The following is a 69,853-nucleotide window of genomic DNA, read 5'->3' as shown; positions in this document are numbered from 1 at the left end:
GTATAGTTGATTTACCATGTTGTGTTAATTTCTGCTGTACAGCAAAGTGGAATTTTTAAAATATTCTTTTCCGTTATGGTTTACCATAGGATACTGAACATAGTTCCCTGTGCTGTACAGTAGGACCTTGTTGTTTATCCATCCTGTATATAATAGCTTACATCTGCTAACCCCAAACTCCCACCCCACCCCTCCCCCAAGCCCCTCCCCCTTGGCAACCACCAGACTGTTCTCATGGACAGAGGGATTTTTTAAAGCTCCCCTGTGGTTCTCCTCTGCAGCCCAGGTCGAGGACCACAGGGAAACAGGGAAAATGAAAAGCCTCCCTCCCTGGAACCTCCCCCCTACAGCATAGCTGGCAATGAGTAAATGCACAACCTTGTGAACTAATTCGCACTGGAGTGTTGATGGTTGATAGGTTTTCCCTCCAGGTCCCATTGTCACTTGACCTGGTGGCCGAAGAGTCTATGGCTGATGTGGGCACTCTGGCAGGAGATAGGGAAGAATATTTTTTTGAGTCTGTCTCTTAGCATCCACTCACCTGTCCTACCTCCTAGGAAGGTAGCCTTGCCCTCTTGCTGTCTTTCCCTTCCTGCCTTAGATAGTATTGTCAAATGTAGCAAATAAAATTCAGCGTGCCCAGATACATTTGAATCTCAGATAAGCAACTCTTTGGTTTTTTTAGTATAAGGATGTCCCGTGCAATATTTGAGACGTACTAAAAAATTATTCATTGTTCATCTGAAATTCACATATGACTGGTGTCCTGTTTTTTATCTGGCAGCCCTTGCTTTAGCTCCACACCATTTGCATGGGGGTCAAATAAGGAGACAGGACCAGGGGCAGAAAATGGCTCATTTGGACAAGTCTGTCCAGTGGTCAGAGCCCAGAAGCAGAATTCGAAAGACCCCAGGGGCAGGGAAGCCTTGGGAGAATCCCATTCTTTCTTTGGGTTGGTTCCTGTCTGTAAAGTGAGAATCCTTACACCCCCCCAAGGGCTGTGGCACGCTAAGTGTGGGCCCAGACACAGCTCAGCGTCTCTGTGAGTCTCTGTCTCTGTTTCCAGGCGCGTCTCTGTACGTCTCTGTCTCAGTTTCCAGGCACTTTCCTGTTCGTGATGACAAGACGGTCCCCAGCAGCTTCAGGTTCTCTTCTGTCCTCCTGCAGCCTCGGCAGGGGTGACACACAATTCTCTCCTACCAACAGCTCCAGCAGGAGTCCCAGAATCAGGTCTGGCGGACCCTTATCATGTCCCATCTTCATCCCGCACCAGGTCTCCACAGCCGGGGCCAGGATGCTCTGACTGGTCAGCTCCATGTCACTTCCTCCAGCACCTGGAAGAGTCAGCCCCGAAAAGCTCTGTGATCGAGGGGGGTTGGTTCCCTAGGGGAAAACCCAGGGGGAGAAGAATTCCCTCTAAATGCCTACATTCACCATTTAGGGCTAGATTGGGTGAGCTTCCCTCTTCTGGATCAGGACGTGCCACCTAGAAAGGATCCAAAAGACAGGGAGGTCTAAGGGGTGGGTGAGTACAGGGCCACCCAGGATGCAGAAACCGCTCACCCAGTTCGTTACAGAGGACAGGACAACCTACCTGCGCTATCAGACTGCCCTCCCCCACTATCAAGGCACCAGAAAGGAGGCTCAACTCCGGGAATGGGGAGGGGAGGTGTATCTTTTGCAAGTGGGGGGAGAGACAAAGACAGAGAAAGGTGGAGAGAAACCGAGAAGGGGAGGGAGAGGTGGGGGAGGGGAGAGAGAGAGGGGAGGGAGGGGGACTGGGGGACAGAGAGTTTTCTTAGCGGCTGTGCTCTGGGTGTCCCAACACACACACACAGGTCCTCACTGCCTACTGATACCAGACCCTTAACACTCTGAGTGGAGGGGAGGAACCTTCCTTTGACTTCCATCTTTTGCTCCCCCACCCACTTTCCAAGTAAAATCGTCTTAAGTCTTCCCTCTGCAAACGTTGAGTCCCACGTCAGATGTTACTGTTTTTGATTCACCAAACAGGATCTTAAAAAACGCATGATAAAGTTAGTCTCGTGTATTTAGCCCTGGTGTGACCAGTCCGACGCGCTTTCCTCTCTGAAGTTCCAAGCCTTCTTCTAATTTCTTTCTCTTCCTTCAGCCATTCTTCATTGGCAGGGTTGCTGTCAACAAATTCTCTTAGTTTTCCTTCCTCTGAGAATGTCTATTTCTCCGTCATTGTGGAGCCACCTGGTCTGTGAAATTCTGTTATAGGGCAGCCCTGCTAGACTAAGGCAGAACTCAATCTTTCCTCTTCCTTCCTTCCTTCCTTCCATCTGTCCATCCATCCATCCATCCATCCAAACTTCCTTCCCTCCTTCCTTCCATCCCCCCTCTTAACTTCCTTAATAACTTTAAGTTTCTTGCTTGCTTTCTCTTCCTCCCATCTAGAGTTTAAGGCAAATGTCACCAACTGCCGTCCTTCCCAGAGGCTTATGTGTGCAGGGACACCTCTGAAAGGAAGTGCAGGGAGCACATAACTGTAGGATATGTATATCCTGTACATATATCTGTGTGTGTTACGGACTGAATTGCATTTCCCCAAATCAGATGTTGACACCCTAACCCCCAGTATATCTCAGAATGTGACTGTATTTGGGCATAGCGTCTTTCAAGAGGTGAATCCAGTTAAAATGAGATCATTAGGGTGGGTCCTTCATCCAACATGACTGGTGTCCTTAAAAGAAGAGGAAGAGACATGAAGGACGTTTGTGCACACAGAGAAAATGCCACACGCGGAAATGGGAGATGCCGCCTGCCAGCCACGGAGAGAGCCCTCAGGAGGAACCAAACCTCGGACCTGAAGCCTCCAGAACCGAGACAACTGGTTTCTGTTGTTTAAGCCTCCCAACTGGGGCTTTTAAAATTTTTATTGAAACATAGTTGATTTACAATGTTGTGCTAGTTCCAGGCGTACAGCAAAGTGATTCAGTTATACATACGTATATAGCTATCTGTTCATTTTTAGATTCTTTTCCATTATAGGTTATTACAAGACGTTGAGTATAGTTCCCTGTGCTACACAGTAGGTCCTTGTTGTTCACCTGTTTTATATATAATAGTCTGTGTATGTTAATCCCGAACTCCTAATTAATCCTCCCTTTCCCCTCTGGTAATCATAAGTTTGTTTTCTATGTCTGTGAGACTATTTCTGGTTTGTAAAGTTCATTTGTATCATATTTTAGATTCCAGATATAAGTGATATCATATGGTATTTGGCTTTTTCTTTCTGACTTACTTTGCTTAGTATGAAAATCTCTAGGTCCACCCATGTTGCTGCAAATGGCATGATTTCATTTTTCTATGGCCGAATATAAAATATTCCATCATTATATATATATCACATCTTTATCCACTCATCTGTCGATGGACACTTAGGTTGCGTCCATGTCCTGGCTATTGTGAATAGCGCTGCTGTGAACATTGGGGTGCATGGATCTTTTCAAATTAGAGTTTTCTCCAGTTATATGCCCAGGAGGGGGATCGCTGGGATCATTTTATTATGGCATACTTAGCAAACGAATAAATATCTCCACATATGTTGCTGAGAATGAAGTCCAGATGAGAGAAGTTAACCTGGACTCAGCCCATTTTCTTAGTACCTAAGCCCCATGAGGCAGGTTTTAATGTTCATTTCCCGCTGTACCCACAGCCCCAGGACACCCACAGACTCACTGATATGATGTCAGCCTGCATCACTCACAGAACCGCAGGCTATGGACCAGGAGCTCCTGGGGAGGCAGGATCCGGGTCTCACCCAGCATCTTGCGTCCTGGAGGCACTTGTTCGTGGGTGATGGAGGGAAAACCTAGGTGAGGAGGGGTCCTTTTGGCCAAAGGAAGAAGTTTAACTTGGAGGGTGAGTCACGGGGCGGGGGGGCGCGATTCAGAGCCCTGGGGTCCTGCAGGTCCCTGGGAAGCTCCATCTGCCTTGGGGTGCAGAAGAGAATGCGGGGGACATCATTGCAGGAGTGCTGTCCATCAAACACGCACCCCCTCCAGGCCAGGTGGGTGGGGGGCTGATGGACAACTGGGGGAGTGGGGAGCCTGGAGAGGAGTCCTCACTGGCCGCAGCTATGACACCAGCAGCAGAGCTTGGTCCTTTCTGGGCCTCCACCTTCCCACCTGTAAAATGGGGGATCAGACTTGGGTCCCTGGATTCCACATGAGATTCCTTTTAAAAAGGTGTGTATTTAACTACACTAATAAAGATGCATGAGTTATTCTTGTGAAAAAGCAAATTCTATGGGCAAAGAAGAAGTCTATCTTCCTCCCCAGTCCCCCCACCCTGGCTCACTCTCCCACCCATCCAGGGCTGTGTGCATCGCTACATCCGTTGTTGGTACCACCGTGGTCCCAAGCCCTGTAATCCCCTGCCGCACTGCTCTCCTCTCCCTGCCCTCACCTGCCCCCTCTCTCCATCCCACTCCATCCCTCTACCAGCCTCTCTGGCCTCCTGACGGCTCCTCCAACCTGACCGCTCACCCTTAGGCTCTGCCTGGAGTGACTGCGCCCTCTCACTTTATTGCAGACCTTCCTGACCATGACAACTAAACTAGCCTGCTTCGTCCTACACAGGATTCCGTCCTACGCGTGGACCGCTCTCAGCACCGTGGGCTGTGGAGGCACACGGATGCTGAGATGCTTTCCTCTTACCAGCAGTGCTCTAGAAACATCCTTGAACATGTCTCTCCGTGCTCATCAGCAAGCCTTTTCCAGGGTGCTGTGTTCATGTCCTAGAGCTGCCGTAACAAATGACCACAAGCCGGGAGACTAAAACAATACAGATTTGTCCTCTCCCAGTTCTGGAGGCCAGAGGTCTGAGATCAAGGTGCCGGCAGGGCCCCCCTTCCTCCTGAGCTCTGGGGGAGGATCCTTCTTGCTTCTTCCAGCTTCTGGGGGCTTCAGGTGTCCCTGGGCTTGTGGTCGCATCCCTCCAGCCTCTGCCTCATCTTCTCCTCTGTGTGTCTCCTCTTCTGTGTCACAATATAACACTTGTCATTGCATTTAGGGCCATGTGGGTAATCCAGGGCGTTCTCACCTCAAGATTCTTATATCTGCAATGACACTTTTTCCAACTAAGGTCACATTCACAAGTTCTGGGGTTAGCACTTAAACATATCTTCTTGGGGCCATCATTCAACCCACGACGGATGGACAGACACACGTGGAATTGCATGAAAGGGCATGCACGTTACAAACATTTCCAGAGGCTGCCGGACTGCATTCTCAATGTATCTACCCAGGGGCAATTTTAACACACACTTGGGCACAGACTCATCAGCACCTCCGACCTCAATTTACTTTAGGGGAGACTGAGAACGGGTGGTGACGGTGCCACGCCCACAGCGGGGCAGACACCAGCCAGCCCGGGCTTCCCCAAACACGAGGGCTGGTGGTGGTCACCTCTTTGTCAGCTGTTCTGCCCACAGCCCCTGGGCCCCAGGTGGAGTGACTGCTGCTGAAGCTGGACCCCAACACCAGCCCCCCATGAGGCGTCTGAGACCTCGGCGGGTAGCTGGGCCCAGACTCAAGCCGCCTGTAGGGGCAAAGCTCCAGGGCATGGGTGCTCCCCTGGGGGACCTGGAAGGTGGGGCTCTGTAACCCCGCTTCTCCCATCAGAACTGGGTAACCTGTCACTTGGCCCACATTTTCTCCCATATGTGATCTGAGGGCTCCGAGCCGACAGGGGCGGTGGACCCAGGGTCCCTGATCAGTCCCTGGTGGGGGATGCGTAGGCAGGGGCTGAGTCGGGGTGTAACAGAGGTGTCTACCCGGGGAACAGGCTGTGACATTTGCCTCTTAGAAGCCGCGTACCCTTCCAGAGCCTCTGTGAGTTATGCTGATAAAGTCCATCTCCAAGGCTGCTTTTAAGAATGACAGTGATGGGCTTCCCTGGTGGCGCAGTGGTTGAGAGTCAGCCTGCCGATGCAGGGGACACGGGTTCGTGCCCCGGTCCGGGAAGATCCCACGTGCCGCAGAGCGGCTGGGCCCGTGAGCCATGGCCGCTGAGCCTGTGCATCCGGAGCCTGTGCTCCGCAGTGGGAGAGGCCACAACAGTGAGAGGCCCGCGTACCGCAAAAAAAAAAAAAAAAAAAAAAGAATGACGGTGATGACCTACGAAGAGGCTCTGACACACAGTGGGTCCTTATCGTTGTTATGGTGTCCCGGCTGGGGAAATGTAAGCTCCGGAGAAGAATGTTCCAGAACTCGTAGGAGGGCAGAGAGGAGGGGGTGCCTGAGCCCTGGTTGCGGGGCGGCGGCGGCCCGAGTGGGGCGGGAGCTGGTCCGAAGCGCAATGGCGCCCCCGGTGGCGGGTGTGCGAATTGCCCCGCGCGGGCTCGAGACCTGGAGGAGCGTGTTCGGGGCTCCCGTGCGCCCATCCTCTGTCTCATCCTGTGGTTGGTTGATCAGCCGCCGCCCGCCCATCTCTTTCGCAGACAACCCCCGTGGGAGGCGGGAGAACCTCGGATCGTGGACCCGGGGAGAGTGCGAAAGGAGAGGAAGGCTCCATCCCTTCTGCAGCGCGACATTTTAAACGTATTATATTTATAATATTTATGAATTTATTCTATTGCCCGCGTGCCAGATACTCATCTTCTTATCAACCTGCGAGGTGGGTATCAGTATTCCTCCCATTTTACAGATGGGCAAACTGAGGCATGGCCAGGGGAATTCCACTAATGCCCAGTGGGTGAGACCGCATTTCAGATGCCGCAAAAGCTGGTTTCCTGGACCAAAACCAGCCACCAAGCAAAGGAGGGAAGGGAAGGCTGTTGAGGGGACTGCCCACCTTTTGTTGCCCAAGACCGCACTCTGGGCCTGACTGGGGTTCTTCCGGATGCCGCCCTCCAGCTGGGGAGGAATGGGGGGCGGTGCGTGGAGGGGGAAGGGCTGCTGGCACAGTAGAGGAAAAGTCCAGAGAGGGGTCCCCAGCCAGGGGGGACCACAGCCCTTGGAGGCAGACACTGGAGGCTCAGAGCTGAGGCCCCTTTGAAGAAAGGAAGGGGTGTCAGCCCTGTGGAGACCTTCGAGAGCCTCCACAGGGGTGTCATGTATCTTTTTCTTTTTTTTGAATTTTATTTATTTTTTATACAGCAGGTTCTTATTAGTTATCTATTTTATACATATTAGTGTATATATGTCAATCCCAATCTCCCAATTCACCCCCCCTTCCCCCCTTGGTGTCCATACGTTTGTTCTCTACATCTGTGTCTCTATTTCTGCCCTGCAAACCGGTTCATCTGTACCATTTTTCTAGGTTCCACATATATGCATTAATATACGATATTTGTTTTTCTCTTTCTGACTTATTTCACTCTGTATGACAATCTCTAGATCCATCCACGTCTCTACAAATGAGGGGGTGGTCATGAGTCTTACACGCCCCCTACGCTAGGGGACGGAGCAGAGCTGGCTTGTGCCTTTGCCCATCACGTGGCCTCGGCAGGACCTCTCGCTCTCTGGAAGACCATGCCAGGCCTGGACCGGTCATGGCTTGGTCTGGGGCTCTACTTCCTCAGCCACAGGTGTAGTATAGCTCTGAAGGGCTGGCTCCCATCCTGGTAAAAGACCTTTGAGCTCTGATAAAGAAAACCCTTTCTCTCTTTCGGGATGACCCTGCAGGCCATGGACAAACACAGCCATGGTGGCCTTTGGCCCCTCCACCCTCCAAAGCTGGGGGCGGGGGGTTACCTCTCAGCCGCCCGCGTCCTCTCACTTACTTATTCAACAGCCATCTGTTGGGCATCTACTCTGTACTAGACCCTGTGCAAAGTAAGCTCTGCAGTTTTGGGATCTGCTAACACCCAAGCGTTCATACTGTCTTTTCAAACTTTACTTACTTTGAACATCACGGTTTCGGAGAAACCGCTGCCTGGCCCATACTGGAGTCTGCGTAAGTGGGTTTCTTTGTTTGCGCAGCCCAGCCTGGCCCAGCCTGACTAACGCAAGGGTTAAGAGTGGGAAGTAAGTCTCCTCTTAGACTTCCGCGCCCCCTCGCTGGAGGGCTTGTTGCCGCATCTTTGTGCTATTTGCCTCAAATCTCTCTGCTTCTCTATCAGCATGTGACTCCCCGGAGACTGGCCCGGGCTTTAAGGAGGCAGGGAGTCTGGCCCTGCCTGCTCGGAGGACTCTCCTTTCAAGAAAGGAAGCGGCGGCCACCACTGTTTCTCCTTCTTGCGTTGGGAAGCGATGGCTCTGTCCCTGTGGATCCCAGAGCCGAGCCAGAAAGATGGGTGATTAGGAGCTGGGGGGCTGGGGTCACACAGTATGGCCCGCATCTCAGAGCTTGTCCTGCACAGCACTGGCCTATGCCATTCAGCCACCCAGGGGTCCCTGCTCCCTGCCCTGCGCAGAGGCTCACCCCTGCTGGCCAGGGCCCTTCTGTAGCAAGAGGGTGTTCAGAGGACCCCTGCTCATGGGCACTGGTCACAGCTCAGGCCCCACCCCTACCCCAGGTCTTCTGCTTTGTGGCTGCTGAGGGTTCCTGGGGAGGCAGGTGGAAAATGGCCCTTGCAGGCAGGCTCCAGAGCGCCTCCTGCAGGGAAGGAGCAGAAGAGAATCCAACAGAAAGCCTGCAAGGGACTCAACCCTTGGATTCTCTGCCCCCTGCCCCAGGGGGTCAAACTTGGATGAAAGCCTGAAGCACTCCTCTTTTTCCAACTGTGTTTTCACTTATGTATGATGAATAGAGAACAAGACGCAGGTTTGTTTCCTGGAAGTGAGTTGTCATTTAATGACTTCCTTTTAAGAAACTGAAATCCTTTTTTTCCCTTGATTATGAAAAGCGATATTACTCTGTGATAAAAAAAAAAAACCTCATAAAAAATATAAAGGAGAAAATAAAGATTATTTATAACCTCATCAATCCTATCCCCCAGAGAGGGGCTCTGTAACTCTAGGACTTGGATAGAGTTAATCTACACTAGGAAAGGGACCCTGTTCCTGCAGATTATTATTATTTTTTAAAGTAGTTCTTAATTTATTTTCTTTACTTATTTTTTGCCCCGGCGAGGCATGCAGGATCTTAGTTCTCCGATCAGGGATCCAACCTGTGCCCCCTGCAGTGGAAGTACAGAGTCCTAACCACTGGACCACCAGGGAAGTCCCTCCTGCAGATTAGTTTTGAACATATAATAAAACCAGTCAGTATGCTTGCAGGGGACTTCCCTGGTGGCGCAGTGGTTAAGAATCCGTCTGCCAATGGTTCTCTTTTTTTTTAAATTAATTAATCTATTTATTTTTGGCTGTGTTGGGTCTTCGTTTCTGTGCGAGGGCTTTCTCTAGTTGCGGCGAGCGGGGGCCACTCTTCATCGCGGTGCACGGGCCTCTCACTAACGCGGCCTCTCTTATTGCGGAGCACAGGCTCCAGACGCGCAGGCTCAGTAGTTGTGGCTCACGGGCCTAGTTGCTCCGCGGCATGTGGGATCTTCCCAGACCAGGGCTCGAACCCGTGTCCCCTGCATTGGCAGACGGATTCTCAACCACTGAGCCACCAGGGAAGCCCCACCGCCCCACCCAGTTCTCTTTGAACTTGAACAAGAATATGCAAATATTTCTATTTTTTAAAAAAATGTATTGAAGTATAGTTGATTTACAATATTGTGTTAATTTCTTCTGTACAGCAAAGTGACTCAGTTATACATATATATATTTTTCATATTCTTCTCCATTAAAAACATTTCTATTTTTTAAAAATTAATTAATTACTTTTGGGCTGTGTTGGGTCCAAATTAACACAATATTGTAAATCAACTATACTTCAATAAAATATTTTTAAAAATAGAAACGTTTGCATATTCTTGTTCAAGTTCAAAGAGACCCAGGTGGATATAACTAAAATGAAAAACAAACTTCATCAAAGCTTATTGGAAAGTGCTGACTTACTGGAATTGATTTTTTAAAATTTTATATTCACATAAAATACTAGGCAGCCTCCAAAACTAACCAAACAAAAATTGATTTATAGCTGTACAGTGGTTAACCTGGAAACACATCCATTTTATTAGGACAAAAAAAGCAAGTTTAAAAAAAAAGGCGTCATTTGCTCCTATGTTGGTTGAAGAAGAAACCTGCAAGCATATTTTTTAAATATAAATTTATTTATTTATTTTTGGCTGTGTTGGGTCTTCGTTGCTGTGCGCGGGCTTTCTCTAGTTTCGGTGAGCGGGGGCTACTCTTCGTTGCGGTGTGCGGGCTTCTCATTGTGATGACTTCTCTTGTTGCAGAGCACGGGCTCTAGGTGCACAGGCTTCAGTAGCTGTGGTGCGTGGGCTCAGTAGTTGTGGCTCGTGGGATCTAGAGCTCAGACTCAGTAGTTGTGGCGCACGGCTTAGTTGCTCCGCGGCATGTGGGATCTTCCGGGACCAGGGCTCGAACCCGTGCCCCCTGCATTGGCAGGCGGATTCTTAACCACTGTGCCACCAGGGAAGCCCAAAACATTTCTATTTTTTAAAGTGTGTTTTATTTGTTAATATGGTAGATCCCTGGGAGTTGGTTATACCATCTCCTTTATATCTTTTGTTATAAATTAAGTATTTAATATTAGTGTTTTACCACTAGAATAAGTGCAATCAAGGCAGCTTTTGGAGGGAACTAAAAATGAAAGCTTAGAAAGCTCTATACCTTTGAAAACCTTTTTAGATAGTTTTCATTGTACCCATCCAAATCATTTCTTATTCCATTCAATTAGGTGGAGAAATGTCAGTTCCTAAGATAAACACAAGGAAATATCACAACGTTTTCTCAAAAACTAACGTAACAAGGAGAGAGTTTAATTCAGATTTTTCCTGCCTACTTTTTATTTATTATTATTTATTATTATTTTTGCGGTACACAGGCCTCTCATTGCTGTGGCCTCTCCCTTTGCGGAGCACAGGCTCCGGACGCGGACGCCCAGACTCAGCGGCCATGGCTCACGGACCCAGCCACTCCGTGGCATGTGGGATTTTCCCGGACCAGGGCACAAACCCGTGTCCCCTGCATCGGCAGGCGGACTCTCAACCACTGCGCCACCAGGGAAGCCCTGTTTGCTTTCTTGTTTTGCTCTTTTTCCTACATCCCAAATGTCTTGTGATTTCATTTGCTTACGGAAAAAAAAAAAAAAAAAAGCTAAAAATGAAAAGACATTTAACGGACAAATAATACAAAGTCTATTTCATTTCACCTTCCCAAAATATATTTTTTGAACGCTTTTATTCTTACAGAAGTCACTCGTGTTCACTGTGCGAACATGGAGTACTTAGAAAAGAATAAAAAGAAATTTAAAAATTACTGTAATTCCAAAATCTAGATATAATCACCGTTAACATTTTGGTGTGCTTACTTTAGTCTTTTTAAAAGCATAATTGTTTAATGTCGATGGAATTGGAGTATATGTAGAGTTTTTTCTTTTTTTCCCCTTTTGTTTCTATTTTTTAAGTTTAATTTTTTTATTGAAGTATCGTTGATTTACAGTATCGTGTTAGTTTCAGGTGTACTAGAGCTTTTTTCTCTTTCCTTAAACATCACGCGCATTCTCTGTGACATTACTCTTGTTTCAAATATTATTTTTGGTGGTTGCTTAAGAGTCTTCCGTGTGAATATCCTACCATATACGTATCATCATCCTCCCTTTTGTCATCATAAGCTGGTTTCTCTTTCTGGCTTTTACAGATCATGCTATCATGCTGCAATGGACAGCGTTGTACAAACAATTTTCACTTTTCTCTGTGTGTTTCCTTGAGCTGAAGTTCTAGAAGTGAAGTTAGCAGGTGGAAGGGTAAAAAACATTTTAAATGCCCTTCCTATCTTTTCAAACTGCTGGACCAAAAGGTAGCTTTAACTTAGTCATCCATGGGCATTGAGAGTATCTTCATTCTAAAAAAGATGATTTTTTTTTCACAATTTTAAGAAGGTAAAAAATTCAACTTTTTCTTTTGATTCTCATTCTTTTACTACTAGTAAGTCTGTCTCTGCTATACTTTTGTTTGCCAGTCAGCTGTTGTTCTTTTCTGTGAATTATATATTCAAGTCCTTGGCCCATTTTTTCCCGTTAAGATGCATTTATTTCTTATGCATTTGAATAAGTTCTTTATAAACCAGAAATATTATTCCTTTAGTTATAAAAGTTATGACCAATATATCCCCAGATTGTTCTTTCGTTTTTAATTTTGTTCATTACCACATTTGCATTGGTTTTTCCTTCGTGATGTCCTCCGTGGCTTTTCATGTGTTAAAAATGCATCTCCAGGGACTTCCCTGGTGGTGCAGTGGATAAGACTCCGTGCTCCCAATGTAGGGGGCCCGGGTTTGGTCCCTGGTCGGGGAACTAGATCCCACATGCGTGCCACAACTAAGGAGCCCACCTGCTGCAACTAAGACCCGGCACAACCAAATAAATAAATAAATATTTTTAAAAAGATGCATCTCCACGCTTACCTGAATGTTCCACCTAAATTTTTAAATGTCTTTTTAAAAAAGTCTTTAATTCATTTGGAACTATTTTGATGAATGGTATGAGATATAAATGGAACTTGACTTTTCCCAAACCACAGATGTTCCCATTTTAGTGATTGATGCATATCCCCTTTCCTCATTCACTTGTGGTGCTTTTTATCATGTGGAAAGCTTTCACATTCCTAGAGTCTCCTTCCAGGCCATTCCATCTTTATTTCATTCATCTGTCTGTTCTTGAACCAACATGCTACAATATTTTTATGGAGACTTCTATCTTTTCAAACCTGGTACGGCAAGTCCTCCATATCATTCTCTCTTTCAAAAACATCTTAGTTATTCTTATCAATGTATTCATCCAGATGAAATTTAGAATTTGACACATTCTCCCCAGATCATGCGGAAACTGATTGGTATTGCATTTCTTCCCATCCAGGGGGGTGGTATAGCTGTAGTTTTCTTTGTATAGGTCCTGCTCAAATCTTGTTATTTCTAAGAAGTTGACTGTGACCTTGGTATAGTGGATTTCCCCAGTCATCCCTGCTCAGGCTACTACCAATTAGTGTTAGAATAATAGAAAGCAAGTGATTTTTTTTGGCGATTCTCCATGTATATAGCTACTTGCTGAACTCTATTACGAATTCTGAGAGTGTCTTAAATGCTTATTTGGGGATTTCTAGATGGACCATCACACCTACAAATAACAGTAGTTTGTTGGGTTTTTTTTTTTTTTTTTGGGTAGACTTTTTGCTCAATTTTATTGAGTTGGTTATGCCTCCTAGATGCGTTCAATGGGCACGTGATAAAGGCACTCTCGTTTTACTCCCGATTTTAATGGGAATTCTTTTGGTATTTCATATCTATGTTCTATTGTGGCTGATAGTTTGAAGTACCTTTCAAAAATCGTGTTCAGGAAGTATCTGTCATGGCAATGACAAATGGGAGGACTAAAGCTAGAAGCTATTTTTTCAAGGGGCAGGGATGCCTCCAGCTGGAGTGAGGGCACAGGTGGCTCTTAATCATGAACCCTTCTGTGCCAATTCTTGACTCGCTACGTGAATTATGAATTAATCTGCTTTTGCTTTACAATCAAACAACTGCAAGAATAAAAACACAAAAACTTTTATTTCCAGTTTTCAAAAAACTATAGAGTTTCAATCAAGTTTCAACATGTACAATGCCTTTCCCAGCGAGTGTTAAGACGACCAGGCTGTTTCCCTGTCACCTGCTGCCATTTCACGTTCCCTGGGGTCGGATCAGCCCTGCGTTTCTTGGACAAAGGCCTGCAGTCCCTGGATTACTGTTAACATGGATTTAATGGCATTGCAGGCGGGGTCTCAAGTCTGACGTCGTCCCGGAGGGTGGCCCCTGGCTTTGGGTCGGGGTCGGTGGGCGACCGGGCCACTCTCCTCTGGGTCGTGCCTCCACCCCGGGAATTGCCCTTCCTGGAACTTTTCCCCCCAAAACCCCACTGGCAGAGCCTCCGGAGGCGTTGGTTCTTTGGTAACTTTTCCATTTTTTTCCCCTGATTCCTTCCAAGCCGCTTTTGGCAGTTCGGTTGCATCTGCCTGGTTTCTTGACGGTGAGGTCACGGGTCACCCCCCCCAACCCCCACCCCCGCAGCCAGGTGGATGCTCCAGGCGGGTAGCAGCTGACCCCTGGCGGGAGCCGTGGAGCCAGGCGAAGAGGCCTCGGGGCGGGGCCGCGTCCCGACCCAGCCCCGCCCAGCGCCGCCGCCGCGCACGCGGCTTGGCCCCGCGCCGGCGCGTGCTGAGCCCTCCCGCGTGCCGTCCTTACCCGGCCTGCGCCGCGCGGCCGCCCCCGGAAGTGGACTTCGCCTCCTCAGAAGCGGTGCGTCTGTGCGCTAGGCTCGTGGGTCTGCGGCCGCAGGGCTTGGCACCGGAGCTCGAGGGGCGGGGGTTGGGGGCGGGCCGGCTGCCGCCATGGCCGGGAGTCAGGACATGTTCGACGCCGTCGTGATGGCGGATGATAGGTGGGTAGGGGGCTGGGCCGGGCCCCCACCCGAGCAGGTCTGCTCTCAGCCGCTGGGCTGCGGCGGCCGCCCGGGCCCTGGGGGAACGCGCTGTGGCTCAGAAGGCGGCTGGCGCGGGAGGGCCCGAGATGCTTCTGCTTCTCCTTTGCTCATCGGCCTCTCGGGCGAGCGCCACGTGCCCAGCTGTTCCTCTGGATCCGCCTCCCCCGTCCGGGGCTGCTTCACGCATCTGCTCGGTCTGGTGACTGTCTCCCTCCAGGGACGCTCCTTCCTCGGTGGGACGGACCTTTGCCATCTGGGCGCTGCCCCTTTTTCTTGTTCCTCAGTGGTAGGACCTAAGGCAGCATTCACGGACATGCTCTTAAATGTGTCAGGCGTCCTCCTTTTCCCTCTTGAGCCCCCGGGGAGCGCCTAGGGCTGTGACGGGGGAGCTGCTGGTTGCTTTGTGGCTGTCTTCCAGTGCCCTGCCCACTTGAGACATCAGTAGATGTCAGTTAAGAAAGAGAGTGAACAGTAAACAGTCGCTGACGTTTATTTGGAGTTTGCTGTGAATTGGACGCTGAGCTAAGCGTTGTATCCAGTTATTTATTTTAGCTCTCCTTGTGAAGGGGATCCTATCCTTCACCCTGTCTTTCAGATGAGGAGGCAAGGTCACTCCCAGGGCCACACAGCCAGTAAGTGGGAGCTATCCCCTCGGCCTCACTGGGCGCTCCAGCACACCCCTTTCACTTCGGCGACCGCAAGTTATGCTGGTGCCAATTACACTGCTGGGCCTTCAAAGTCAGAGCCTTTATGCTACTGCAGGCGCCACGGTCACGGTACATTTTGTGATCATCTGATGGCGTTTCTCCTTGCTAGTCTCCTGAGATGTGACGGAAAGCCCGGTACACGTTGCAGAGTTTTTGGTTTTTTTTGAAGCACTTGACCAAGCAGTCTAGCTTACAGACCCAGAACTGGGGCTCACTGACCTGGCTGCAGACGAGTTACCGGGGAGATTTTGCAAAGCGGATTCCTGGGCCTTCCTCCAGACTTACTGAATACGAGGGGTGAGGCCCCTGAATTGGTATCGTTGACAATTTCCTGTGTGTCTCCGATATTCTGCCAGGTTTGGGAATCACCGATTTAGCCCACCTTCCTCTTTGTAGAAGAGGTAAATTGGGCTTCCAGAATTACAGCGACTTGCCAGACGCAGAGGCCTGGGGAGGGGTGGAGCTGAGACTGGAACTGACGTTTTCCGACTTACATTTTGTTCTTTTTCTACAGTACTCGGTCTTGTCTTGCTAGGTCTGGGTAATGTGGAAGAGGAAAGTTTTTGCAGGAAGAATGCTCTTTCTCCTGTTTATTTGCTCACGCTTCCTCTCCTTTGTCGCAGGTTTCACGGGGAAGGTTATCAGGAAGGCTACGAAGAAGGAAGTAGTTTGGGTATGATTGAAGGAAGACGGTATGGCACGTTACATGGAGCTAAAATCGGATCTGAGGTGAGTGGGGCCCCCCACTTGGAAAGGAGTCCTTTTCTCTTACCGTTGACGGTTTGCCTTGATGATCGGTGTGGTGGAGCTGCCACTTCAGGCCTCTTCACGTGGCAGTAGGCTAGACAGAACGTTGACGGAGAAGTCGTCACAGAACAGAGCCCGCAGAGGGTGTTGCTGTGTGGAGATGATGGAGTCAGGTGGGCCGGAGAAAGAGAAGACAAGTCCCCCCTCACCTCAGTCGACGTCGAGTGTCACGGTGCCGCCCTGTGTCTTCAGGCAGCTGAATCCTCCCCCAGAGAGTGAGCACCCTGTGTCTTGCGAAGACATGCCATTTATATTTCTGTTGAAATTCCATAAAATCCCTGATTCCCTTTTCTCCTGCCCTTCGACCTAGATTGGCCCTCACTTATGGGGATAACTGGCCCTAAACACTAACGTCTGAGGCCGTGAGGACTGTATTAGGTGTCTGTTGCTGCAGAACGAATCAGCACAAGACACGTGGGCGTAAGACAGCCAGTGTTTATTATCTCACACGGATTCTGAGGGTCTGTGGTCCAGGAGCCGCTGAGCCGGCTGGTTCCGGCTCGGGGTCTCTGGATGCTGGAGTTACGAGTCAGCCAGCCTGCAGTCAGCTTGCTGGGGTCTCACACGGATTCTGAGGGTCTGTGGTCCTCACCGCGTGGACCTCTCCACAGGGCTGCTGGAGTGTCCTCGAGACACTGTGCGGGTGACCCACGTCGGCAGGGCGGAGGTGACATTGTCAGTGCCTAGATTCAGAGGTCACGTGCTGCCTCTTCCTGTGTGTTCTGCTCATCAAGGTCACCCTGATCCGGTCAGGGGACCGCACAGGGCAGGAATACCAAGGGGTGGGGAGGTGGGGTCCAGTAGGGCCATCTTGGAGGCTGGCTGCCCCGCTGGTGACTTGACCTCCAACTTCTGTAGCCTGGTGCCCAGTGGGTGCTTCCAGAGCAGCAAGAGAAGAAGCACCGCTGCCCCCTGGGCCCCCGCCCCCTTTTTGTTTTGAGAGCTTGATATTTAGATCAAGTAGAGCTGTTGGTTAGTCACTTCACTCTTGAATGTTTTGTAAATTCACAGATCGGGTGCTACCAAGGTTTTGCTCTTGCCTGGAGATGTCTCCTGCACGGCTGCACCACTGAGAAAGACAGGTAAAGCTGAGCCTTCTTTCTTCTTCGGTGTCTGGACGGGAAGTTCCGGTTTCATAGCTCACTCTGACCCTGGGCGGTTAGTCTCCTCACCTGTAAAATGGAGAAATAACCAGGCCGAACCTGAAACGTTGTCATGAGGTTTACAGGAAATAGTAACTAGAAAGCGCCGGGTGCATTTCTGGTGTTGGGTGAACATCCCTTGTTATTACTTCCCAAGGGTCCTCGGATCCCCCTGCCTTTTCCCTGGAGACACATTTCATGTGTTTCACAGGTGTCGGGTACCTGGAAGCACTAAGTAACCATGAGCTGTTATTTGTAGTGTTTGTAGCCTTTTTTTATTTTTTTATTTTTTTATTTCTGGCTGCGTTGGGTCTTCGTTGCTGCACGTGGGCTTTCTCTAGTTGTGGCGAGCGGGGGCTCCTCTTCGTTGCAGTGCGCGGGCTTCTCATTGCGGTGGCCTCTCCCAGGCGCACAGGCTTCAGCAGTTGTGGCACACGGGCTCAGCAGTTGTGGCTCGCAGGCTCCAGAGCGCAGGCTCAGCTGCTGCGGAACACGGGCTTAGTTGCTCCGCGGCATGTGGGATCTTCCCGGACCAGGGCTCGAACCAGTGTCCCCTGCATTGGCAGGCGGATTTTCACCCACTGCGCCACCAGGGAAGCCCGTCTGTAGCCTTTGGAGCGTGCTCGTGCTGGTTGCTGCTTCCTGAAGCCCCGGGACCCTGTCCCCACCCCCGGTCTTCATTCTTAAGCTGGGAACGCACCCTTACGTGAAAGGCCGTCCTGCCGCCCATGGGAGCCGACACTGGGCTTCGGCGGCTGCGCCGCATCATCTCGATGTCTGGTGGCTTTGCCTGGCCTGGGAGGGGTGCCCGGAGAGTGGGTAACAGAGCAGGGAAGCTGGCATTCCCCCGTCCACGTGACCTGTCATCTTATTTGGAATATTTTGAATTTCTAGAACTTGGGCCACAGCCATATGGAAATGTCAGAGCAGGGATGCTCAAGACAGTGTGGGTGACTGTGGGGTCGCCTGCCCTCTGACCTGTCCCGTCACGGAGTGCGTGGGAGTTGACCGGATTCGTCCATCAGCCGAGGGCCGTCTTGGGGAGATTTTCCTCTGAAGATTCAGTGGGAGTGGGCGGGTAGCTGGCGGTCAGGTTGGGACAGGGGTTGGCAGCCCCGGGCGCCACTGGGCGGCTGTCGGAGCGGAGCGTGGCTCCCGACTCCCGGTCCACGAAGGCGGGGTGGAGCGCACGGACTTGGAATGCTCCAGCAGCCTCCCCTTCTCCCCGCCCCGGGATCTGCGGCTCACGGAGGGCCCGCACTGGGTGGGAAGGGTCTCGCACCTGGGGGCTGCCCAGCCGCACCCCAGGGCAGGGGTTCCCTCCCCTCCTAAAGCCGTGCCCCCGGTCCATCCATCAGAGGGCCCGTGGCCCGCCGCCCCGCCATCCCCACCCCACAGGCAGAGCCTAAAACCCTTTATCTTAGAGCAGTGGATTTTGGATTTTCTAAGTCTACAGTTTTCCTAAAAATGGTAGAAGGCGGGCCGAGGATCTGCTTCTTTATGTTTCAAGTAAGGATGTTAAAAGAGAAACACCTGCCACGTGTGTTATCCTGCAGTGAGCCAAGGGAACGGTAACACCAGAGAAGCTGTGTGGAGAGCCGTATCTCAGCCTGAGGGATGGCGACCTTCCCATCAGGTGACCGTAGCTTTCTGACCCACCCCGGGACGCTCCTCTGCCCCGTCCGCAGTCGGGTGAAGGCTTTTTCCCTTACACCAGCCGTGAGCGGGTCACACCCTCCTGACACGCACTGGCTTTGACCGTGCGACGGGCTGGGTGTGTCTGGAGTAGCTTCACTGACCGGGGAGGGCAGGAATGACCCGTCGCTGCTTGCAGAGCTGGGAGTGGGTGGTAGTCATTGTTCCGTGGCAAGTTCAGCCGTTTCCCGCGTGTTGGCATCTGCCTTGCAACTCCCTGGGAACCAAGTGCTTTGGTGCTTTACTTCACTCGCTCTGGCCTTTTGCAGTTCTGTGTTTTCTCCAAGAGGTGGCCATCATAGTTCTTCTAAACTGGTTTAAAAGCCGCAGATGTGAGCAGGCCCTGGTCACTCTGAATGGCCGTTGCTTCATCCTAAGGATGAGTCCTTCAGGATTCCCAGGGGTCAGATGTCTGGCACGCTCCTGACACCCTGGGGATCAGATGTGGTGAGGGGAAGGTGGCTCGGCAGGGTCGCTTACCTGTGACCCAGAGGGCACCCACCCGCCCAGATGAAGCGAGGAGACTGACGTTTATCGAGCCCCTACTCTGTAGCACGTTCTGGGCTTTATCGTCCTGAGAGCCTGGGAGGTGGCCGTTAAGGCCCCATTTTACAGATGAGGACACTGAGGCTCAGAGATGTGAAACACCTGAGTGCCTCGGGGCGGTTGCGCTCCAGGCCGCCCACCAGCTGAGCTCCTCGTCTTCCTGGGAAAGGGAGCCGGAGCCGAACTCAAACACCGGCCACTGGTTTCTGCCCTATGGATGGAGGGGGCTTGCCGGTTTACCTGCTGTTAAACTCCCAGAGGCCGTGAGCGTGAAGATTGCAGATCCTGGAAAATCCCCAAGTCCAGAGCAGGCAAGGCTGTGCCCGGCACTCTTTCCCGTCTGCTTCTGTCCGCTCTGGGGTCAGACCTGGGGACCGGTGGTCGGTGTGCTTGTCGGTGTTGCCTTGGCCGCTGGGTCCGGATGGAGCCGTCCCTGTAAGGTCAGTTCGCTCTTGACGTCCAGATGCGGGTGCGGGCGGGCTCACATTGGCAGGTGAGTAAAGGTTGTTTCGTGTGATGACAAAGTTAGTCACCAGCCCTGAGGCCAGGCACGCTCGGCACCAGCACTTTAAAGCCGCCGAGCGGCATCTGTTACGTAAGCTGAGCCTGTTGTGTGCAAAGGACCAAAAGTCTTTATTTCTGTGTTTTACAGCAAAAAGATGAAGGTCTTAGAATCGCTGCTTGGAATGATTCAGAAATTCCCTTATGATGACCCTACTTATGATAAACTTCATGAAGATCTAGATAGAATTAGAGGGAAATTTAAGCAGGTTTGTGTCCTGTGTGTTTCTTTTTGATCGGGGTGCCTTTCTCAGATGTAGCTGGGGCAGCCCTGGGGGCTCATTTCGCTAATGGTTTAGGGGCCACCGGTAACATACAAATGGTCAGTAAAGCAAATCCTTGTGTGTGTCGATGTAAGGAGACCGAGGACCATGTAGGGAACAGGTGTGGGAACTTCTTGAAGGGAGGTGACCTAGACAAGTAGAGCTCCAGCTAGAGAGACTTCTGCTCTAATTTAAAAAAACATTTTTTTCTTTTGTGTTTTTTCAGCTTTGTTCATTACTAAACGTCCAGCCCGACTTTAAAATTAGTGCAGAAGGTTCCGGACTTTCATTTTGAGGATGACAGACGCACAAAGACGAAACATCAGGGAACAGATGTTCGTATGTTAAGTGTTTAAAAATGTGATTAAAGGCAAAACAATGATGGGGGATTCATTGTTTTGCAGGGAGGGTTCCAGCTTGGCCGCTGAAAGGGCTTCCTTCCCCCGAGGTCTGCCGGGTGGCCTCCGTTCCCCCCACGGGGCCCCTCCACATAGGCCCGTCCTTTGTTGGGCCCTGTCTGCTCTGCAGCGTGAACGCAGCCCTGGCAGAGCCCTAACCGGGCTGCTCTTCTCTGGTCCAGCCAGGGTCCAGGCCCCTGGCTCACAGGTTCTCGTCACCTGGCAGGCCTGGCTGGACCTAGACTCGGGTTGGCTCTGGATAGGATAAACCTCCCCTTTACTCCCCGGGCTTTGGTCAGCGCTCAGAGGGACAGTTTTTAAAAAAATGAGAGCCACAGGGTTGACATGAAGCAGGTTAATGGGAAGGAGTGATGGGTACTGGGACATTTATTGACCCCTGAGATGGGCCAGTGCTGTGACCTGCTTCTCATGTTTTATTTAGTCCCTTCAGGAGCCCATGAGGCAGGCGTTATTCCCATTTTATAGACTAGGAAACAGGCCCAAGAGACTGCCTGGTCCAAGGGCAGTGGGCGGCAGAGCTGGGACTTCAGCCCTGTCTCCTGGTGCCTGCTCTGGAATGCACAGTCGCACCCACAGTCTCGGGGGTCCCTGCCCGCAGGTCCCCGCGGTGCCCCGTGGAGCCCTGGGGCTTCTCATGTGGCCATGGACGTGGGCGTCTGGCTGAGAGGAGCAGAGGCCAGCCCTGTCCCCAGGAAGCTGGGACGTGCTCTTCCTGTGTCCCCGGGTGGGTGGGGCTCTGCAGCCTCAAAAATGGTCAAGGGGAGGAGCCTTTAAGGCCACCGTTCTGTGTGCAGAAACTTTGGAGCCTTACTGCAGCCTTCCTTCTAGTGTGAGTTCTTCTGTTTTCTGCCCGGACTTAAAAGGCACCATCTGTACGCGGTGCACGGCCTCAGGTGCATCTCGGTCACAGACACCAGCAGCGCGTATCTCGGGCTGGTGGGATGGAGGGGCTTTTGTTGTCGTTTTTCTGGGTGGATTTTTTTTTTTTTTGCGGTATGCGGGCCTCTCACGCTGTGACCTCTCCCGTCGCGGAGCACAGGCTCCGGACACGCAGGCTCAGCGGCCATGGCTCGCGGGCCCAGCCGCTCCGCGGCACGTGGGATCTTCCCAGACCAGGGCACGAACCCGCGTCCCCTGCATCGGCAGGCAGACTCCCAACCACTGCACCACCAGGGAAGCCCTGGGACCATTTTTGATGCGACATCTAGCGAATTCATTCCTTTATCCGTGATATCTGGGGTTGAGGTACCAGGGTCGCACCGAACAGCCTTCTGTTGTGTTTGTGTCTGCATGTTTCATTGACACGCATGGAGGCAGCTACCACGACAGGACGGCGCCCCGTGATGTTCAGGAAAGGGTCGGGTCCTGCTGCCCCTGGCCAGCCACCGCGTGCATTTATCACTGACCTCTCCTGCCCCAAACCTCACTCCCCCCGACCCCTTCCATTTCTCTCCGCTCAGCCTCTCCCATGCCAGGTGTCAGCCAGAGCAGCCGGCAGCCACTTCCTTTCCCCCGTCCCGCGGGGCCGAGCTGCCTCATCCGTCATCTTCAGGGGCCCTGGACACCGGACTTGACCTGTGCCAGCCTGGCTCCTTCTTGGAGGATGAGACCCAGTTTCCAGGACCCCTTGGTCACCCAAAGACAGGTGTTCTGGATTACAGTACAGACAGAGCCCCTGTTCGCGTCACAACCACTCTGTTCCTGTGATGCCACCTCCAGCGATGGGGCCCGGGGAGCTTGCTCTTCTGGCTGATGAGACGGTGGAGGACACCCAAGGGCTTCTGGGAAAGGTCACATCACTCTTGAGAGAGATGGTATCTCTTTTGGAAGTTGTCCTGTGGGGATGCGACACCTGGAATTATGACAGGCAGCTTGCAAGCAGCTGTGGATGAAGCCAGACCTGGGCATGGCAGAGCCCAGCCAGCGAGGACCCAGCCCGAGGACATTGCCGAGCAGCTGTGCTGACTGACCCCCGAGAGGCGCTGTGCTTGCCAGCCTCGGTTATAGGAGCTGATGAATGCCCTAGTTCAAGGCCACTTCGGTAGGGCTTCCATTGTTTGCAGGCAAAGGTATCCTGCTTGCCCTGTCCCCCAGCCCAGCCCATCCCATCCCTTCCTGTCCACTTACACCTGGTCCTGGTGGATATTAACCTTGTTGGATCTCCCCCTTTCCGGGGCTCGTAGATTTCCCACCGCTCTGGCCTGCTTGCTCTTCCCTGTCGGAAACTCCCAGCATACTTTGTGCCACATTATTAGTCAGCTGGGGCTGCCATAGCGAATGCCGCACAGTGGGTGCCTTAAACAACAGGCATTCACTGTCTCCCAGTCCTGGAGGCTGGAATCTGAGATCCCGGTGTGGGCAGGGCCGGTTCCTCCTGAGGCCTCTCCTTGGTGTGTAGACGGCTATCTTCTCCCTGTGTCCTCACACAGTCGTCCCTGTGTGTGTGTTGGTGTTGCTTTAAGGACTCCAGCCCTGTTGGATTGGGGCCCACCTTGATGACCTCCTTAAAGGCCCCATCTCCAAATATAGTCACATTCTAGGTTCTGAGGGGCAAGACTCCAACATGAATTTTTGTGGGGACATAATTCAGCCATAGGGTGAATACAGGGTGGCCTGTAATAGCCACCCTGTCTGGCTGCCTGGACAGACTTAACTTGGGAGAGAAGAAGACCATTTCACTTAAAAGTTGAAGTTACTTTGGGACTTCCCTCATGGCGCAGTGGTTAAGAATCTGCCTGCCAATGCAGGGGACACGGGTTCCAGCCCTGGTCCGGGAAGATCCCACATGCCGCGGAGCAACGAAGCCGTGCGCCACAACTACTGAAGCCCGTGCACCTAGAGCCCGTGCTCCGCAACAAGAGAAGCCACCGCAAAGAGAAGCCTGTGCACCGCAACGAAGACCCAACGCAGCCAAAAATAAATAGGTAAATAAATAAATTTTATTTAAAAAAAAAAGTTGAAGTTACTTCATTTTATTTTTTAGAACATCAGTAATTGGGAGTAAGCAGGCTAATCAGTCCACCTGAACTTACCACGTTGGAACTATACTCTCAGAGGCACCGCGGTGGGTGGTGGGAAACACCCGCCCACAGGCCAGAGCCCAGTCCCGGACGCTTGCTTTACTTCACATTCAGCTTGTTGTTTTTCTCTACCCAGTGGTGAGAAAAGAATGAAGTGATTTGGAGGGAGGGATAAGAAGTCTTATTTACTGAGTGGCTGCTCGTGGCCGCCTTGACCTTCCTTGGGTCACTGAAGTGTCCACAAAGCCCATGAGGTGGGGTCGCTGCCTGCCCCCTTCACCCCGGCAGATGGGGGCCTGGGGCTCCCAGCCGAGCTGAGTGATGTACCAGCGGTCGCAGTAAGTGGCTGACCTCAGGCCTGAGCACGGCGGGGGTCAGGGGCCTTGCTTAAGTTATTCTTAGCCAGGCGCAGTCTCACTTTCCTGATGATTCACAGCCTGTCTGTGTGACCGGTCCTGCACCTAGCTGACCGCGGCAGAGACGGTCGGCGTTATGGGAAGGGACCCGTGCTGGCCGCAGCAGGGGAGGCGTGGACCGCGTGGGCCATCGGCTGCCCTCGACCCTCTGAGCACGGCTCACTGAGGGATGGATGGGGAGGCGGGGTGGGGGGGGCGTTCAGCTCTGCCTGGGGGATAAGGGAGTGGGAAGGTGGGCAGGAAGGCTTCTTGGAGGAGGTGACCTTGGCATGACTCGCTTTGTGAGCTCTCATTTGAGCTCAGCACCGTGGAGAACGTCTCTTCCACCCTACCTGAAAACACCATGTAATTTGGAGAGATCAAAACCTGTAAGTAACTGGTGAGGTCGTCCCAACTCCACAGTTATTCCATTCCTTGGTGAGTGAAGTGAGGAACCGGTCTGCGGCCCAGGAAACGTGTCCCCAAGCGAGTATGATCCCTCAGAGAAAAGCGGGTGCTGCGTTCAGTTCTCACAGGACACGAGAGCCGTGCAGGTGCTGGGCCAGGCCCCCAGAGGGACGGGCCTATCCAAGCCACCAGGACTTAGGGGCTCACTTCAGTGTCCCAAGAAGGACAGTCGCTCCTTGCCTGTGAACTTCTCCATAGCTCTGATGGCTGATTAAACTCACCTGACATGGAGGCCCTGGCTGGTGTGTCCCTTGGGGGCCCCTGTGGAGACAGCGCTTCGGCCCCATCTCCCTGGTGCCCTTTACCAGATCAGCTGGGCCTTGGGTCCCTAGGGTTGGAGCGATACCTGAATATGATCCTGTTTCTGCCCACTCAGGAGTGTGATGGGCCAGGGGACCCCATGCCCCAAGTAAACGGCCATGGAACTGAAGACTTAGTGGCGGGCTGTCTCCATCCTTTCAGCAAGGATTTATTGAACTTCCATTATTTTTGGTGGGCATGCGCCCCTGAAATCCCAGGGTGCTCCACAAGCAGGTTCCCTAGCTCTGAGAGCTCAGACACATCTGTTGAGTTGAACCATATCCCCTAAAAGATGTGATGAAGTCCCAGCCCCTGGTACCTGGGAATGTGACCTTTGGAAATAGGGTTTTTGCAGCTGACTCGTGTACGTTATGGTGGGTTGTACTAGAGCAGGGGGCCCTACATCTCCCGTGACCGTGTCCTTGAAGAGGAGAATGCCATGTAAAGAGAGACATGGAGGAGAGACAGCCGTGCGAGAGCAGAGGCTGAGAACGGAGTGAGGCGTCTGTAAGCCCAGGGACGCCGGGTGTTTCCAGCAGCCATGAGACCTGGGGCAGGGAGCACGGCCCCGGCCTCCATGAGACCTGGGGCAGGGAGCACGGCCCCGGCCTCCAGGACGGTGAGAGGATAAATTCCTGTTGATGTGGCCACGCACTCTGTGATGGCTTGTTCCAGCAGCCCCAGGACACTGATAACGAGGTCTGGGCTGCCGTTCGGCCATCTGCTGAGTGAAGAGGCAGGACGCGGTGATGTCCAGACCCTTCTTCCTGGCCTGACGTGTGGCGAGCTTCCTTCTTAAGGCATTTGCTTCAGCTCCCTACTCAGCTGCTCTGAGGGGCAGGTGGTACCTACACCCCAGAGAGACGCTGTTGTCTCAAGGCACGGGAGCCCCCTGGCTCCCTCCCCTGAGAGGCTGCTGCCTTTGGGGGGCCCCGCTGGCTCTGTACAGGGGCCGAGACAGGGTCTGCCAGTGAAGGCTGGCTCGAAGCTCTCCCCTGGTCTCAGGCCCTGTTTATATCAATAATACATGTTACATCTAGAAAAGGTAGAAAACACACATACAGTGTGATAGTTAAGAAGCCTTGAAAATGCTAGGAAACTCATCAAATGGACTCAAACAGTAAGGGGCAGTGATGGGCAGCTCCAGCAGCTCGTCTGGAGACCTGGTCCCACTCTTGCTCTCCCGCACGACCGGCTTCACGCTCGGGACCCATCCTGGGGCCGCAGCACCACGGACGCCCCTATCGGGGCAGAAGGGCTGTGCCCGCCCCCAGGAGGCCTAAGGAACAGAGTGGAGTGCTCTCTTCTCCAGAAGCTCCAGACAATGTCTCCCTGAGTCTCGCTGGCTGTTAGATTTCACATCCGCCCTTGAACCTGCCACTGGTCCGGGGGGGCAGATGTGCTGTTGGCTTTGAGCCCATTGGCGCCTGTCCCGGAGCTGGGGATGGGGTCGGTCCCACCTGAGCCACAGAGCTGAGAACGGTGGTTCCCACCGAGTGAAATCTGGGTGCTGTCAACACAAGGTGGGAGGCTCAGTGTGGGCACAAAGACCAAGAACTGCTAGAGGAGGGAAATAAGGATGGCCTCGACCACCCCCCGGGGACCAGCCGGGCCTCCTTGCACACCTGGACGATGCATGGGATGGTGGTGGTCACACTGACAGTGTGGTGACGTTTACTGAGTGATGCCTGTGCACCAGGCACTGTGCTCAATGCTTCATGGACGTCGAGCCATTGGTCCTCGCGTCACCCCAGGAGGCGGTCACTGAACAGATTGACTGAGCCCCGCTTTCGTGCTGGGTGTGTCACAGATGCTAGGGTGCCCTCTCGGAGCCGCCCTTCTTACAGACGTGACTGTCCCCATTTTATGCGTGAGAAAGTTGAGGCCCAGAAGGCGAAGCCGCACAGCCTGAAAGTTGCAGAGCTGAGATCCAACTCCTGGGTCTTTTCCTCTAAAATGTGCTCACGTGTGAGAGTGTTTTTCAAACAACGACTGGCCACGTCAGACGACACTGCCAGCACGCCTGGCCGCCCTTCTCCAGGCCGGCTGACCGAGACACTGCCCTGGCCGCAGGGGCCGCTGGCTTCAAGTCTTGGACGTGGGTGGACCTGACCTCGACCCCTGGGCCTCCTGGCAAAGCAGGGCCGCCCCGAGCGCACGCACTGACCGTCGGGTGAAAAATGCTCAAATGAAGACTTCGTGCGTTTTCTTCGAGCCCATTTTTGAAGACCCCGTTCTCGGCAAGGCAGCCAAGCTGCCTGCCGGGGGCCCAGGCCCCAGAGACACAAACTCGGCCACTGGCCTGGCTCGGTCAGCTCCCCGCCATGCGATCCTGGCTCAGTTACTTCACCTCTCTGGGCCCCGGTTTACTCGTCCCCAGCAGGAGTCGGCTCACTCCCACCCTCAGCCCAGATCCTGCCTGGCTGTGCTCGTTGCCGTACTGTCCTCCGTGGCTGCCTGCTCCGTGCAGTGGAGTAGAGGAGCTGGATGGAGACCATGGCCAGCAAAGCCCCAAACACTCCCTATCTGGCCCTTTGTGGAGAAGCCTGCCCACCCTTGACCTGGAAGATGGGAATACTTGTACCTGCGAGAGGAACGTGGGCTCCACAGGGCCCCCTCGCCAGTGTGTCCCCTGCCTGTCACCAACCCCTGGGGGCTGTTTCAAGATTTAGGGAGAGGACTTCCCCGGCCGTCCAGTGGTTAAGACTCTGCACTCCCAATGCAGGGGGCACGGGTTAGATCCCTGGTCAGGGAACTAAGATTCCGTATGCCCTGCGGCACGGCCGTAAAAACAAAACAAAACAACAACAACAAAAAGATGTGGGAGAAATGGTGTGTTTGGCCCTTAGCACAGTGCCCAGCCCCCAGTACGTGCTGAGTGACCTTAAGCTACTGTCCTCCTGCGATGGGACCAGGCAAGGAACACTGCCCGGCGTGCTCGGCGGGCTTGGGGTCCAGAATGTGGGTAGACCCTCTAGCTAGACGGGTCTGCTCTAGAGGGACCGCCCTGGGGAGGCTGTCTCGCTGCTAGTTGAAACTTGAAAGGATTAACAGACGCTGCCGTCTCTGATAGGCTCTGGGCCGATGGCAGCCCTTGAGCCAAGAGCTTCCCCATCCTCCTGTGCGCCCTGTGAGTGGCGGTGACAATGCCCCCGGATGTGGGCCTCCAGCCCTCGTCCCTGGCGCTGCCCGCCCACCGGCCGTGGCTATTGTCTGCTGGGCCGAGGTGTGGCTCAGGGCAGGGGCCGGCGGGCAGGGGGACTGTGGGAACGGATTAGAGGCCAGGGGCTTGCGTCCCCTCTGCATAAACTCCTGATCAAAGACATTCCTGGGCTGACAGAGCCCTGTGCATGGCGGAGGCCAGCCCAGCGTGCGGGACACACGCCCCATGCAGCCGCCCCCCGGAGTTGGGATTGGCCTCGTGGTGGGACAGCCAAGCCCTGCTGCTGCCGGGCTTCCAGGAGGGACGGGCTCAGAGGGAAGGTGGGGAGCCTGGCGCCCAGGGTCCCAGCAGTACCCACCTCTGCAAACACGCCTGCCCTGGGGCCCCTCGAATCTGGGGCCCTGGCAGGGAACTGACTCGCCTTAGTGCCCAGGCTGTGTCCCGGGGCTTATCGGGCCTCATCAGGGCGATGAGGTGCTCCCGGCCCCTGGGGAGCCCCCCGGCCCCCGAGTGCCCACCGCACCCGGGTCAGGCAGGGCCCAGCCCTCGGCAGCTCACAAAGCCCGCGGCCCGCACGTGGCCCTACTGCTCAGCGCCGCTGCGTGCAGGCGGGGTGCAGGGCGTGGGCAGAGAAGGACCAGCCGGACAGCTGTCCCCAAGGGCTCACAGCCCAGAGGGGAAACACCACGTGTAATGGCTCCTGGACCACCAGAGCCACCTGGCTGGGGCAGGGTGGAGAACACCGCAGAGAGTCTTACATGAGCCTGGGGGAGAGCAGGGGGTGGGCACTCCAGCACAAAACTGGAGGCCGGAAGTAGTCTGGTGTGTCCTGCAGTCCCCTGGGCAGAAACTTCGGGGAATGAGGAGTCTGAGGCTGGGGGAGACGGGGGGTGAGGCTGGAGAGATGGGCCAGGTCCCAGGACCCCGGATGGAGCCGGAAGGAGCTAGAAGCCCCAGGGGGTTCTGGCAGAGGGTGGTGGGCCCCCTTGGGGCAGGGAGACTGGCTGGGAGGCAGGGAGGCCCCAGGTGAGTGGCCGTGGGCCCGAGTGAGAGCAGGCGTTCGGGCTTCCGGGAGGGGCAGTGGAGTGGACACCGGAAGGCTTTGTCTCCAAAGGCCAGTTTTTGTTTTCCTGATATGCACAGGGCAGCCAGACCCCCATGGGGGGGGTCCCCATGAGGGGATGCCCGAGCTGACGTGGGCGGTTGGAGAGGTCTGGGCCCGTGGCATAACTGAGAGAAGCCTGCTGCCCCTCCTCCGGGGGCCTCACGGCCGGGGAGACGGCCCTGGGGGGCTCCGGGCCCCTCCTCACTCGGCCCAAACCCTCTGTGTACTTTGGGTCCTACCTGCGCCCCTGCCCCTGCCTCCCCCCGCCTCCCCCTGTGCCTCACAGGCCACCTCCCCGTCACGCCCTCTTCCTTTCCACTGTCCGACCTGTCAGCCCACAAACAGATTTTCCACCTGCAACATTAGAAACCATCAAACAGCCCCGCAGGCCTGGCGTCCTGTGCGTCCAGCTGCCAGTGGAGTGCAGGCCACCCCCCGGCCTCCGCTGCCCGGATCCTCGCCGGAACTTAATGCAGTCAGAGTGTTGGCCCTGCTCCTCAAGATACCCCGAGGCCCTTGCGGCGTCGCAGCCTCGCTTGGGCCCCTCTGTACACCCATGGTCATCGATGTCATTGGGCCCTGGTGCTGGCACAGACTAGCGGGTCCCCGGGGCTGAGCCACACGGTGGTGCAGAGCAGGCCCTGGGCTTCAGGGCACCTCCCGAGGCTCTGACCCTCGCTCGGTTCCCTTTCAGAGCACCCTGTAGGCCCCGGGGGCAGGGGCCTTGCCTCACGTCCCCACCCAGCCGGCGAGGGACTGGGGCAGGGAGGCAGCAGTTCCGGCGCCTGCACACCCCACCTCCTCCCAGAAGCTCCAGGCCCCACCGACCCTGCGGGCACCCCCTGGGCAGGCTGGCCCACGGCACGCGCTTCGTTAGGGCTGTGGCGAACTGACCTGGCAGCCAGTGCCATCCTTGGCGCGTGACCCAGGCCTCCTCCGGGCTCTGGAGCGCTCGCTGAATGCTCAGCTGGGGGGTGAGGGCACCTTGGGGAGCTCCCGGCTCTGGGAAGAGGCCCCGGCCCCGCAGAGCTGGGACCAAGATTCATTTCCCACCTCCACCGGCTTTGGGAACGCGGCCAGTTCGCAGGCATCTGGAGCCCAGAGGTGGACGTCACAGGTGTCCACCAGGCCTCCCAGGTCGCCGGGTCCATGTGAAAGGCCACTGGACCGCTGCCCGGACACTGGCGTCGTTCCCCCCTGCCCCGAGCTCAGGGCACCTTGGGGCCATGATTCACCCAGAGCAAACAGCACTTTGTGCCAGAAGAGGGTTAGCGTGTTCATTTACTTTCCTATCTGCAAATAACCTGGGAGGGCGAACTGGCCAGACGTGGGCTGGGAGGCGGCTCATCGACGGGGCTCACGTCACCCGGGCCAGAGCCGTAGTCTGAGGTGGTCGGGGCCGCCTGCGAGCCGTCCTCAAACTCTGGAGGGGGTCCACGCGGCCCTCTCCCACTACTGACCTCTGGTCCGGATTTCCTCCTGGCTGGGAGGGAATCACACCCTCCTTCTGCATCACCAGGGGACCGCTGGCCACGTCTGGAGGGATTTTTGTGGTCACGACCGGGGTCGGTCCTGTCATCTAGCGGGTGGAGGCCGGGGATGCAGCCCAACAGCCCACGGTGCCCAGGGCAGCCCCCCATGACAGAGGATGGCCTGGCCCCGGCGTCCGCAGGGCCGAGGCGGGCCCCCTACCCGCCTGCCACCCCCATCCAAGGAACTTGGGGCGCATGGCCCTGGCTCCCTGCCCGCCCCAGGAAACAGATAAGCGGACACTGCACTGGGGTTTTACCAATTTTATTTCTAGACTTTTCACGTTTGTCTTGTTTCCTGCTGGAAACGTGCCGGTTACATGTCTGTGCTGGGAAACACCGTGGTGTGCAACCAAAAACACACACAGACCCCCAAGTGCCTGCCCGCCCGGACCCTCAGACTTGCTGGTCACGGGACAGACCTCCTGTGCTCCCGGACCTGCCACTGGCCTTTGGCCTTAGAGCACACACATCTCACCCCCCACCACGGACAGACCGTCCCTCACGGACCCCGTTTGGTTCAGACAGAGACGCCGCAGCCAGAATGGTTGAGGTAAGCGGAAGCAGTGTTCCTGCAGGGGTGGGGGGGGCGGGGCGGGTTTGCACCTGCCAATGGCCTTGAAGCGCACGGGCTGCTGGGGCCGCTGGGGCCGCCGCGGACGGTGCAAATCCAAATCCTTTTGGTTCGGCAGCGTGTCAGGCGGCTCTCGGGCACACGGCACTGTTGGCTGGCTTCATTGAGATCTGAAGTCTCTTTAAAGGAGCATTTGCTATAATGACCAGAACAACAAACAGAACACTAATAACAGATACAACGCACCCCAAACTGTGACACAGGCCAGAAGCGATTCCACTCATGCCAAATGACCGAGTCCTACAGCACAGCACCACAGTGGCACATGAAGACATACTTGTTACAATAATAATAATAATAATAATAATGCAACTTTCATAGCTATACGCAAAGAACGATACGGGCTGTAAAAACTACGATGATGGTAAATCCCAGGTCAGATGGGGAGTCCAGCATAACAGGCGCAGGGCAAAGGAAACGGACATGGCCTGTCTCCAGAGACGCCCGGGGGGGTCCTCGTGAACGCGGCCCGGCGGGGTGGGGATCCCCCACCAGGTCCTTTTTGGGATCTCGTCCGCGTGTCTGTCTGCCGAAGCAGCAGACAGAGCCTGACCACCTGGTCTGCAAAATGGCTAAGTGAAGCTTGAGGTAATTGTGAAACAGGAACCTTTTTGGAATAGAGCAGTAATCACATTAAGTCAAAATTGATCACATAAAAAAAAAAAAAAGAAAAAAAACAACAACAACAACGCTACCAAAAACAAAAGGCATCCGTAATACATTTTTTCTATGAGAAAATTCAAACTAGAACATGGCAGTATATGACATTGTAAAACAAAAAAAAACTGATTCTCCAATAGCAGCAAAACAATGTGAAAGATAAGAGAAGCGATATGCATCTGTTTCCAAACTGTACTGGGAAGTCATCGGTAGCAGCGAATAAAGAAAAATGGAGCCGCAGCCTGTCCCTCGCGTGGTCCCCGCCCACCTCCCCTCCACACACTTCCTCCCTCACCTCCTCGCTCCCTTCAACACTCCCTACAGAATAATTACAAAAACGAACATAGCCAAGATGTGCAAATTATCTAGCGGTCGCTAAATTTCTTTTTTGAAAGGAGGGTTCGGGGATGAGATCGTATTGGAACTGAACTCGGAACTGAACTTGTTTCCAGCATCCTAATTGTGCTTATCACTCTGACACCTGTCCAGTTGGATCCCTCTGCGAAAAGCCAATCGGGCCAAATTAGCCAAATCCACGTCTTTGTGTTTTTTCCTCGGGATTTTTTTCCCTCTCTTATAAAAGGACCTAACTTGAACAAACTGTCCTACACCTGCAACATCTAAGGCAGAAAAGTGTGTGTGTGTGTGTGTGTGTGTGTGTGTGTAAATCAGGGGAGACTGCATTACTTTATAAATCATACTGGCCTTACGAACATCCTCTGCAATAAATATTCTTTTTAGCCTTAACTATAAATTATATATTTTAGTGTTTAAAAACCTTCCATGGCAAAACATCTAAAGAGAACTCTGAGACTGCTGGTTCTCTAGGTAAACCTTTAAGGCCCCTACTTTCAAACACCAGTTGGCACGGAAGGATTCCTAAACTTCAACTTCTCTACAGAAAAGGAAAGGAACACATCATCCTGGCAGTGTAAGAATGAATGCACGTTTTCTTCTCCTTGACCGGAACCCAGCCCTCCAAAACATCATCTCCCTTTCGCTAACACCATATCAACAAGCACCTGCCTCGCCGTCCTGTCTGCACCCAAGTACTGGAATATTCCCAAACCATTCCATTAAGAAACCGTTCCCCGCCCCCTCCACACACAACATACACAGAGATGTCACCTAGAGACTGAAAGTGCTTTGAAATGGAATGGTTTTGGAATATTGAGAAGGAACAAAAAACAAAAACCAAAAAATGATTTCACCTGGATGTGAGCAGGCTGCAGATCTGTTGGGTGAAAAACCAGCACCTCATAAACAGGTAACTACAAAAATATGAAGATTATAAAAATAGAATATATTAGGTCACTATTGCGGTCTCTCTTTCTAGTAGCGGACGCTAGGAGTCGGAGGTGGCCTTCCGTCACCGAGGCGCAGGCTGGCGCCCGCAAACCCCTCAGGTGGTTGGTCCACAGGCAGAAAGAGGATCAGGCCTTGAAAATGCCGAACTCTACGCTACCCTAGCCGAGAGGTTACATCAGCCATCGACAAGATGAAGGTTACACGCCTACCTACGAAATAAAATAAACAAATGACTTATAAAGTGACTACATGCATAAGCGAGATACAGGATGCCTAGAACCGCCTTAAAGCTCTGCCCTTGGGAAAAGCACACGGGTAGAGTTCTATCTAAAACCCTCTTCTACTTTAAAAACGGGTTGTGGACTTCTTCCTATTTTTTTTTCAAACGTTTTTATGCTTTTTGTTTGTTTGTTTGAAACACATAAAGAATCAAATCTAATCCTCCCCTGCAGACTCGCTTCTTGTGTTAACGCCTATCCTTATAACACAGAGACACAAACACATGAATATAAAAACTAGTTGATTACGGGGTATACAATCCTATATTTTTGTCGCACAACCCTCCTCCCCCTCCAGCTCAGGGTTATGCAAATTCTATTTTTTCCTCTCCTTTTTTTTTTTTTTTCTTAAAGATAGGTTTTCGGGGACGTTTCTTTTCTTTTGCTTAACTCAGAGACAGAAGGGAGAAAGAGCAAAGGAAAACACCAAGACACTGAGGGGCGGGCTGCCTTCCGACGGCGACCGGGCCTGAGGGCTCCGTCCGCCGAGCCCAGCCGGCCCCGCTCCCGCCGCGGCGCCCTCAAATGTCCACATCGCGCACGTCGGTGGGCGTGCAGGCCAGGTCCGCCTCGTCCTCCTCCTCCCCCTCCTCCGCGGCCTTGGGGTCCAAGTTCTGCTGCTGGGCCTGGCGCAGGCTGGACTCCAGGAGGGCCTCGATCTGCTCCTGGCAGGCGCGGAGGCAGTCCTGCACAAGACAGGTCCTCAGGAGGCGGCCCGCGGCGAGGGGCCCCTTCCCAATGCTCACCGAAAACGCCGCCTCCCCCAAACCCAGGAAGCCGCCGCCCAGACCCCAGGATCGACAGTGGGGACCCTGTTTGCCCACCAGCTGCCCTCCCGGCCTGAAAAGCCCACGTCAACCAGGCCACGGTGAGCCCACTCGGGACCCAAGGGCTCTGGTGGACACAGACGCTCCTGCCCACCTGCCCCGAATCCCCTGCCTGCCCGGCCGCTCGCTGGAACTCCTCGCCGGGGCTCTCATCTCTGGGCCCAGGTCTCCACCAGCCCCACTGCTGCCCTCCGCGAATTCAGCGCCATCTGATCCAGGATGGGGAGGCCCTCTGAGGCCCACTTTTCGGACTTAACCTCTGCCGTGTCAGCCCTCGCAGTGAACCCAGCATTCCGTGATGAATGGCCGTCAAAAGCGTTAGGCCGTGCTTGACCGAGGATGAATGCTGGGTGGCCCCGGGGCCTTTATCCCCTGTCCTCTCCCGTTCGGGCCTGCGTCCTGGGAGACGCTCTGGCCGCGCACAGCTCCCGGCAGCGACCACCCCGCGTGTTCAATGGAGAGGAGGAACCCCGGAGGCCGGGGGCCTCTCCTGGTCCCACCACGGGCACATCTCCCAGCAGCTCGAAGGTGCCGCCCACAGCCGGGCAGTCGCGGCTCCCGGATCTGAACAGAGAGGCTGCCCCAACTCCTGGGATGCCACACGGGGCTTCTGTTCTAGAGCCAGGGAAAGGCTCCAGGGCAGCCTGGGAAACAGACCCATGCCTTTCCCACAAGAACGAGGTTCAGCACGGAGAAGGCGCTGCTAACTTCCTCCTAGATGGGGCTGGAAACGGTGTACCCCGCCCCAAAGAAGTGAAGCCAGGCCAGGAGGGCTTCTGAATGAATCCCTGGAGCTCTCCCAAGGGGACAGGGCTTATGGGGCCGGGGGGCTTTCCTACCCACCCTTTCAGTATTCGTCACGGCAAAGGAGGAGGCAGGGCAGGTGCCAAAGGCCCCATTTTACAGAGGAGGAAACTGAGGCCCAAGGCTCCTGACGGCCTCCTCAGGCTCTGATCCAAACACCCACCACGGCCTACTGAGGCCCGAGAGCCTCCACCCACCCACTGAAGGCAGCCCCCCAGAGGTGGCTCCCTGGCCCCTGTAACCTGGGGGGCCGCGCTGTGGAGCGGAGAGCAGAGGCGTACAGGAGGGGCCTCCCCTCTGCAGGTCCCGGTGCATCCTCCAGCTCCACGGCCCACGCTTCCTCCTCCCAGCAGCCTGCTTGGCACTGCAGCCTCACCCCGTGAAGAGCAGACTGTGACCACGGGGGCCAGCTCTAGGGATGGGCAGACTCGGCCACGCCCCGGGGCTCCACAGCCCAGAATTTGCTGCGTCTGAGCTCAGCGACATTTGTCACCCGGTCACCAGACTGACGAATTTCAGCCTCAACTGATTCCTCCCACCATTCCTCAGCCATAGGGCATTTTGCTTCAGATCTAATTAAAATAATCTCTATTCAGATAAGGGATCACACAGCGATTTCCTACCACTGTCTGTAGACAGCGCTGTTTGTGGCATTTCTAGCTGGGGGACGGCGCTGGCCCTGGCAGCCAGGCGAGGATGCCTCCCCCTCCCAGGGGGCCACCGAGCTGCCCGCGCCTACAAACAAGAAGGCATCCTCCTCTGGGGGTCACGCAGGCTGGTGGCCAAGCACCGCTGGCATCCATCTCACACCAGCTTTCCTCCCCGAGCCTCCCGGGCGCTCGAGGGTGGACCGCCAGAAGCGGCCGGAGCCGGACCGGGGATCGGGGTCAAGGTGGTCACTGGCTCCTACTCGGGACACTAGCGGGGCCTGGCAGTGACCCCCGCCACCAACCTCGCTGGTCTAATTTGGTGAAGCCCCAAACCCTTGTAATTGTTATTTTAATTCTTTGAGCAAAGAAAAGAAAAGAATGGGGAATAAGACAGTGGCATTTTTAAGTAAAAAGATACAATGGACTCCGGCTTCCAAAGCAGCAGCCTCTCAAAGGGGGTCATAAAAACAAGTTGTCTGTACCAGGCCCATTGTGGACGGGAGACCTCACAGGGGCCCTTGTAAAGCGGCCATTTGTTGGGAGTCCACGCTGTCGCCCAGACAAAGCTCGACGGGGCCTCACCCCACACACCATTAGGGCACAGATCATTGACCCGGCCTGCCGTGTGGCCCCTCTTCCTGACGGCCCCCCGCCACGACCCCAGGAGGGGTTAAGGCTCCTGGGCGCCCCTGGGGCCACCAGAAGCCTGGGAGGACCCTCCCACCCATCGCAGGTTCTGGGAGGTGTTTCTCCTCCCCCAGGCAGCGTGTGCCAGGGCCACGGCCAGGTCCTGTGCCTCTGGACGCAGGTGGCTGCCTGTCCCCCACGTGGCCCCAGCCTCTGCCACTTCCCACCGGATGACTGCAGCTTGGGCCTCCCAGGCCCTGGATGCTTCTAGTACCCGGTGCCAGACAGGCCCCCCAGCCAGCACCGCAGCGGTCACTTACCGGGTCACACCTGATCACTTTGGAGAGGAACCGCGTCAGGCGGTGATAGGACAGGAAGCTGTTGGCGCTTCCCAGGTGCAGGCCTTGCACCGCGGCCACCACGCTCCCGGCAGCCACCATGGAGGGCGGGTTGGAAATGAACTTCACATCTGCGGAGAGCGAGGGAGGCAAAGGGGTTGTGAGTGGGGACGCAGCAGGACCCCTGTGACCTGGACCCCCCTGAAGCCCTGTCCCGCAGATGGCCGGTCTTGAGGGGGTGGTCAGGAAGTGGGCGCCAGCAGGGGCAGAAGCCGGGCCGGACTCTCTGACCACGAGCTTGTGATGCTCATTTAACAACAGCAGAGGGACTTGCCCGGTGGCGCAGTGGTTAAGCCTCCGCGCTCCCAGTGCAGGCGGCTCCGGGTTGGATCCCTGGTCAGGGAACTAGATCCCACAGGCATGCTGCAACTAAGAGTTTGCATGCCACAACTAAGGAGCCCAAGTACTGCAACTAAGACCCAGTGCAACCAAATAAATAATGGCAAAAAAACAAAAAACCTCCCCATCCCCTTCCCCGCCCTCCGCCGCAAACAGCAGAAATGCTAAGCAAGAGAACAGCTGCTGGAAGAGACAACGGGGTGGGGGTGGGGGGGGAGGAGGCACAGTGGCCTCTGCAGAGGGGTCATCGCTCACTCCCTTCTCTTAGCACGTGAGCCTGTGAATGTATCACTTAATCATAAAAGCCCGACGAAAAGAAAGGCGGGGAAAACCCGCAAGGACGCAGACGCGTCCCCTACAACACTAACCCCAAGTACCTGCGCTGCCAGGTCCCAGGGGGAGTGGCCGTCTTGCACATGGGAAGATGGGCTCAGGGAAGCCCCCACTGCCCTCAGATGCTTATCCCCACCTCATCTGCCTCCAGGGACACGGCAGGGCTACAGCGTTACTTCATCTGCCCGTCCTCAGCAGCTCTCAGCAAACTGCTGGGAAACCCTGCACCTCTGGGCAGGTGGGCTCCAGGGTCACCTCCTGGCAGCTCTCCGCAAACTGCTGGGAAACCCTGCACCTCGGGGCAGGTGGGCTCCAGGGTCACCTCCTGGCAGCTCACTGACATGGGAACTTCTGGTTTCCCTCCTGGCAGCACACTCGTCACGGACGTGAGAACACCTAAGAGGTGACCCAGCGCCTGTGGGCCGCCTTTCTGTCGCTCCCAACGAGAAACTCCTGGCAGGGGAGGCCACCGATTTCAGCAACTGAACCAGGGGGCCTCTCAGTGTGGAGCCAGGCCCTAGAAGGTCAGCCCCTACCCCCTCATCCTGTGCCCAGGAACTGGACGGTGAGCTGAGTGGGAGGGCACTGGGCACAAAGGGAGTGTGCGGCCCCCGGGGGCGGGGGGCCCCCCTGCCCCTCCCACTGGCCTGAGAATAAACAGCCAGGGCCTCTCATTCAGCGGAGCGGGAGCCAGCGGAGGGGTGGGAAGAAGAAAGGCAGCCAGGCGGCCACACTGACGGGGCGACAAAGCTGCTGCTGGGCGCTCCGACCACTTGAAAAAGCAAGTCCCTCACAAGGCGCGCCCTCTCTCCCCTTTAAACGGGACCAGTTCCACCCGGGCTGGGAGCCAGGAGCCCGGGATGAGAGGTTTTCATTGAGGCTAACCAGGACTGCACAGAAATCGCTGTGGCCAGAGCGCAGGTTCTGACTGGCCGCAGCTCGAGACCCGGTCCGACAGGGAAGGAATAACTAAACGCAGGCTGTGTGTGTGTGTGTGTGTGTGTGCGCGCGCACGCACGTGTGCGCGTGCCTTGGCGGGTGTATGGGCTTAGATTGAGAAGCCCGCAGGTTTCAACTCGGAAGCTCCAACAGCTGTTCCTATTCACTGCCCGGCTGCAAAGAGCCCAGCGGGCCACGGCCGGGGTGGGCATCGGAGCTGCACCGCTCCACTGACCCTGCTCAGGCCCATTCATTCAGCTCAGTTACGTGCCAATCTCAGAGGTACCTCACCGGCCGCAGCAACGCTCTCCTGCGTGCGCACATCCGTACACAGGTTAAAAGCAGGGCAAAACCCAACTCTGTGCGTGGGGGACGTGCCCCCTCCCGCCCCCATGCACACCCGGGAACCCAGGTCTGCAGGGCGCACGGACCAGCGAGAGCAGAGGCCACCCTTCCCCCGCCGGCCCCCTGCACCTTTAAAAGGGACCCTTGCTACACGGAGAGCAAATCATCTCCCGGGACTTTCACTCAAGCCTCCACTTCACAAAACCTGTTTGTTTTTAGGCTGTAATAAGTCGATCTCATCTCGAGAGGCCCCCCTGTGACTAAGGACACTGCTGTGTGCCAGTTAGGTTCCAACGGACCAGGACCCGGTCGTGGTGGGGTGCCGCTCCCCTCCCTCCCCTGGCCTGCCTGTCCCCCACCGGGGCCCACTGAAGCTAACGCATGTGAAAAGCTGGGTCACCCCTGACCATCCCTCCGCCTTCACCCGAGGTGTGCCCAGGCCGGGGGTGCTGGACAGTCTCAGTAGCTGGACAGCCAGCACCAAGCTCATTCACGGCCTCTGCGCCCGGCTTCTGCGCTGCCAGCACCCCACGCGGGCTACACACCCCGCCTCCTGGGGTCCTGGGAGAGGGGGAGGTCCAGGCTGCCCCAGCCACCCTGGGGGGAGGGCACGCAGGAAGTGTTCTCTGCATTATCTGCCGGAGACTTTGCCGTTTCTCTGAACCACTTTCAGCTCCATAAAAGGCTGCCGGGAAGTCCCTGGAGGCTTCTCTTCTCAGAGGCGTCCCAGCCGGAGAATGCCTCCTGCCTGCTTGCTGGGCAGGCCTGGAGGCTGAGGGGACGCGGATGAGAGCCGCCCCCTCCCCGCCCAAGGCCGGGTGCTGCGGGGCAGAAACGCCTGGCGAGGCGGCGCCCTGACCCCTCAGATTCATCCGGGCCTCTGGTCTGCCCCCACCCCGCGGCTCGCTTGGAAGGACTCAGAAAGGGGTTCACGCCTTGAGCGGGCAAAGGAGGGTGGGGAGGCCAGCAGAATCTTCCCAGCTCTCCTGACCCAGAACTCCCAGTCCCCAGAGCACCCAGACGTCAGGAGGGTGACACGAGGTGGCAGGCTGGGGGGGCTCCACCCTTTCCGGGGAGGGGGTGAAGGATGCCAACTCCCCCCTTTGGTGCCCTGTCGCCCTCAGGTCGCACCGAGTGAGCCCCAAGCAGATTTGACAGCTGAGGCCTGGCCAGCGGCAGAGGTGGCCCACGGCAGAGCTGGGCAGGATGGGGGCAAGGGTCCTCCGATCAGGGTCTCCGGAGGTTCTGGGCCAGCTCATGGGATTGGAGAGGAGGAAGAGGTCGCAGGGGCTCAGGGGCAGGGCTGGGACGAGCAGGAGGCAGAACCGTGTGTCTCACTGGGTTCTGAGTGACTGGCCGTCTGGGGGCTGGGGAGAGGGCTGTGCCGGGGAGGGGCCCCCAGGGATGGTCCAGAGCGGTGCCGGGGGAAGGACGGAGGGCCTGCTGCTGCCGCCAACCACAGCAGCCCAAGCCCAGGCCGCTAGGAAGCCACTCCCAGGGCAGTGAGCTGAGCCGCCCTGCGGCGCCCCTGGCGGGGCCTCAGGCGGCCAAGCGCCTCTGTTGGCCGCCCCCGCACGAGGGCCGCTGCTGGCCGCCCAGAGCACGTGGTCCAGGCACTGCCGGCCGGCGCTCCCCACCCCTGTAGGCGCCCCTGGCAGGTGGCCCAGCCCGGGAGAGGCCAGGAGGGGGCCCCCGCAGCTCAGGCTCCTTGAGGACACGGGAAGGACTGGGGTGGGGGGAGGAGGCAGGCTAGACTGCCAAAGTCAACCCCGTTCAGCATGTAGTGACCCCCGCCTGGCGTGGGGAGCAGAAGCCACATCAGCTGGACACAGGCAGGCTGCCGCCCAGCCTCAGCGGCCCGGGCCCAGGAGCCCACACCCCCTCCCTGGAGCCCCAACAAGAAGCCCAGCCCTCTGTTCCCCGGAACAGGGAAAGAGGAAAGCTTCCGAGAGCGGAGGAGCCTGGGGACCATGTCCTTGGACAGGGAAACCGAGGCAGAGGGCAAGAAGCTCCTCCAGGGGCACCCAGAGGCCCGGCCGGCACCCTACCTGTGGCACAGAGGGCAACGAAGGTCTGCGCGTGTTTGCGGATGACCTGTTTGCTCTCTTCGACCACCGGCATTTTGGAGAGGAAGTGTTCAATGAAGTCGTGCGGGGTCGTGGCAGCCAAGTTCCACTTGAGTTTGTTCACCAAAACCAGCTCCATTTGCTGCGGAAATGGAGGGACACGTGCGTAAAGAGAGGCGCAGGCGCGGACCCCAATGCGACAGGGGGCGAGGAGAAGGAATGGGGCGTGTTGGAGGGTCCGGGAAGTTGGGGGGACAACGCGCAACCCCACATCCAAACAGAGAAGGTGCCGCTCGCGAAGGCTCCCGTTCTCGATTAAGCCCACCCTCCGCGGGTGGAGACCAGAAGCCCGCGACACCTGGAACGCGAGGTCTGGTCGTTCGCGCGGGCCCCTCGCCGCCGCCGCCGCTAGAGGGCGCACGCCGCCCACTTTTCGCGGCGCTAGGGGCGCCGAGGCGGTGGGAGTCGGAGGGAGAGAAAGTGTGAGTGAGGTGGGGCGGCGGGGGACCCGTCAGCTCCTCGAGAGGGGCGCCACCGGTGTGGCCGCCCTCCCTGGGGGCAGAGGGTCTCTCAGCGGCCCGCGGGGGCCCCTGGCTCTCCGCACCTCCCCCACCCCCGGGGTCCCACGGCTAACGGGGCATCCGGGGCGGTGGGGGTCCCAGGATTACCAGCAGCTCGTCGGGCCGGATGGAGTTGTCAGTATAGATGCACAGCTTCTCGGCCGTCAGGGGGATGGTCTCCTTCATCTTCGAGGCGACGAACATGCAGGTGGCCCCCAGCAGCTGCAGGCGGCTCTTTTTCACGGGCTCCAGCGACAGGAAGCGGTCCAGGTAGTTCATGGCCAGCGGGAAGACCTCCTCCTCGCACTTCTGCTCCTCGCAGACCTGCCGGGGCACCGGGGGCCGTGACCGCCGCCACCGAGAGCGCCCGGCCCCCTCTGCGGAGACCTCGCGCCCCCCACCCGGCTCGCGCCAGGGCTGCGGGGCCCCGAGCGCGAGGAGGGTCAGGGCAGGGGGCGGCAGGAGCTGCCGCCGCCGCGCCCCCTTCCCCGAGAGTCCCCCAAACCCACCCACCCGAAACTGAAAGGGAAAGTCCCGGCAAGGCTGGCACAGTGGGGGCGGGAGCTGGCACGGCTGGCCGGCGTGTGCCGCGCGCGGGCGGCGGACCCCGGCCCGCGTGGGTGCTTCGGGATCCTCCAGGCCTGGGGTCGGCACCAAATGGGGTGCAGGGCCGTGGGGCGGGCCGCGGGGATGGGCGCCGCGCTCGCAGCGCCTGCGAGACACAAAGGTGGCGTCCCAGGCCGCCGCGCCGCATTTCCCCAGACGTCATCTTTTCAAAAAATATTTAAAAATATTAAAAAATTAACTGGGTATATAAAAACCCCCTGAAAATGACCCTCAGGCGGTCCTTTACCCAGGCCGGGGGTCGGGAGCTCGTTGCAGGCTCAAGGGAGAGCCCCAGGAATTCAAACTCGGGGGCCCCCCTTCCCCCTGGGCGCGGGCGCTGTTTCCCTCTCGCAAGGGCACCACGCCGCACTTTAAAAAATTATTTTAAAATACTTGCGGTGCACTCAGGAGCCCACTGAAGGCCTGAAAACGTGCCCCTGGACCCCGGCTCGCTCCGGACTGGTCCCCCAAGCTGAGACCCCTGCAGATGAGGGTCAATCCCCAGCGTCTCGGGGGCCACGCGACCTTGCAGCCCGGCGTGCTCTCCGGCCCAAGCTGGCCGTGCGGGGCGCCCCGGGACTCACTGCTTGAACAAAGGGGCCCCCTCTCCCGAGCGGGGTCCCCTCACAGCTGCCCGAGCTCTGGCCCCTCGCCCCTCCCGCCGGCTCCCGGTGGCCGCACGGCCCCTCGCGGCGGCCCCAAGCGCCTCGCCGGCCGCTCCCCACCCCCACCCTGCCCCCAATTATTAATAAACACTTTTGCTTTGCAATAAAAGAACAAAGATGGCGCATAATACTGGCACGAGCGTCCCTTGCATACGTGTCCATGGATATTAATTTAAAAATCAAATCTATGCCCCCTCCCCCTGGAGCTGGCGGCTCAGCGGCCGCGCGGCCGGGAGAAGAGGCGCAGCGGGGCTCTGGCGCAGGCGGGGACTGAGCAGTGGCGGTCCAGGCGGGGGCCGCAAAGGGCGCCCAGCCTGCGGGCCCCAACCCTGAAGCATACTGGGGTGCCCCGGTCGTGGCTTTCCCCCAAGGTACCCCTCCTCGACCGCTGCCCCCCAAGGGAATATCCGATGACCCCACCCCCACCCCGTCCTTGTTCAAAAAATACCCAGAATATCTATATATTTCGGAACTACGATTCCTATCAACACTCTGGCAAACTTCAAAAGTTGGGGTGGGAGGGAAGGGAGGGCGATGAGTGGCAAAGAAAAGTGGGTTTGCGCAACAAGTCGCAGGAAAGTGCTAAGAGAGCCGCCCGGAGCCCCGCACCTCCAGCATCCAGGTGGCTACGATCTTCCGCATGGACGGCAGGATCTCCTTCTGCACACACTTGAAGTAGGACACCGAGGGCGCGCAGGTCTCCTCCGCCTTGAGCATGGCCCGCAGCACCCGGTCGTTGAGGAGGTTGGCATCGGGGTACGCCCGGCGGATGGTCTCCATCTCGCAGCACAGGAGCTGGTGTGCCATGGCAGGGGCTCTGCTAGGCGGCCTGGGGCGGCGGTGGGTCCGGGGCTGGGTCCGCGCTCGGCTCTAGCTCCTGCTGCCCCTCGCCGGAGCGCGCGGACGCTGCTGCTAGCTGCTACTGCGCCGACAGCCCTCTGGAGGCTCTAGGACTTTGCAACTTCCAACAAAACTCCCCTGTAGTCCGTGTGACGTTACTGTTGTTAAGCAGAGATCAAAGCCGGGCAGAGAATGGGAGCGGGAAGGGGGGGGGGGGCGGGCGCAGGGGGAGGGGGCGCGGGCGCCGAGCGCCGGGGAGCGGCGAGGGGCAGAGCCCAAAAGCCATCCCGGAGGCGCCGCGCCGGCACCGCGCGGAGTTGCCCCCGAAGCCGGGTTTTCATAGAAATGCAAATCGTCCCGAGGCTGCCTTTCTCCCCGCCGGGGAAGAGGGGTGCAGGGGGGCCTGTCGTCCCCGAGTGGGTCCCTCAGGATTTGGGGGGTTGGGTGAAGGTGGCTCTGCAGAGGGGGACAGCCAGAAGGGCGGGCAGGCCACACGCAGCCTGGGGAGACCGCATGGAGGGGGGACTCTGGAGTTCGGTGACACCCTATATCTGAGCCGGGAGAATGGGCGCATTTCCGAGAACGCCACGAGGGCACCCACGGGCGGAGAGGCAGCCTAGGAATCTTAGCGTCTACATCTTCTTTCATTTTCATTAACACGTGTAAATTTCAGGAACCATTTAACATTCAGGGACTCAGGGCAGAGCCGGCAACACTGGTGGAGGCTTCATTCCCGCACACGGGGGGGGGGTCTTGCAAATGCCCGAGGGGGTAACCCTAAATGTTAAAGGACTTTCAGCCTAGCATGCGCTCGCTCAAAAAATAAAATAAAATAAAATAAATGCCCGAAAATTCCAGCAGCAGCCCAAGATGGTGGCCAGCATTTCCTTCATCCTGTCCTCCTCGCCTGGGGGAATCTGCGGGCTGTCTTCCTACCTTAGCCAGTCCATTCTTGCGGGGGTCCCCAATCCCCCCCACCCCCGCCCTGTCCCGGCAGCTAGAAAAACACCCTGAAAGGAAGGCTGCAAAATAGTGGTCTCTGTCCTGTCTCATTTTTTAAAATTAAAAATTAAGTTAAATCGCTGGAAATATTAGTCGCCTCTCCGCCTGGGACAAGACCACCGGAAGCTTCCTAATTGGTTTTGCTGGGGGTGTGGACGTCTCTTCACCTTTAGAACTTGCCCTGGGGCTGCATTCGTGAGCCTGAGGGGGATGGCGGGGGCTGGCAACAATCAGAGCAATTACAAGTTAAAGAAATGGGTGTATTGATCTGATGATTTTAAACAAAACCTATATATGTTCGTGGCTAGAAGAGAGTCCCAAATATTATCGCAAACTTGTACGACATATAAAAGAATATATAAAGCTTCTTTTCGAATTAAAGATTCAGTCTCTTTGGTGCTTATTTTTAAAATAAAAGGACATTTTGCTCAGTCTTAACATACTTTTTTTTACAGTTTTTACTCTACCTGCCCCAAATTAAGAAAACTGTTCATTAACTTCCCTCTGAATATAGTTTAGTGTCATCAAACCACCATATACCCTAATGTTAAAGGCTCAAAGAAAACGGATTAAAAAGCCCCCTTCCCTTCGCAAGGGCGCACGCCACAGGACAAGGACCTCCCCCCCCCCTCCTTTTCGGGGCTGATTCTTCCCGCGCCCCCTCCCCCGCCGAGATTTAGGGTTACTAATATTCCGGGTCCAGGAGGGTAATTACCCCCGGCTCACGCCTCGGGAGCAGAGGGTGGCCCGACCAGGGAGCACCCACCGCCGTGTCCCCCTCCCTGGGCACCCACGCTCGCGTTGGCCCCCGGCACGCCGGAGCCTCGGAGCATCAGCCCGCGCACGAGGGCAGCCGGGCTGCTTTTTCATTCATAAAATCCCGACCGGGCGGCCGCCCGGATGATTTATGGGGCTGCGTGCTACCACCGGGCTGCTTCTGTCCCGGGGGGTTAGGGGACCCGAGCCCCGCGTGCGCCCGGGCCCGGCCCGAGGCAGGCTGGCGACGGCGAGGGGCATCGGGTCATAAAGAGCATCGCCCACTCCGGCAGAACGGGTTCTGGGTCCAGGAGGGAGCTTCCCCCTAACCCGGGAGAAAGACAGAGGAAACTGGAATTAGCATGAGCCAATGGGGGCGCGGCGCTGTTACTAGGCGGACCGGGCAGATCTCGACGAGGAACTCCGTTGATTTCCCCGCTCAGGGACGGGCGCAAAAGTGCAAGCCCGGCCGGCGAGCGTGAAGAGCCGTCCAGGAACCCGCGGGGGAGGCGCTGGAATTTGGGGCCCGGCGGGGAGCGCTAGCCGCCCAGCCCCCACCCCAGGGAGCCCAGATCTGCGTTCACCGGGGACTCAGAGCGGGCCAACAGCCTCGGGGCCCTTGAGAGCGGCTGCTTCCAGGAGAGCGGGGAAAGAGTTTTGATTTTAATTATTTTTTTCAGAGAGAAAAGCAACTTTTAAAAACTTTACTGTTTAAGTTTTAATTTTGCAAGGCCTTTAAAATACCCACCGCGAAGCAGGAACTGCACGTTCTGGGCTCATTTAAAGTGCTCTGCGCTATTTCTTGGGGACCCTGTGGAACAAGGGGCCAGTGGCCCAATGGGAAAGGAGACCACTCTGGTTGGAAAGAAAATCCAAAAGTAACTTATATCACCTTCCCACTTTCCTCGCCCCCTCGTCCCCCGCCGAGGTGACCGCGGCCGGGGAGGATCGCCGGCCCCGAGAGGGCGAATTCCGCGGCAGGAGCGTTTGCCACCGTCCCTGGCTGTGGGAACCTTCATTCAAGGCGGGGGAAGGGAGCGCGTTCATTCAGGAACCCGCGCGCCGCGGCGCCGACCTCGGGACGCACCGCGGCTGCGCGCCGCCCGGCCGCGGGCTTTGGGGAGGGGGTGCGGGGCCCATTGGAGACCTTCCACGGGCTTCGACCTCCGGCACCCGCCCTACCCCGAGAGGACTGGGCGGCGGGCGGGCGCGCGCATGCAGGTGGGGTCACCTGCAGCCGCATACCTGGCGGCGACTTGAAAGGACTTGGCTCCAGCTACGCGAGTTTTCCATTGTTAAGCCCTTAAGTCGTTCTGGAAAACGCTTCCGAATGCGGACCGCGGGGTTCCGGGGGCGCTCAGGCTCCACTTCCCCCACACTGCTCGCTTTCGGGGGGCGTGTGGCGGTCCACGTACTGAGGTAGCTCCGCCCCGGCTACCCGGCGCGGATCCCCGGCCCCCGAAAGCTGGGGAACGAGCCCGAGCAAACTCTGGCCCCGGGCCCACCCGGGACACTCACACGCTGGGAACAGGGGCAGCCGCATCTCCCACCGCCCCAAACCCCGGACGTGCGTTTCCGCCTCTGATCAATTAATTTCAGCCACACACAGACCCCCGCGCACCAGTCTTGGGTCGGGCAGGTTGCGAGGGTGGGACACCCATCCCCCAGCTCTTAAGGCCGTGGGCTAGGTGTGCGCGGGAGATGAAAGCAAACCCCAACAGGTGTGTGTGCGGGGGTGGGCGGGGGAGGGTGCTGGCTCCCGCAACGCCGCTGGAATCCCAAGGGAGAAGGTGCACTCTTGGGGATGAAAGAAGATTCTAACTCCTTGACCTCCGCCCCTCAGAACGCATCGCCTGCTGCCCTGAGCAATATGAAAGTCCACTAGGAATTGCCTGGCCTCTTGGCCCAGGCCCCTGCGCGGTCTCTAACTAAGGGTCGCGGAGTGGGCGCCCAGGCTCATTAGATAACCACCTCCAATCAAGGCGAAGGAATCGGGCGGGAGGTGGGGATAATGACCTAGGAGGCCATACCCCTCCCGCGTCTCCCGTGGCCAAGCCTACCAGTGGCTGAGCAGATCCCCCCGCCCCCCCACCTCTGCCCCGGGACCGGGGCGCCGCTGCGGAGGCCCGCGGGGCCTCGGAAACCTTCCGCGAGGAGGACCCTCGCTAAGACCCTCGTTGGGTCCCGCTGCACCCGCTCCGTCGCCTCCAGGACTTGTCACTGCCCCCCCCCCGCAGCCCCCATCCTCGCCCTTTTCCGGAGAGTGCCTGCGGGGAGGACCCCGAGTCCTCGTGCGTTCCAGCCCGCTTTTTTGCACCTTTGAAATGCCCGAAAACGTTTCCATCCTTCGAATTGGCCTTGGGGATGGGTGCGGGGACGACCGGGGTCTTAGTTGCGGGCAGTCAATGAGTTACAGGGTTCTCGACTCTTGCTGTGGGGGTCGGGGTAAGGTTCCAGGTGCGGGGAGAGGGGTTGCGTACTTAACGCCCTGCACGCCTTCCCTGGGGTCCCTCGGCCTCGCGCTGTCAGGGCTGGTGGCGGGACACGGGTTTGGACCCGCTGGGTAGTTCTGGGCGTGCGGGGTGCTAGGGGCCCGATAGGCCGCGCTCTGTCCCCACGCCCCGCCGGGGTGCTCGAGCTAGGATCGCCTGCCCTGGGAGTCCGAGGACACGGGGCTGGGTACTGGGGTGCGGCCCCGCTGGGGAGAGAGGGGAGGCGAGAGCGCGCGCGCCGCGGGAACCTGAGCCTCGGCTCGGGAGCCGCGCCGCGCATTCCGCGCATTCCCGCCCGGCCTGGGTTCAGCCGCCACGTGGTCGCTCTGCGCGCCGCGCTTACCGTAAAGCTCAGAGGAGACGAGCACTCCCCAGCTTCGGAGCGCGTGCGGACCTCCCAGGGTGCGCCGGACCTGCCCACTCCTGGTGCGCAGATAGAGGTTGCTCTTTTACGTAATAAGTAGAAGTACTGCTGGAGTAATGACACACTCATTTGTAAAGACAGGCAGGAAGGGTGCTCAGGCCCCGCTGGTATCTCAGTAGGGCGACTGTCCATCTCAGGAACGTGACCGAAACGGACCGATGACCATTCTGCCTTCCCAGCAGTGACAGCGAAAAGGAGGAGCTGCAGCCGGCTGATGGCTTTCTTCTCCTTTTTCTGATTATTCCACATCAGTAGGTGGCTCAGTGCAATACCCTGTGAAACTGGGAAACGGAATCCATGACGTCCTTAGCGCATAGGAAACGTCCATAAAGCTGCCTATACTATTTTTTTAAATCCTGAGGTGTCTTTTTCTGAGGATCAGGATAATAATCTACTTTTCAAGGATTCATGCAAAACCAAACCACTTTTCAAGATGCCAGGAAGTTTGCAAGCGTATTTGTGAGGATGCACAAGAGTATCACACACAGACCTACATCTGCCAGTAGGGCAATCAAAAGCTTCTGTAACTGTCATGCAACCTTGGACAAATCTCTCTCCCATCTGGAAAAGCGGGTATGACTGTGTGTCTTCTAAGGCTGTGGAGACGAGTAATTACGGTAATGTGTGTGAAGCGTTATTCGTGTATTTGTTCTTGTGCGGAAAGAAGGCCGTGTGATGCATGCTGTATGTGGAATTAATTAAACATTTCAGTTTATATTCAGAAAGAGGATTTAAAAATGGCTTTATAGTCTATAAATTCACTTTTATTTGGTGACTTCTCCTGAGCTGTCTGTGGACGTGAGGTTTAAATCCTAGAACACGCATTAAAAAAAAAAAAGTTTAACCACGTTCATCTTCCCTTCTTCCTTCTCAACATGCAAACGGAGTAAAAAGGTTGATTAAAAAAGGAAGAGCATTAATTAAGGGCACAAGTGTCAAGGCAAGGATGAGGGTCAGAAACAAAAGGAAGGATTTCTGGGGCGTCAAGGGAAGGGGACAGCCTGAGGCCCTGCCCAGGCCTCTGGATGGCAAGGGGGGGGGGCCAGGGCCTGTTGCCCTGTTCACAAAAGGGGGAGGCGATCACAAGTGAAACTGACCAAACGTGCGGGTCAGTGACACTGGCAGAAGCAAAGAGGCAGAAGTGTCAAGAAGCCATGGACTGAAGCCGCTGACGGTGTCAGTCCATGGTCAGGGCACAGTCAGCCCTCAGGGTCCCTGCAAGGAGGGAAGGGCAGGGGGAGGCTGGTTTAAACATTTAGCTACAGCTGGAGATTGCTGGGGAGAGAGGGCTTCTGGACCACCAGTCTGGAGGGCATCCCAGTGCCCCCAGGACTCTGGTCATCCATTCTCCTTTGCTCCTTTGGACCAAGTTGTCTAATCAACTTTCTAACCCAAAGAGGAAGCTGGAAGCATCCGCTGGGAGGCTTCCAGGCAAAACGCAACCTTAGTGCCGGCAGTTCAGCCAACAGGCAAAAAAATGTTCCATGAGCTCCTGTGGAGTGAGATGGGTGAGCTCCTCCCTCCAACATAAGCCTCAACCCTTCTTTGGCCTTTGGCGAGTCAGGTGGTGTATGAGTTTCCCAAGGCTGCTGTAACAGAGAACCACAAACTGGGGGGCTTAAGACAACAGAAAAGGATTCTCCCACAGTGCTGGAGGCCAGAGTCCAAGATCAAGATGTTGGCAGGGCTCTGCTCCCTCTGCAGCATCGTGGGGAGAACCCTTCCTGCCTCTTCCAGCTTCTGGGGCTCCCATGTCCCTTGACTTGTGGCCATATCACTCCAGTGTCTGCCCCCGTCTTCACAGGACCGTCTCTTCTCTGTGTGTCTTGTCCTCTTCTGTCTCTTATAAGGACACCCGTCATGCAATTTAGGGCGCACCTGGGTAATCCAAGAAGATCCTTAACTTGATTCCATCTGCAAAGACCTTATTTCCAAATAAGGTCGAATTCACAGGCTCTGGCGGTCAGGAGGTGACCACGTCTCTTGGGGGCCACCATTCAGCTCACTACAGGTAGGAAGAGGGAGAAAGATGGTACAGGTCTTAAAGCTTAAACTAGGCAAACAAATAAGGTCTTGCTTTGTGTCAGGCCTTGTTAGATATTTCGGGGCAGGGAGACAGGGCCCAAATATGACTGAGTTATGGTCTCTGTCTTCTAGGGCTTTCCACTGGGGACCTGAGAAATAATGCCTGGAAATTTTTTTCTTCTTTAATGCAAGTTCATGGCCAAGTCGGCAGGTGCCTTCTGCAGGCAACCCCCATCCCTGTCCAGTTCACTCCTTTCCAGAGGTAGACAGGGAAAAATCACGAGCAGCACGATTGCAATTAGAATTTTAAGGAGGGGTAAAGAGAAAGGCTTCACCCGAGAATGAGGAAGGCAAAAAGGGAAGAGAGAATGTTCTAGATGTTTGAACAGCGTAAGCGAAACCCTGAAAGGAGGAGGTGCAGGATATGCACTTGGCTGAAAAGCAAAGAATCTCTGAACGCTTTAAAGCAGACTGGGGGAAAATGGAGATGCAGTCATCCTCGGTATCCATGGGGGACTGGTTCCAGAACCCCCTCAGATGCCACAGTCCAAAGGTGCTCAAGTCCCTTATTTATAAAAGTGTAGCGTCTGCCTATAACCTACACACATCCTCCCGTATACTTTATTTTTTTAATTAATTAATTAATTATTTTTTGCTGTACGCGGGCCTCTCACTGTTGTGGCCTCTCCCGTTGCGGAGCACAGGCTCCGGATGCGCAGGCTCAGCGGTCATGGCTCATGGGCCCAGCCGCTCTGCAGCATGTGGGATCTTCCCGGACCGGGGCACGAACCCGTGTCCCCTGCATCAGCAGGCGGACTCTCGACCACTGCGCCACCAGGGAAGCCCCCCTCCCGTATACTTTAAATCATCTCTAGATTACGTATAATACCAACAACACTGTCAGTGCTATGTAATAGTTGCCATCTGGAGGCAAATTCAAGCTTTGCTTTTTGGAACTTTCTGGAATTTTAATTTTTTGGGAATATTTTTTGACCCATGGTTGATTGAATCCGCGATGGGGAACCCATGGATATGAGGGCTGGCTGTAAGGATAGTGTTTTTGTTTGTTTGTTTGTTTTTGTTTCGTTTTGTTTTTCGGCTTGCAGGATCTTAGTTCCCTGACCAGGGATTGAACCCGCGTCCTCGGCAGTGAAAGCAAGGAGTCCTAACCACTGGACCGCCAGGGAATTAATTCCCTGTAAGGATGGTGTTGACCTCACAGAGTTTTCACGGAGACTAAACGAGTTAGTGTGGGTAAATCCAGGCACCCAGGGAGTGAGGCCATTATTAGCCAAGACTCACGATAAGTCTGGAAACTGTAGGCATGAAAAGGAGCCCCTTCATTAAGTCACAACCGACTCGTCTCCCCATGTTTTTCAATCAAAAGCTTCTGTAACTGCCAATGAGTTCAATCAACGTGAGATTAGCAAAGTTGTTATGCCGAGTTGATACCCTTCCAGACATAGAGGAAAATATCTGAGAGTTTCTTTTTATTGCTTTGTCCTGGGTGAATGTATGGCTTCCTCTGTGCTTTTAGAGGTATTGAAAACAATAGGTCTCGCGATCCTTTGTCGCTTCCCAGACTGGGATTACAACGGCAGGAAGGGAGCCACTGAGGGTCACAGAGGGCAGAGAGCAGGGTTGGGGGGCCACGAGGGTGAGGTCAGAGTAGCTCTCTGGGAAGAGGAATCTGGCCTCACCCACCCCTTCCTTCTGCCTTTCCCTTACTGGCTGATGAGGCCAAGCTCAGAATCCACCCACCAGCACATTCCCACATAAGTGTCAAGGTCATAGAAAGAGGCTGTTTGGAAAGAGGAGATGAAAGATAGGGATGGTGGCAAGGAAGGTGTGATTGCGAAGCAGGGGAGTGGGGGAGGAGGGGGGAGCAGCAACCTGGAAGGTGGGAGCAGAAAGGAAAGTTAGGAACGCACCCCGCAGACCTCTTCCTGTACAGCCGCACAGCATCTTTACAGAGAGCAACTAAGTCATTTTCACAGCAGCCTCTGAGGACCGTCACTTCATCCCCATTTTACAGACGAGGAAATCGAGGCCCACAGCGTCATGAGCTCTGGCAGAACTGGGATACTTCCGGCTCTGACTATAAAACCCAAGGGAAGAGGCGAATTATGAAGCCCCCAGAGATTGCAGCGTCCACCTATTTTTAAAACAGCTTTATTGAGATATAATTTACACAGCATGAAGTTCACCCACTTAAAGCGTGTAAGTCAGTGATTTTCAGTATATTTGCAGAGTTGTGCAACCATCACCACTGTTTAATTTTAGAACATTTTCATCACCCCCAAAGAAACCCCAAACCCGTTAACAGACACTCCCTTTTCTTCTCCCCCTCACGCCCTTCCCCAGCCCCAGGAACCCAGTAATCTGTTCTCTGTGTCTCTGGATTTGCCACTTTGGATGTTTCCTGTAGATGGAATCCTCCGATATGGGTTCTTTTGTGTCTTCTTTCATTTAGCACGATGTTTCCAAGGTTCGTCTGTGTTTTGTAGCACACATCAGTACTTCGTCCCTTTTTGTGGCTGAGTTATAATTCACTGCGTGGAGGTGCCACATTTGATGTCTCCATCTGGGTTGCTTCCGTGTTTGGACTGTGAGAAGAATGCTGTTCTGAACATTTATGTTTCCGTTTCTCTGTGTGACAGGGATCATCTTTACTATGCAATCAGGTGGAGGGTCAGTCTTGGGGGTTTTTGCTCTCTGGGACCCAGGAAGAGACCTGGATGTGTCCGAGGGTTTCTCAGTGGTTTCAAACCCCCTGCCTTACCCGTCTTTCTCTTGCCCTCTCTCTTTCACCTTGTCTCCTACAGCGTCCACAGGGAGGTCCTAAAGCATGGAACCATAAGCAAATATGCACCAGAAATGCTTTTTTTGCCTGACGTTAAGAAACTCAATAGGATGGATACGAGCCCTAATTAGGCATGCGCAGTAAAGAGCAGGGTGAGGGAGGGGCGGTCCTCGAGACCCCGGGAAAGGCAGCCAGGGTGTGTCAGCTCTGACCTTTACCCAATAAACCCGTACCTTTAACATCCCATGAGTAACCCAAGGGGTTCAACCTGTCAAAAGAGCTTCCAGACTTGAGAGGGAGGAAGGGGAGAAGTCTGGAAGCATGTCCAAGATTCTTCTCTCTTTTGACCGGTAGGTCTGGGCCTGCAGAGCCCCCAGGGCAGCTGACTCACCTTGGAACAGAAGGCTTATCACCGCACCCCGCGTGGTGAGGGAGTTGGAGTGTTTCCACGCAGTGGCCCTTTGCTTTGTCTCCTCCGCCACAGAGGCGATAATGCGCTGAATTGGGGACTGGTGATGGTGAGAATCAGAAGAGGTAGAAAATCCCTTCTGTGGGACTGGCAGGGCATCGAGGCTCAGGGGTAGCCATGGCTGAGGTCACAGGGTCTGGTGACAGGGTCGGGGCTATGGCAGTCGTGCTGCAGGTCTGGTGTTGGGGACGGTATGGGCCCCTCCTGAGACAGGATCGGAGCACGGTCTGGTTGGGATTCATGCTGCCTTTACCTCCCTTGTTCCCGCCTGTTTTCTCCATCTGGTTTACCTTTTCTGCTTAAATCCATCAGCATTGGTTTCGGTTGCGTTAGACCAAAAACGAGCATGAGGAGGGCACCTTGACTGAAGACATTTGCAGCTCTTGCACAAAGACCTATGACATCCCTGCCAAATATGCAACTTACAAGAGTCACCCTAGGAACAAGCTCAGGTCCAATAAAAAGGGACGGTAGATCATCAAGGGATTATTAAGGACTAATTAATGGATTATTCACATCCCGATAATGAGGGACGGTATATTCAGAGAATGAAACAAAGCAAGATACAAACGTACAGTACTGCATTAGCTCAACTGTAGGACTTACGTAGCTGATTTGAAGGACATGTGACAAAATGGAAAGAGCTGAGCCTTGGGGAGGTGACAGGGATGATTTTTTTCTCCTTCCTTCTGTAGTCTATCACGTGCTTTCCATATACTGTATCCTCTTATGAACAAATATTATCTTAAAACCAGAAAAAAGAATCCAACCAGAGACAACTCCAAAAGATACAAGGGCATTTTCCAGGCCCCCAGGTCCCCTGCTGTCCTTGGGACACCTGAGCCAGACCCCCTGTGGTCCATCAGGCAGTAGCCACATGGGGTCCTCCCCATCGTGGAGGAGCGTCCCTGGTGCAAGTTCAGGAGGAGCCTCAACTCTCACATGACTCCAGCAGACAAAGCGGTGGGAGGCTGGTGTTTCAAGGCAGAGTTTAATGGGTCCCAGAGTAAACAGTGCTCGTAAACACATAGCCAGTGTGATCGTCACTGGGTAGTGCCCATTTCGGAGTGGACGAGGCCCAGACTTTGCCTCCTAAGATGCAGGGCATCGGCTGAAAGCAGGAGGAAATGTAAAGGGGAACCGACAGATAGAGCCTGACGTGCACAATGATCTCTGCTCTGTGACCAGCAAGGCTGCGGCTGAGAGTATGAATGAGAAGCACTTGGGGCAGCTGTCTTCTCCTCGGTGTGGACTTGGACCACATTATCTCTGAGAATTCTGTGGTCCTTGGGAGGCACATGTGTGTGTGCTGATCCAGCAGTTGCCTGCTGTCTACTAGGACAAATAAAGGCACCTTGAAGGGGGCTAGACCTAGAGGGTCCCACCCCTGGATTGTACACAAATAGACGTTGTACAGACAGAATCACTCAAGGAGAGACTGCTGGGGGAGGAGGCTGTGGGGCACGCATCACTGTGTCCTCTGAGATCCATTCCCTACAGAAATGGAATTTTTAACTAGGCACCTACTATTCACCTAAAGACTACATTTCCCAGCCTCCCTTGCTGCTGTATGGCCATGTGACCAGTCCTAGCCAATAGGCTGTGAGTAAGAGTGATGAGTGAAACTTCCAGGTTGGGACATTAAAAGGTAAAGGCATATAGCAAGGTTGCAGGATACAAGGTTAATATACAAGAGTCAGTCGTGCCTACCTATGTACCAGCAATGAACAGAATTTGAAATTAGAAAAACAGTATTGTTTACATTAGCACTCCCCCTCCCCCGCAAATAACATACTTAGGTATAAAGCTAACAAAATTTGTACAAGATCTATCTGAGGAGAACTACAAAACTCTGATGAACAAAATCAAAGAGCAAAATAAATAAATTCCATGTTCACAGATAGGAAGACTCAATCTTGTCCAGATGTCAGTTCTTCCCAACTTGGTCTATAGAGTGCTATCTGATCAAAATCACAGCAAATTATTTTGTAGATTTTGACAAACGGATTCTAAATTTTATATGGAGAGGCAAATCCAACACAATATTAAAGATACCCTAGAAAACCATAATTCAAAAAGAGTCATGTACCAAAATGTTCATTGCAGCTCTATTTACAATAGCCCGGAGATGGAAACATCCTAAGTGCCCATCATCGGATGAATGGATAAAGAAGATGTGGCACATATATACAATGGAATATTACTCAGCCATAAAAAGAAATGAAATTGAGCTATTTGTAATGAGGTGGATGGACCTAGAGTCTGTCATACAGAGTGAAGTAAGTCAGAAAGAGAAAGACAAATACCGTATGCTAACACATATATACGGAATTTAAGGAAAAAAAATGTCATGAAGAACCTAGGGGTAAGACAGGAATAAAGACACAGACCTACTAGAGAATGGACTTGACGATACAGGGAGGGGGAAGGGTGAGCTGGGACAAAGTGAGAGAGTGGCATGGACATATATACACTACCAAACGTAAAATAGATAGCTAGTGGGAAGCAGCCGCATAGCACAGGGAGATCAGCTCGGTGCTTTGTGACCACCTAGAGGGGTGGGATAGGGAGGGTGGGAGGGAGGGAGACGCAAGAGGGAAGAGATATGGGAACATATGTATATGTATAACTGATTCACTTTGTTATAAAGCAGAAACTAGCACACCATTGTAAAGCAATTATACTCCAATAAAGATGTAAAAAAAAATAAAATAAATAAAAATAAAAAATAAATAAAGGAGAACAAAGTTTGAGGACTGACAGTACCTGACTTCAAGGCTTACCGTAAAGCTGCATCGTTGAGTGGAACCACCATTGTGAATAAGATGCTCGTCGACACTGTAATCATCACCTGGCTTGAAGTTAGGACTCTTACCCTGCTCTGGATGTAACTGCTCCCCTTTCCCACTCACCCTGTGGGCCGCGCCTGAGGATTCTATCTCATGATGCTCCTCCAAGCTCAGGTACTCTCAGTGGCTCCCCAGGGCCCCCTGAAGACATTCTCAAGTCACTAGCCTGGTATTCCAAGACCCCCTTTGCCCAAGTCAACTTCTCCCTTACCTCTCATTCCTCCTATAAAACCTTCACATGTGCACCACTCGCCTATTTCTGCCCTTGGCATTCAGCCTCCTTTGCAGTGGTGTCCCCCCTGCCCTAAGTGCATTACAGCTTGGCCTTCACGCAAGACCTAAATGCTGTGCAACCCCTTCACGAAGCCTGCTGTGTGGTCAACCGCATGGCTACCTCCGACCGTGGGCACTTCTCACGCAGAGCGGGCCGCCCACATTGCTGGGCTAAAGTGTTATTTCCTTTAGAGTCTATAACCATCCGTCGCGTCCCACCACCATCCCGGACTTCCCAGGAGCTCAGGGGAAAAAGGGACCCCAGGTTGGCCTCCCAGGGAAGCCGTCTCTTTGAAAGTCTTGAGAGTTTGGAAATCTCACTTTGAGTTTTGATGCAAGGGTGGGATGCAGGAAGGGAGGGTGTCTGCCCGCAAAGGTAACTCTTTGGATGTCACGCAAACACCCAGAACTCATAGATTCAAGCACCTCGTGATCGGAGGCGCAGACCGAGGCAACGAGGGACTCGTGAACGCAGAGCTCGCAGGGGACCTCTTGGGATGGAACCTAGGCTGGCGGCCCTCCAGGGTTCTCAGCTTGGCATTCTGCTGTTGCAGTTCTTGTTCTGTTTGCCGCCAGACTCTGGCTTGCCATGCACAAAACCTCCTCAAAAGAACACGAACGGGAAAATTAGAGGGAGACTGCCGAGGAGTCTTGCAAAGTTGGAAAAATGAGCGTCTCCTTGCTGCAGAGTGCCTGGCCCGTCCCCTAGGTCCTGATTAAGGGGAATTGGTGCTCGTGAGGGCCTTGAGCAAGAGGCCTCTGGTTGGAGACAATCTTGTGGCTTTGGCCTGTAATTTGGATTCGGGGGGTCAGACACAGTTAATGTGATAAACTCGCAAACCTCTGCTGGTGACCAGACGTGGAGTACGGCCCCCACGGACAGCCCTCAGGGCTGGTGGCACACGTACTCAGTCCCTGTGGCTGCGACAGGCCGGGAAGGCTGAGCCTCCACAGGCCGTGGAAACTGCTCCTTTCGTGGCTGCCTTTGGAAATCTGGAAATAAAAGTCATTGGTCTTGTTTGCCATGTTGCTCTAAACGCACGCTGATGGCGGGCTTGATTTTTGCTGGACGTGGGTCTTTGAGGTTCTCCATGTCCTAGACCGTGAACTTTTGAAGGCAGGAGGGGAAGCATAAAACGTACCCTGTCCTGGGGTCATGCTCGCTGAGGGGCTTCGCACTGATGTGTTGGACCAAGGAATGAGGAATGAATGGGATAAAGGCGAAAAGATGTGTCTTTGGTTTGAAGAGTGATGGCCCTCGGGTCATTTCAGCTTGGGGTTTGCCCCAAGAGGTCTTCCTGATGACCAAGGTCATTTGAATGTCGCCAGAACACATGGGTCCTTTTTGGCTAATGACCACTTTGGTACCTTTCTCTTGCTTCCTGAGTCCCCAAGATCAGGCTATTGAGAAGACAGATAAATTTTAAGTGTGTGTTTGTGTGTGTTAAATGTTGTGGGAAAATTGGGAGGCATGGGATGGAAGTGGTTGGATGGGGTGAGGGGTGGATGGACGGGGTGGGGAGATGGAGTGGGGGCTGGGGGTGGAGTGGAGGAATCACTGTCCACAGCCATGGGTCTCCACCCTCTCGGTCCCTGCAGGGCCCCTGGGCTGCATTCACCACCATTGCCTTGTGAACATATGTGATATGTGGGTGAGTCTTCCATGCTCTCGTTTTACACTTACATTTCTTTGGTTCAACCCCCCACCCCTGCCAGTGACCAAAGTAGGGTGAATTCCCTCTTTCCCTCCATGTGGATGTTTTCAAACAGGAATGCTTCCTAGGAAACTGAAGACAAACAAATCAGCAGGATATGAGACCGAATAAGACGTGAATGAGTTTATACAGTGCTAATTTCCGATCCTAACTCAAACAAAGATCTAATCAGGGGTCAGTTGGCTGAGCTGACACCATCGATGGGGAAGCAGGCTTCTGTTTCTTCCCCTTTCTGAAGGTTAACCAAGTTACGTACACATCTAGTGCTAAGTATACCTTCCGGTTTGCCTGCGGCAGGACATGTGATTTTTGATAACATCTCTGGGCAAGATGATAATGGAGTCCGGTTGGTTTTACCCAATGAAACAGGGACCCCTGAGCAATGGCAACTGAGGAAATGGGGCTTTAGTGACAAGGCACAGGGCTCTAGTCCTGTTCAACTCTTTCCCAATGAGTTCAATAAGAAGTTGAAAAAGCCTGCTTGTCTGCATGGCAGACAATGGGCAACTTCCACTCAAAAGATTTCTTACTAAATACAGCTGAATGGGACAACATTTCCTATGCTGGAGTAAATTCAGGTTCTTTCAAAGTTTTCACTTTTCTAAATAAAATCTTTATACAAAATACGTCTCTTATTTTCAGTCTGATTTCCAGTACCCTAGTGCTCTGTGGGATGTTAGTAAAGTTACCACAAGAAAGGTTCTGGGGACCTATTAATTGGGTAAATGCTAAATACTCTTGGAGATTTGTGGTACACACTTGTGTGTAAAGGCACTGAAAAGTCCTGCAGTGTAGAAACATGCTCGTTTGGCAGGGTTCCAGAAATTTTCTTCAGAAACACTGCCTCAGAACATGTTTTCCAACGTGATGTAAAAGGATATAAATAGTTGGTCTCTTTTACTCAATAAGACAAATAGCGCTGTCAGAATACTCGCCAGACACAACCAGATTATGGCAGGCAGGAGAAAGATACTCTTTTCCCTCAACTCCTCCAACACAGAGTCTTATCATTTTGGTTCTTTCGGCTGGATTCACAGGGGTATAATAATACTTTCGTATTGTTTAGAGTTTTATTTCTTTAATTGCTAGTGAAGAAGCTTTGCATTTTCCCATGTGACGATGTGTTACCTAAATTTTCTGGCATATAAATTTAATTTCTTTTTTGTCTCTGATCACTTATTAAGTTGAAACTGAATATCCATCTTGTATATTTTATACCGATACCTTATATCCATGGAAGCTTAACTTTTTATTTGTTTATTACACATTTTCCCAATGCTGCTGCTCTTTTAAAAATTTTATCATGCATATGATTATGAGAGGTTGAAATTGCTTGTTTATTTTAACATATTCAAACCCTCCATCTTGTCTTCAATGAGATGTTTCCATTTCTTTAGTCAGAATTTGTTTCCTTTACATGGATGGGAAAAAATGCTATTCTATTTTCTTCTAGCTTGTTAAAACAAACCTGAAAAAAATTAAAATGTGTGTTTTCTCATCATACAAGCAATACATGTTATGGAAAATAAAAATAAACAAACATAAGAAAAATATAAGGACCTGCAATCTCACCACCCAGATAGCACTGATAATATTTTTTTGTAGCTCTTTTCGGACTTTTCTGTGTTTACATACAAGTTCAAAATTTTTTAACTTTAATTTTTTTCAAGTGTACATACCCTTGCCCATGCATGTATGTATATGCATACGTGTGCACAGGCGCACACACACTCTTCCACTGGAATTTTGGAATTTCACAATTTATCGCATGGCTAAGAGTACCCGTAAAAACCCTTTGACCTTTATCAAATTTGATGGTGTGCAGGAAACCGGCTCTGTAGGAAGGAGAGCCCTGATTCGTGGCTCTTGCTGATTCCTGTGGTGTAAATACTCTCAGTGTGGCTGACGTGGCCGATTTCAAGCTCTCCGAGATTTGCCAGATGGCTTGTGAATTTCCTGAATATTTAACGTTTGGCTCCAGCCCACTAGCCCGTCCTCTTTGTTCTGTTTCTTCTTCCTCAAGAGCAGAATAAAGTTCCGCTTTTTTGCCTTCCTTTTTTTTCTCCTATTAGGGTCTTTTCATGTGTTTTGTAGTCCCAGGTAAATGGATACTCACTTATTTGATTTTTAAAATTGCTTTTGAAATCTCTTTCATCTTACATGCATTTTCTGGTTGCCTGATACTCATATAAGACACAGTTGGTAAACATTGTTTTCTTATGTAGCATAACTTCCAGAGTTAATTTACTCGCACTTCTGGTTGCTTTCCTAGGTTTATACGCATGACCACAGCACAGCTGATGCTTGTATGTCTTCTCTTCCTGCATGTGTATGTTATTTCTTTTCCTTATCAAATAGCTTTCGCCAATATTTCTAGTTTTATTTTAAAATAGGATTGATGACTGGATGGGACGCATCACAGAATGATTATGATTTTTAATGCTCATGACTTATTACTTAAGTAATATTGGTTTTTGGATCCACAATTTTTGTTTAGTTATACGAATGTTTAGATAGTGAGTTTTTTCAAATGGCTCTTTGACGTCTATTGAGATAATTAAATCCCATTTTACTGTTTCTTGTGCTAATATATGATAAATCATTTTCCTACTTTATCGCCACCAACTTATTCGTGGGATAAACCCTACCTGGTTGCTGTAGACACTTTCTTCTTTGAAGTGCTGAGAGTCTCTGCTTGTATTTGGGCCTTTAAAGTACGCTTTTTATTTAGGAATAATTTAGATGGCAAGGGAGTTCCCATATATCCCTCACGAAATGTCCCTGTTATTAACATCTTACATAACGACCGCTGGTGCATCAAAGCCAGGAAACCGACATCTGGACACTGAGGTTAACTAAACTCCAGGCTTCACTGGATTTTGCTAGGTCTCCTTAGTGTTTGGATTTCTGGGTCTATGTTTATGACTGACGCTAGCCTATACGTTTTCACTGTTCTTTTCCGTTTGATTCAAAACTCTATTTGTGTCATACTTATACAGTGTACCCCATATATATTTATTTTTTATTGAAGCCTAGTTGATTTACAATGTTGTATTAGTTTCTGGTGTACAGCAGAGTGATTCAGTTTTAAATAGAGAGAGTTTTTCATATTCTTTTCCATTATGGTTTATTTCAAGATATTGAATATAGCTCCCTGTGCTATGCAGTAGGACCTGTTTACCTGTTTTGTACACAGTAATTTGTATCTGCTAATCCTAAACTCCTAATTTATTCCACACCCCATATATATATTTATAATAGTCTATTGAATGGAAGAACTATTTATTCCTTGAAGGATATGAATTTTCCACGATTCAGGCAGGTGGACAAACGTATACGGGAGGTTAGTGTATTGTGATAATAATCTGTGTTCCTGCTGTTCTAGAAGAATCCAAAGGAACGAAACCTTTTCTTCCCTTCCCTACCTCTCCTTCCAGAGGGCAGGCAAGTCCTTGAGACAGGGAGATGGGGGCCTCTCCACCCACAGGGGAGGGTTGGTTTGCTCTGGTTTGAGAACAGTGTTGAATTGGCTCAAGGGCAGGGGGAAGCCAGGGTTTGCATCAGGGGCTGGAAACAGCAGCTAGAACTGCAGGCAGCTGGACCTGGTAGGCACGATGGGGCTGTATTTAAAGGGGGGTGGGTGCTTTCCAAGAGTGGGGAAGACCCTTGCCCTGTTCCCCATGGCATTCAGAAAAGTGGCAGCTCACCACCTGGCAGGGTGGCACCTGGGCGCCAGGGTGGGGGACGGAGGAGGGGGAGTTTGGGGGTATACTCGGGGCAAAGGATCCCAGTGCCCACACCTAGCTCGGCAGGGTGCAGCTCCATCTTCCAAGGGCCAATGAGGGCAGCTTGTCGGCGAACCGGATGGCCCAAGGGCCAGCGGCCTCTCTCCCATCGCAGAACTGTGTAAACTTCCCAAACTCTCTTGCGTGACGCGGATAAAGCTAAGTTACATCTCTCTAGGGCTGCAACATATGAATTTCAGGGGACCGTAAACGTTCAGTCCGTAGCCCGCCTCTTAGTCTCAAGTGGCTTATTGCTACAGAAGGTCTTTCCTCACTCCATCTTCTCATTTTTGCCTTAAGCGTGGGGGAGAGATGTGGACACCGGCCTCTGAGGAATCACAGCGCTCATAGCGTTAGGCCTCCCATCAGAGGCCTTCTGGGGCCCGTGGGAACGGGGTTACTGTTAAATGCCTTCTGCAGACTCACATTAAGGAATCTTAGAGTTGAATTGCTGCAGCTGCCCTTTGGGAAACTGGCCTGCCCATCTGTAAATTCGGAGACGGAGCCTCCCCAGGCACAGGGAAAAATCGCGGTTCAAGAATTGAAAATAATGTGGTTAACAGTAATTTAGAAGGCTTTTCACTGAGCACGGTTTAAAACAAGAAAGAAAAAAAAAAAGGGAAGAAAAAACAGCTTGTAAAAATCTGTTTTAAAAACCTCACTGGAAGTTGTCACTTTAAAATACTACCATTGTGCCTAACTTAATTCAGTAAAAAAATTTTTTTCTTTTTTTTTTGCAGTACGCGTGCCTCTCACTGTTGTGGTCTCTCCCGTTGCAGAGCACAGGCTCCGGACGCGCAGGCTCAGCGGCCACGGCTCACGGGCCCAGCCGCTCAGCGGCATGTGGGATCTTCCCGGACCGGGGCACGAACCCGTGTCCTCTGCACCGGCAGGCGAACTCTCAACCACCACGCCACCAGAGAAGCCCCTCAGTAAAATTTTTATTAACGATTTATTTCCCCTCTCTTGCTTTTGCACTCAATAAAAACATCTCAACAACTTTTTCAAATGTTCCCAAATCAAGCCTTTTATCTCCACGGGGTCGATTCCACCTGCCAATTTGCAAACGGGCTTGTTTGGGTCAACAGACCACAGCATCCTCTCCTCGGCGAAGTTTCCATTTGCAGGCAGGCCAGGCCTGCTGCTGGCCCTCACCCTGCCCTCTGGAAAATGTGCAGTCAAAAATTCAAAGATTTTTTTTTTTTTTTAATTGGCCGAGGCTGTGTGTGGTGGGGAAGCAGAGCACGGATACAGGATGCTTTTTTGTTGGATCTTATGGCTTTTACAGCTTTGCAGGTTTCAAGGTAAGGAGGGCTTACCCAAGAATGGCAGGTCCACCCTCAGGGACCCCCTACTCCCTGGCCTGAGACCTCAGAGGGGTGGGTGCGTGTTTGCTGCCCTCTCTCGCCTTGTTCAGGGAGCCCCTCTGATGCCCCGGCTCCTTTCCAGTCTCTTCTGTGCCTTCTGCCATGGTCCCCCAGCAACCTGGGTCAGTCACTCACCTGAGAACTGCTGAGCATCTTCCTGCATCTTCCTGTATCCTGCCCTGTGTTGGGCAGGGTACCACCCGCTTTTCCCCGCCTGGAGCCTCCAACCAGGTGGGCACTTGACTCCAAAACAATGGGCAACGATCAAGAGTCAGTGGGGACACATAGAAGAGAGAGCAGTCAGGCTTCGGGGTACGCGGATGGCCCTGCGAGTGAGAGCGGTTGGAACTTACAGGAGGGTGGAGTTCCCGGGGGAAAGGTGGGGAGGGTAGGGGTGCCGGAAGCAAGAAGGGTGACCGCAGGCGTGGGTGGGGCCTGAGTAGAGAAGGCAAGGAGTCAGGCCAGGGAGTTTGGGATTTATTTCAGCGATGCTGAGGGGATGCCCAAGGTCCTCGTGTAGAGCAAAGTTCTTAGGCGGTGGACAGGATTGAAGGCAGGAAGTCCTGTTGGTGGGGATGGGATTCTGACTCTGCGATACAAGGCCAGCCTGGGTGGGCTGCCTCTTCTCTAGTTCTCTAGTCCAGCTGGGAGGATCGAACCCCTTAAACAGTAAACCAAGAACCTCCTTTTTTAGCCATACAGCATGCGGGATCTTAGTTCCCCAACCAGGGACTGAACTTGTGCCCGCTGCAGTGGAAGTGCGGAGTCCTAACCACTGGACCGCCAGGGAAGTCTCCCCCTGACCCCAGAACTTTCTTGAGGAGGTCGGCATCTCATTCATTCATTTATTTCGTGTCCTTGCCCTGGAGCTAATGTCCTCTATGTGTCAAGCTGGCCTCTGCTAGCTTGACACAATTAAAGGGACCCCACATTCCTCACGCGGCACGATTCTCATGATGCTAAACAAAATCAAAGCTCAGTCCTGTGGACGCACCTTCTGTGCCTTGTGTCTTTCCTGCTGGTAAAGAAGCTTAACCTGGGCGCCAGGGCGTGTGAAACGATGATCATTTTGGCAACACGACGGGCTAATACGATGACAGCAAGACATCTGTTTCCCATCCCGTGAAGAGCAACTCAGTCCCTGTGGGTCAGAGGTCCCTAACCCGGGGTCCGTGAGCTTGGATGGAAAAAGTTACATGTTAATTTTTTTTTTTTTTTTTTTTTTTTTTGTGTGCGCCAGTGGATTGTGGGATCTTAGTTCCCTGATCAGGGATTCAACCCATGCTTCCTGCAGTGGAAGCGCAGAGTCCTAACCACTGGACCGCCGGGGAAGTCCCAGTTACACATTTATTTTCACCGATCTCCAGCTGCAGTTGGACATTCCGAAGACAGTGGTAGCCACAGAGCGAGTGGTTTGCCACCAGAGGAACATGGATGTTTCAAATCACATCACGGTTTTTGCGTGTATCTAGAAATGTTCGCCTTAATCCACCCTTCAAAATCACGGAAATTTCTAGACTTACTGCTGGGTTTATTTTATGTGTCAGTAAAGCAGGGCGGTCTCTATATCACAGATTAAATTTTAAAAAGTATTTGATGAACTGATTTTGGCGCAGTTTCCTTTGTCATCCTATCATTTTATCTTTTGCATTTATAAGTATTACTCTGAGAAGGGGTCCACTGAATTTAATGGTCTGCTACCAAGTCTCCCAGCCCGCAGGGTCACCGGCCTTAGCCCACGTCCCCTGGGGGGTGGGGGGGGCAGCGAGTCTCAGAGACATGGAGCTCAGAAGGGACAGGGTTCCAGTTCAAAGGCAGTCCTTCGGACCCCAGACACCTTGCCTCATTTCTGCTGCACCCTGGCCCCGAGGGAACGCTGACCACCAAGGACATGGCTGAAGGCAGAGAGAAGCCCTGCTTGGTCAGAGAACTCCTTGATTGAAGGGTTCAAGGATGGAAAGGAGCCCTCAGCCAGGCCACTCCCTACAGGGAGCCCCTGCCCTCGTGATCTTTTCACCCCCGAGGAAGGAGAAATGCAAACCTGGGCCCTGAAATCAGAGCGTTCCAGATGATTCCCTGTGGATGTGGTTCGTGGAGGACGTGGTCTCAGGAATGAATACAAAACTTAAAAAGCTCCCAGAGAAGTCGTGGGTGGTCCGTGCATCCAAGAAGGTGCCCCAGGCCGTCTGTTCATGACGAGCTGGACAGGCTCCCCAGGCTTCTCGCTGGGTTCCTTGTCCGCTGCGCCACCCCGCCCTCCCTGCCCAGGCCCACGCTCCCATGGTGACGTGACTGTGACGCCAAGGGCCCTGAGCTCTTAAACAGAGACTTTCTGTTTCTGTTTCTTTTCTGCTTCCTTTGAAGCCGGGTGGCCTCCCTGAGGGAACCCTGGAGGAGGTAGCCCTGCTCGGGGTCTCGGTGCCCAGCCATCTGCTGGCAGGGAGTGTGAACACGTCGGTGACGCATTCAGACAATGACCGCCATGGTCAGGGCGTGCAGAGCCCTGAAGCGCCCCTCGCTGCTCTCCTTTGCTTCCTGACTTTGGAGAATCTGGGGTGGTTGAGAGTCACCGCTCTGCTGACGCTCAAAGGGGAAAGGTGCCTGGCGCTCCAGGCTGCAGCATCGCCACCTCCCTTCTTTGGGGATGCCGCCTGGTCCCCTGCCCATCCTGGAGCCAGTCACGCTGGGATTTCTATCTGAGTCTGAAGTGCCCCGTGTCTCCCAGCAGATGTTCCACCATGAACCGGATCCACCCCGGACCTCCTGTTGTCCCCCAACCCTACTGATTTCTCTCAGTAAGCCAGTGGTCCCCCGGATCCCTACAGCCACTCAGACACCCCGAGGCACCCGCAGACTCCCTGAGGTCCCCCAAGACCATGAAGGCCCCCCCAGACCACTGAGGCCCCAGCGCCCCCAGATTCCCGAGGTCCTCCCAGACCCCCTGAAGCCCCCCAAGCCCCCCAAGTCTCCTCCAGACTCCCCGAGGTCCTTAGACTCCCCGAGGACCAAGATCCCACACCTGGACAGGCTGCAGGGAGTGGCCTGGCTGAGGGCTCCTTTCCATCCTTGGACCCTTCAGTCAAGGAGTTCTCTGACCAAGCAGGGCTTCTCTCTGCCTTCAGCCATGTCCTTGGTGGTCAGCGTTCCCTCGGGGCCAGGGTGCAGCAGAAATGAGGCAAGCTGTCTGGGGTCCGAAGAACTGCCTTTGAACTGGAACCCTGTCCCTTCTGAGCTCCATGTCTCTGAGACTCGCTGCCCCCCCACTCCCCAGGGGACGTGGGCTAAGGCCGGTGACCCTGCGGCTGGGAGACTAGACTCAGGAAGGCTGAGTTGGTCTTTTCCCTTCCCCTCGCCGTGAGGGCTCCAGCCCGGCTGGTGGCCTGCAAACACCAGGAGCCAGCCTCCAGGAAGGGACCAAGGACACTGGCCTCCTCGGATGGCACGACGAAGCCAAGAGGAGTCACCTTGCCCCCGGGGCAGGGATACGCGGCTGGCCCCTCTCTCCGTCCACTCCCTTCTGGGACAGCGGGCAGAGAATTCACAACTTCCCTCCTGCCCCAGATGTCCAAATATTTTTCTTATCAAGATGTTCATTTTCAGCAAATTGTACAAAGAGGAAAATCCTACAGAATGAAGAAGGAGGAGGGGGAGGGGGAGAAGGAGGAGAAGAAGAAAAGAGGAAGAAGAAGGAGAAGAGAAAGCTGTTTACACTCTAGGAAACAACCACAGGGAGAGAGCAAACTTCCTAGCCGTGGAGACCAGAGTGCCGGCCTCACGATCCTGTGATGAATCCACTGACTTGTTGGGCATCTTCCTTAAATGACCTTGAACCTCACTTATCCTACTCAAAGTATTCTTCAGGTAATTGGGGGCCCGTTTGGGCTGGTGGCCCCGAATTCTCAGAACAAAATTTGGGGGCGTGGTCTAGTAGACAGAACAAGAGGTTTGGAACAAGGCAGACTCCGGTGTGAATTTCGGAACTCCCAATGGATTTCGGTATGTCTTTAGATCTCAGGGTTTCAGTTTATAATACGGGCAGCATATTGTCTGACAGTGTTGATTCCCAAGTTCATGGTGCTGTGGAGGCCAGGCTGGGAATGGGATCGTGTCATGAAATCAAATGTCACGCTCACACACGGGCTCCGACTGCCTGACCTTCCCCCCGACGTCAGGGAACTGAGGCAAAGATGAGAGTGATTCTGACCCCAGGCTCTTTCACCTTATTATCTGCCTAAACTTTAGTCCCTGAGCTTAAAACCCAGGCAATTGCCTTAGTTTATGGCTTCACAGTTAAGATGTGGCCACCGTCACGGTTTACCCACTTAGCCAGCAGGTGCTTGTTGGTTTGAAAGGGCTTGGCTGGGCTTTCGCCCTCCCCGGCTGTGCTCCCTGTCCATCACCCTTGCTCGCTGTTTCTCACTTCCCAGTAAAGTACGTGCAGGTAGGAGAAGAAAAAGGAGAAGGAAAAGAAGAAGAAAAGAGGAAGAAGGAGAAGGAGAAACAAAACCCTTGTTTCAGGTTTTGCTAAGTGCATCTGAATAAGGGGGTTGGTACAGAGTACCCTCTGAAAGCAGAGCCCCAGGATGGGATTCTGGTGTTAGATTACTCACCAGTCAGACAGCAACGAGGACCCCATTCCTGGAGGTAAACCAGGTGGTGACCATCCCGGAACACAATTACCAAGGCTCTCACCTGTGGTTACTTGGGCTCAGGTGTGCCAAGGAAGGGAGGCATTGGGCTGTGCAGACGGTGACACTTGAACAGCACAGAAATCGGCTGCCTTTTGTTAAATGGCCCTGGGATCCTTGAAAGAGAAAGAGAGCCTCGGACAGCATGTAGAGATGTCCACCTCCTGCAGGGCAGACTGTCTTGAAAATCAGACCCGGGATCTGATGGTACGAGTGACAGAGTTGCCGAGGAGATGGACAGATAGGCCTGCTCCAAGCCCCGGTCCTGAGGGGAAAAGAGTGAGACGCTGAGATGCAGGGTGGGGACACTTAGGTAGAGAAGAAAGACTGCACCTCCGGCTTCCCCCAAACCCTCCACATCTACAGAAGTAATCTCCTTACCCTTGACATAGGGGAGACCCCCCCCTTTGCCTAGAGGTTCCCCAAAGGCTCACTCAAGGATTTGACATTTGTCCTTCCCTAATGGATGCCCACGACCCCTCAATACATTAAGGCTGATAATTTGATGACTAGGGTCAGCCCTCAGCATGGCCGCAGAGGAGAAACACATCAGGCAGTGAAGAGAGCAGGAGCTGGTGAACATGTGCCCATGGGAACCGGGAAGACATACATGGCAGTAGATCTGGCTCAGTTCGCAGACCCACACCCGATTGATGGATTGATTGGTAGGGAAGTGGAGTCCCCTTGAAGAAGGAGCCTGTAAATGTCACCGCCAGCTTATGCTGTAATCATTTCCCTGCTCCTTCCCCAAAGTGACATGTGGCTATTTACCTGGGTAGCTATGTCCTGAGAAAAGAGGGGTACCCAGCTTTCCAAGGATTGTTGGATGCAGGATCTGATGCCAGGAGACGTGAAACTCTGTTGCTGTCCCCTGGTGACAGTGGGAGCTCGTGGAAGCCAGGTGATAAATGGAGTCCCAAGTCCATCTCACAGTGGATCCAGGTCCATCCCTCAGTGCATCCACGGACTCACCCTGTGATCATTTTCTTGGTCCCTTATTGTGTCACTGGGGTAGCTGTACTTCAGAGTTAGCAGGACCCTGGCTTTGATTCTGTGACCCGTGGAAAAGGAGCCATTCAGTGGCAATCCCCTGCTGGCTGAGGCAGTAAGTCAGAAGCAATACCACCCCAGGAGGAATTGCAGAGACTTAGTGCACCAGAAAACACTCAGGGATACAGGAGTGCTGCCTCATCCCATCCGCATTCAACTTACCTGCCTGGCCCCGAAAGTGCCAGGTGGGTCTCGTGCATGATGTTATTGTAAACTGCACCAGATGTGGTGTATTTCCTGGAGGAGACTGACACAACCTCTGACACTGGTGTGTGGTTACGTACCACACATTTACCTGTTTAGGTACTTTTCATTCTTCCTGTAAACTCTTGTTTTCAGCTGGTAAAACTTCAGGCAGAAGAACATCCTGGTAGCATTGATCTGCTGGCAATAAATTGTCTCAGGTGTTATTGATCTGAAAATGCCTTTATTCCAATTCTCTTGTTTTTGAAGGACATTGTCGCTGGATATAACATTCTGAGTTGATGAGTCTTTTCTCTCAACACTTTGAATATCTTTTCCCACTGTCTTCTGATCTCTATTGTTTCTGATGAGATATCAGCCATCATTGCTGGCTTGTTCCCCTGTAGGTAATATGCTTTTTTTCTCTGGCTGCTTTCAAGATTTTCTCTTTATCTTTGGTTTTCAGTAGTACTC

The 69,853-nt window shown here is 53.9% G+C and overlaps 2 protein-coding genes across 2 annotated transcripts; one reads left to right on the top strand and one right to left on the bottom strand.

The window, feature by feature from the left end:
- The first annotated feature begins 14,205 nt into the window (after positions 1-14,205).
- LTO1 (LTO1 maturation factor of ABCE1) lies at positions 14,206-20,602 on the top strand. The gene is made up of 5 exons (XM_082659235.1): positions 14,206-14,457; positions 15,830-15,935; positions 17,025-17,095; positions 20,049-20,166; positions 20,447-20,602. Exons 1-5 carry the CDS (start codon positions 14,408-14,410, stop codon positions 20,513-20,515), a joined length of 414 nt encoding a protein of 137 aa, XP_082515361.1. The 5' UTR covers positions 14,206-14,407; the 3' UTR covers positions 20,516-20,602.
- A 10,266-nt stretch (positions 20,603-30,868) lies between these two features.
- On the bottom strand, positions 30,869-43,620 carry CCND1 (cyclin D1). Its single transcript, XM_082661059.1, has 5 exons — positions 43,268-43,620; positions 41,496-41,711; positions 40,810-40,969; positions 36,728-36,876; positions 30,869-34,185 (listed from the first exon to the last, which is right to left on the bottom strand). Exons 1-5 carry the CDS (start codon positions 43,463-43,465, stop codon positions 34,021-34,023), a joined length of 888 nt encoding a protein of 295 aa, XP_082517185.1. The 5' UTR covers positions 43,466-43,620; the 3' UTR covers positions 30,869-34,020.
- Between the last annotated feature and the right edge of the window lie 26,233 nt (positions 43,621-69,853).

The sequence above is a fragment of the Grampus griseus genome, assembly GCF_964374135.1.
Source record: "Grampus griseus genome assembly, chromosome: 8".
Lineage (NCBI taxonomy): Eukaryota > Metazoa > Chordata > Mammalia > Artiodactyla > Delphinidae > Grampus > Grampus griseus.
Note: the sequence above shows the minus strand (reverse complement) of the source record. Positions and strands in the feature narration are given on the sequence as shown.

Coding starts and splice junctions, on each gene's coding strand:
- LTO1 (XM_082659235.1), top strand. CDS start 14,408: ATGGCCGGGAGTCAGGACATGTTCGACGCCGTCGTGATGGCGGATGAT. Junction 14,458..15,829: donor GTCGTGATGGCGGATGATAG/GTGGGTAGGGGG, acceptor CCTTTGTCGCAG/GTTTCACGGGGAAGGTTATC. Junction 20,167..20,446: donor TTAGAGGGAAATTTAAGCAG/GTTTGTGTCCTG, acceptor GTGTTTTTTCAG/CTTTGTTCATTACTAAACGT.
- CCND1 (XM_082661059.1), bottom strand. CDS start 43,465: ATGGCACACCAGCTCCTGTGCTGCGAGATGGAGACCATCCGCCGGGCG. Junction 41,712..43,267: donor TAGCCACCTGGATGCTGGAG/GTGCGGGGCTCC, acceptor GTGCCCCGGCAG/GTCTGCGAGGAGCAGAAGTG. Junction 40,970..41,495: donor TCCGGCCCGACGAGCTGCTG/GTAATCCTGGGA, acceptor CCATTTCCGCAG/CAAATGGAGCTGGTTTTGGT.